This window comes from Pimephales promelas, chromosome 1 (genome assembly GCF_988280905.1).
Source record: "Pimephales promelas chromosome 1, fPimPro1.hap1.1, whole genome shotgun sequence".
Classification (NCBI taxonomy): domain Eukaryota; kingdom Metazoa; phylum Chordata; class Actinopteri; order Cypriniformes; family Leuciscidae; genus Pimephales; species Pimephales promelas.
This window is the reverse complement of record NC_142769.1, coordinates 3,608,752-3,669,699: the sequence shown is the minus strand read 5'-3', so window position 1 is coordinate 3,669,699 and position 60,948 is coordinate 3,608,752. Positions and strand designations below refer to the sequence as shown.

The following is a 60,948-nucleotide window of genomic DNA, read 5'->3' as shown; positions in this document are numbered from 1 at the left end:
ATTCTTTAAGTTCAACAAATATTGATTTGATGTCTATCTGTCATTGTTGAAATGACACTTTCACTGTGGAAACCTGATGATTAAAAATGTGTTACATTTCAACATTGATTTAATGGTAATTTGGTTGATGCATTAACTTTGATTCAATGTTGATTCTGTGTTGGTCTGCTATCATTCTCTCTCTATCTCTCTCTCTCACACACACACATTCTTGTACAGCTTTGTGAAGCACATTAATTGGCACAATGCAATCTATAGTTCCTATAGTTTATTCATAGTATGAAATCGTTCAGTTTGCAGTGAAACTGTCTTTTGGACCTTGAAGCGTTTGGTTCCCATTGAAGTCCATTATATGGAGAAAAATCCTGGAATGTTTTCATCAAATACCTTAATTTCTTTTTGACTGAAGAAAGAATGACATGGACATCTTGGATGAAATGGGGGTGAGTAAATTATCAGCAAAAGGTTGTTTTTTGTTTTGTTTTGTTTTTTAACGAACTACTCCTTTAAACCAGGCCTCACAAAAGATAGTTGCAAGCGTACACACTTTTCATGTTGTTATAATAAGAAGAAAGAAAGATTGTTTCATGGTGACTTATTAATATACTGTAACCGTACTTAGAGCTGCATTAAAACGGTTAAAAGTCGTGGGTAAATTCCCACGCTTGCTCATCATGTTAAGGCGCAAATGAACTCAGGAAGGACAGCCTGCAACACTCAGCCCCCACCGGCGTCCATCGAGACTAAAGACGAGCAAACAGGGTAGAGTAAAGTGCTCTCAAGTAAACACTTGCGTTTAAGAACACACTATGCGTCAGCGTTTGGCGAAATCTAATTAAAACATAGCGATAAACATCAACATTTCACTAACACGTGCTTTGGTGATGATTGAACAAAGTGAATGTTTGAACTGGTTCATTGTGAAGAATCATTCGAACCGATTCGTTAAAGTGAAACTCGACTAGTGCTGTGAACGTCTGACACGAGCGAGCTGAAGGTTTTATGTGAGAGATTAACGTTAGAGGATATGGGAGGAGTTGACGTCTCCTAAAAACACTTCTAGCTCGGTCGTCCGACTTGTTTTTACACCGACGTCCGTGGGAATGAAACCAAGTGCGTCTCCACTATGTTTATTGTCGAGAGTGTCACCCTATTTAACATGGGCAGAAGACTCGTTTAGGGTTGTCCTTCGTCACGACCGAAACATTTAACTCAATGTTTGGGATTTATTTGTAATACTTGGAGAATTAGCGACTGTCTCGATGGAAGAAGAACCGCTGCTCACGGGCAGCATTAACCGGAGCTCTGGAGATTATGGATCTCATGATAGTCTACATCAACATAAAGAATCGAGATCAAGACGGCTGTCATATTCAGTCACTGATGATAGTGAGGAGCAAGGTATGTATTTATTTAGTTTATGACCTGAGACAAGTGTCCTGGGCTACTGGCTGACTAAAACATTGTTCAGGCATATCTTCTGTCCAGGCTGGTGTCATATTCACCGTAACTTTCTGTTTTTGCTGTCAGACAAACACGCCATTGTCTCCTTATTTACTGAGTTGCTCTTTCAGGTCACTTTGACTTCAAATATGCTGTTATTGTGTTCTAGCATGTATCAAATTACAGAGATTAAACAAATGTGGCAACAGCTTAATTTTTAGTACTCTTAGTACCCTGGAGATGTTGCAATATAAAATCTGAGATATACACTACATTTATTCAGATTAATTATGTATATATAAATTCAGAGTGCAGTTATCGGACGCAGGGTGATCCAGTAAATTTCCAACCTGTGGCATAAAATGGAAGTCTTAAAAGTGTCATCTAATTTTTTTTTGTAAAGTCAGTTACATAAAACAGTAGATCTAAAAAATAAGATTAGAGACTCCTGGACAAACTGTTAGTTCTTAAAGGTGTAGTAAGCAATTTCTGAGAAACGCTGTTGAAAGTGAGCGCCACAACACTTTTGTAGCCAATCAGCAGTGTCCACTAATTATGGGGGAGGAGAGAGAGTGAGTTTGAAAAAGCATAACTTTCTCTCCACTTTGGCCATCCACAAACATTGAGATGGCGTTTTTGTCAACAAAGACGAAGCTTTTATTGAAAAAGATAGTCTGGACTGTGAAACGATGACACATGTTTAGTCATGTGATGCATATTGTACCCTTAAATATCTATGGTTATTCCGGCATTGTTGTGCCTGCTATTTACTTTCATAGTGTTTTCTGTTGTAGAATCTTCCTACAGTCCTGTCCTGTGGCATTTTCAATGCCATTTTCAAATGTAGACATTACAAAAGAGAAAAGGTCAGGGGATCAGGCTCAGGATCAGGTCATGATCAGACTAGAGCTTTAGGACCCGCATTAGTAGTATTAGAAAAACCTTCCAGTGCTGGAGAGACCCAAGCGGGATGGCCTGTTGATACTCTGCTTCATACGCGAGTATAGGCCTGTGAAACGATTAATCGCGTCCAAAATTAAAGTTTGTATTTACATAATATAAATGTGTGTACTGTGTATTATTATGTTGTATATAAGAACACATGCATTTAAGATGTTTAAGAAGAATGTTTATATATAATAGAAAATTAGGCTATATATAAACATATATTTTGTATACTAGAGCCCGACCGATAAAGTATTTTGAAGGCCGATACCGATACAAATATTTGTTGGTTTTAAAATCCGATATTCCGATATATCGGCCGATATTAAATTATTTTTTTTTATTTCAGAAACACGCAACAAACCATTAACAGATTTCTCTAACATTAGTTATTTGTAGTACTAAAATAATATGATAATGCATTTTAAAAAGAATCTTGTTTCTTTTATTGTCACAACAGAACAAATGAACATCAAAATATATTAAAGTTCTGATAAATAAAATAATTATTAGTCCCTACATTGCCTTTTAAGCTACCTGGAACCTGGATCAGCAGATTGCAGGATGTGTGGCGCGTTATACACGTGTGTTGCCAACAGGAACGGTGTAGAGTGCCCTCTGGTGGACAAACTATACAACTCCAACACTCATGACATGGTTCAAGCGTGTTTTGTCCGTTTTTATTTTATTTTTGAAATATTCATTTATCGGCCATTATAACTGCCGATACCGATATTTTGGAAAATGCCTAAATATCGCCCTGCCGATAAATCGGTCCTGCACTTGTATATACACGCACATATTTCTTAAATATATACATGCATGCGTGTGCAGTGTGTATAAGTATTTTATATATATAAACACACACATGCATGTATATATTTAAGAAATATTTGCATGCATTATATATATTATGAAAACGCAAACTTTTATTTAGTATGCGATTAATCGCGATTAATCGTTTCACAGCCCTTCGTGAGTATCCATTGGTTTTGCTGTTTCACAGACCCAAGATATGCTGTTGCTATAATTATTAGCTCTAGTAACAGGACAGTTTTGAGTGTCTTTGTTTCTCTGGAGCTGATGTGCTGTTAGCAACTAACAACAAAGTCCGTTTCTTGTCATTTTCACCGTGTTTTTTTGCTAAGCATTATTTTGCTTGGCGTCAGCTATGATAAAGAGACATCCACTCTTGTGTTGCGCGCTTGTGCATTTTGGGGGGCGGAGCAATGAAGGGAGGAGTGTGTTTGTTTGGGTTGATTTCAAATATCAACAGCGTTTCTCAGAAATCACTCACTGCACCTTCAAGACACAGTTTTAACACACTGGCCCACACTGTTTTTGCAACTGGCCCACACACATTTTGTTCTGTGAGTGGTGAATGGAGGGTATATATCAATGATCAAAATGATCTTTTGGGTCTATTTTGCTACAACTAAAATAGTTTAATAGTCAAGCACATAACTCTTTTGTTTCTTTCTATGACACAGATGCAGATTCAGACCTCTATATCCAGCAGGCAGTTGTATTTATTGAGGATGCAATTCAGGTGGAAAATATTTCTGCTTTTATTTTTCCACATTTTCATGTTTTTTAAATGTCTGTCTGTCTAATTTCCCTGTGTGCTCTTTTCCCACAGTATCGATCCATCAATCACAGGGTTGATGCTGGGTCCTTACAGTTATATAGATGGTATTACTCCAGGATATGTCAGTGGTAAGCAAGCAGACATCGGTTTTTTTTTTTTTTTAAAAACAATCTTTTGCACGTGGACATGGACGTGGACAGCTGGTCTGACTGGTACTCCTAAAAATAATATATGACTCGTCTTGCATCCATTGTCAAATTTAATGCAAATTTAATCCTCTCCCTAATTTCATGTGTCACATGGCAGCAATAGTTACTGTACCAGCAGATCATAGTTCACCTTCTGTGGCATAAACTCAAAACGATCTGTGTTAAAAGACTGAGTAATGCTAATGCGTTACAATATTGTGCTACTCCCTAAAAAAGTAACTATTTGGATTACTTAGCGACTTTTTATGGAAATTAATGTGTTATTTTACGTTTGCGTTACTCTTTCACAATTGGGCTGGGGTTGCTTGTTTCTTTTTAAAAATGACAAATGTCATATTTTTGGGAATGTTGTATTTGTTGAATGACAAATGTTATATTTTTGCCTATATAGTAGTCAATAAATGCTAGACTTGTGTTACTTATTTGAAAAATTAACTCTTTATTTAAAAGTAATATGTTACTTTACTCATTACTGTAAAAAAGTAATCTGATTACTTAACCCAAGTTACTTTTAAGGAGATACCCTCAAGATTACTTTTTTATTATTACTGTTTTAAAGTTTCTGGTCAATAGTACTATTTTTAATCATTTTGAAAGGGTAGGTTTAGGGACTGGTTTGGGGTAGGTTATATATTTATATATGCGGTAATGCAACGTTGCGTTCATAAACACGCTGAAAAGCGATTATGCATGTTGACAGCACGCCAAAAAAAGGTAAAACGAATTGGATAACGAATAACTCTATTTATACAAAAAAAAAAGTGATTCTCAATTTATCCAGAATCGTACAGCTCTAGTACGTACAGTTACATCATCTTACTGTATGTGGTTATTTGAACATATTTCTATCTGTCATTATCAGTTACACACATTTGTTATTGAACCCCCCCCCCTCTCTTTCTCAGGGGTCTGGGGTTCACTATTGCTGTAGTACTGGCACTGGCCCTCATTGAGAGACCGTCCTCTCTAACCTACACCTCGGACATTCGTTTCAAACCCAAGCCCTGGGAGCCTCCCTGTGGATTGACGGAGGGGATTGAGATGGTCTGCCTTTGTATCTTCATCCTAGACGTCACTGTGAAGGTAGAAATCCAGAAATATTCAACTGACCACGGGGAGAGCATTAAACGGATAGTTCACCCAAAAATGAAAAGGTTGTCATTATTTGTCATTCAAAGCCATATGACTGATTTTATTGTGTGTGTGACACACATTCAGACTGTCAGTTCAAATCTGATTTTTGTGCATATCCGGTTGAAATCTGATCAGACTTGGCAAGTGTGCACGGCAAACAAGCACAAATGGGATTTTTACACATCTGTTTCAAGCTACACACTTAGAAGAAAAGGTTCTATATAGAAGGGTTAGGTATTTGGAACCCCTAAAAGGTTCTATACACTCTTAAAAAAAGGGTTCCTCTGGGTTCTATATAGAACCCTGGGGTTCCATACGTGGCCAATAGAACCTTTTACCAAAAAAAAAAAAAAGGTTCTATATAGTCTGACTGCTCTGATCGGATTTTGTGTGGTTTATGTGACTTTCTCACGCCACGTCATGTTGTAAATAAGACTACATCTTTATTGCAAACCCATCCATGTTGCAGTTGTTTTTGTTGTTGTTTTTGGCATATACCTACCAGCGCAATGTCACTGCCATACAAACCAATACAGATATTCTGAAAAAGAAAGAGCGGCATGGGACACAAATTGGATCTGAACAGTTGTGATACACAATCATTTTAGATCAGATTCTAATTGGATAGACAAATTATCGGATTTGGACTGACTGTGTAAACGTAGCCTAGGAAAATGTTCAAGATGCTTTTTTTCATTTTTAGTGAACTATCCCTTTAACAGAGTTCATGTCTTGTCTCTTTCTTTATTCAGTCGAAAATAAATGAAGGTTTTTGATGAAAACATTACAGGATTTTTCTCCATATAATGGACTTCAATGGGGTCCAAACGGTTCAAGGTCCAAATGAGAGTTTCAGTGCAGCTTCAAAGGGCTTTAAACGATTCCAGACGATGAGTAAGGGTCTTATCTAGCGAACTGATCGACCATCAAAATGAACAAATCTTTTTTCGAGTCATTCGATGATCGAAATGATCGAAAAGATTCGTTCGTTTTGATGAACGAGTTCGAACAGGAGAGTCACGAACGCGCATCCCGGAACAGAGCAAGGTGACCATTTGTGCTTAGAAAACTTAACGTTTTTATTTATTTTTGAAATGGCCGATGGTTTCGCTAGATAAGACCCTTATTCATCGTCTGGTGTTGTTTAAAGCCCTTTGAACAGTTTGCAGTTTGCACTGAAACTCTCATTCGGACCTTGAACCGTTTGGACCCCATTGAAGTCCATTATATGGAGAAAAATCCTGTAATGTTTTCATCAAAAACCTTCATTTATTTTCGACTGAAGAAAGAAAGACATGGACATCTTGGATGACATGGGGGTGAGTAAATTATCAGCAAAAGTTACTTTTTTAAAAGTGAACTACTAAAAGTCAGCATGAAACAGAAGTTGCGATAGTCTTTTCTTCTCTATTGTGCCTATATCCTAGTGAAATATTTAGGGAGGGAGCAGATTTTGTCCAGGGGAATTGATTGGATGGTTGTGGTTTGCTATTGGTTGATCTCATGTGAGTGACAGGTTGCCCCGCCCCCTCACTCCACTAAACATGTCATCAGAGAAGAGATGTCGCTGCGAGAGGGAGAAGTTATATATAAAACTCAATATTCCATTAAAACCAAGAATTGTCCGTTTTGATTTCATGGTGACTTTAAATTGACCTTTTTGTTTAAACTCTTTTTGTAATGTGACATACGGAACGTATTGAATGTATTGTTTGTTTTGCAGAGCTATCTGATAGGATGGGAGGAGTTCCGTATGAACAAATGGCTGATTGGTTATGTAATAGTGATTGCAGCATCAGTTATTGATTGGGTGTTGAGCATTAGCATGATGTGCAATGAGGTGAGTACAAATCTGCTTATTAATCGTGCCTATCCATAGAGTACATGAGTTAATTCAGCTGTTAAATAAAGGAGACATCAAACATTTACTGCTGCAAAGAAGGCACCAAGATTCCTGCGTTGTGGTATATTAGTGTATTATAGTGATTCCAAACTCTTAACACATGGAGGACTATTAGCGTCCGTTAAAAATAAAATAATTTCTGTATTCAAAAATGTAAATTGTAAATAATTACATGTTTTTTTTAATTGAATAATGATAGCCATTTTTAAAATAAAAATAAACTGAAATGTGACAAAGCAATTTATTCATAAATCACTCTTCAAATTGACTGATGAAAAGACCTGTTTAAAGTAAATCATTGAATCGAAAGTCCCCAAATGTGATCTGCCCGTCTCTATTGTCATAGAAATAAATAAAATGTTTAAAATCTTCAGATTATTCTAAATAATTAGAATTAAACAAGGAGAGGAGCTCGAACACATAATAGTGGAAGATTTTTCACAAAAAATACTTTATTTTAAATGCAAAGATAAAATGTTTTCGATTCAGTGTCTTGACAGACAATAGAACACCTGATTCTATTTATGTAATTTATTTTACCTTATAACGTTCAATTAAGTAATATCAAAAGTTTGTTTTACATTTTTTTATTGTATTTCAAGCATGAATAAAATAAACATTTTTAAATAAGCTTATTTGTAAATTTGGTGTGATATATTTTTTTTTTAAATTATACATTGATTATTGATTTCTTCATTTCATTCAAAGGAGTAGTTCACTTTTAAAAAAAACTTTTGCTGATAATTTACTCCAGGATTAAACATTCCAGGATTTTTTCCATATAATGGACTTCAATGGGAACCAAACGGTTCAAGGTCTAAATGAGAGTTTCAGTGCAGCTTCAAAGGGCTTTAAACGACATCGCTCATTAAAAAAAACAAAAAACAAAGTTTAAGTTTTATAAGCTCAAATGCTCGCCTTGCTCTGTTCTGTGATGCGCGTTTGTGACTCTCCGGTTCGAACTCTTTTATCAAAATGAACAAATCTTTTTTCGTGTCATTTGGTTCATTCAACGAAAAGATTCGTTCATTTTGATGAACGAGTTCGAACTGGAGAGTCACGAACGCACATCACAGAACAGAGCAAGGCGAGCAAGGTTTTTTTTTTTAAATGAGCGATCGTTTCGCTTGATAAGACCCTTATTCATCGTCTGGAATCGTTTAAAGTCTTTTGAACCATTTGGTTCCCAATGAAGTCCATTATATGGAGACAAATCCTGGAATGTTTTCATCAAAAACCTTAATTTCTTTTCAACTGAAGAAAGAAAGAAATGGACATCTTGGATGACATGGGGGTGAGTAAATTATTATCAGCAAAAGCTTGATGAACTGCTCCTTTAAGTAGTACTTTACAGCCCATCATTCACTTAAAGGCATAGTTAACCCATAAATGAAAACTCATAATTCACTCATTTGAAGAACTGAAAAGTCATTTAAATCTTGCCCTCAACTGTCACTCTCAAATCTCATTTACAAATTCACATCAAACATGACATGAGGGAAATTAAGTGAAATTTCCATTTTTGGGTGATCCATTCCTTTAAAGCAGGCCTGATCCCAAAAGGCCACTGTCCTGCAGAGTTCAGCTCCAACCCCCACTAAACCCATCTGAACCAGCTAGTCAAGCTCTTAACTACCAGCCAGGAGCTAAACTCTACAGGACAGTGGGCCGAGTTTGGACACCCCTGCTTTAAAGTCTTCAGTGAGTAAACACTGAGCAGGTCTTGGGAATTGCCCCAGGAATGACTCAATCAGCAGTGGACCGATTGTTATATTGCCCTGTCATTCTGTCCCACAGAGTTTGAGAGTCAGGAGACTGATTCGCCCGTTTTTCCTCTTGCAAAACTCTTCACTCATGAAGAAAACTCTAAAATGTATCAAAAGGACTCTTCCAGAAATAGCGAGGTAATTATATATATATTATTCTTTGTGGGTTTTCCCATGTGGGACTTATTTTCACTTCTCAATTTGGATGGTGTCTCATTCTAATATTGCAATTTTAAAATAATGCCAGTAAACATTGACCAAAATTGTTCTCTCTGTGTTTCTCTCGTTCTCTTTCAGTGTCGTCCTACTCCTGGCATTACACCTCTGCATATTCACCATGATTGGAATGCTGATATTTGCCAAAGCAGATGTAATAAGTGTTCACAATATAATCTTTGCCAAATAACTCGTCCCTTATAGTAGTAGTTCACTTAAAAAAAACAAAAAACAAAAAAAAACTTTTGCTGATAATTTACTCACCCCCATATCATCCCAGATGTTCATGTCATTCTTTCTTCAGTCGAAAAGAAATTAAGGTTTTTGATGAAAACATTCCAGGATTTTTCTCCTTATAATGGACTTCAATGGGAACCAAACGGTTCAAGGTCCAAAAGACAGTTTCAGTGCAAACTGCAAACTGTTCAAAGGGCTTTAAACGATTCCAGACGATGAATAACGGTCTTATCAAGCGAAACGATCGCTCATTTAAGTTTTATACGCTCAAATGCTCGCCTTGCTCTGTTCTGTGATGCACGTTCGTGACTCTCCTATTCGAACTCGTTCATCAAAATGAACAAATCTTTTTTCCGTGTCATTTGGTTCATGACTCTGGAAAAGATTCATTCATTTTGATGAACGAGTTCAAACAGGAGAGTCACGAATGTGCAAGCAAGGCGACCATTTGAGCTTATAAAATGTACACTTTGTTATTATTATTATTTTTAAATGAGCGATCGTTTCACTTGATAAGACTCTTATTACCCCGGAAGTGATCTCTCGCGCGGTTGTGAAAAAAATTCAACGTTGATCTGAGTTGAAAAATTCAACTCAGATCAATTGGATGTGTCTGTGGATACAAGAGGTAAAAACAATATAAATATTGTTAATTTTCTTACACAAACGACGCGTTTCATGTCTTAGGCCATCAATGTGTACTTACATTTACGAGGTGGTGACCATAGACCTCCATTATATGACTGACAGACAAGAACGGTTTGACCTAAAAATATCAAAATTAAAAATACTGTGGAAACAAAGACACCTACATCTTGGATGCCCTTGAGGAAAGCTAAAACATACCAAAAATTTATTTCAAACTATCCCTTTAAAAATGCTAATAACATCTAACAAACGTAATGTTTTGAATAATTTAGTTTTTAAATTGGCTCACAAATAATAATCAATGCAAATTCTCCAGTTGACCAATTCTGTGTGTTTCTGTAGGACCCTACGAAGAACGGAGAGTGGGAAACATACTTCAAGAACCTGCCGAAAGCCCTGTCTTCTCTGCTAGTGCTGCTCACCACCGCCAATAACCCTGACGGTACGTCTTTATGTGGCTGGAAATGTTGCTGAAGTCTATCAGTAGGTGCGACTCTCTGAATGACTCAGTAAAGTTTTAGATGACATTTTGGCACTGCTGTGTCGAATTCTCCGTCACTTCTGGCTCATTGCAGTAGAAGCTGTGAGTCATTGGCTTTAATCACATGACACGATGTCCTGTGACATGTCATAACGTTCTGTTAAACTGTAACAGGTATCTGTGTTTGAAATGCCCTTCAACCTTGTAATCCCAACATGTCTTCCTCTCAACAGTCATGATCCCAGCATACTCTCTGAACCGTGGATATTCTATATTTTTTATACTCTTTAGTGTGTTTGGTAAGTTTTATGGCACTAAATGTAAATAATGCTTACTTTTATAACTCTCCACCTGCATTAAACATTGACATTTTTTATTGCTTCTGCCAGGAACATATTTGTTGATGAATCTAATGACGGCTATTATTTATAACCAGTTCAGGGGATATTTACTGGTGAGTGACGTCATCTTACATTGTTTTTTTTTTAGGAATTTGTGGCTTGTTTATTAGGAGTAGTTCAGTTCATTCTTTATTCTGTCATTATTTCCTAAACCCAAATGACTGTTTTCTGCCATGGAGAACAGAATATATTTTGAATGTAATTTCCAAGCTCCAACAATTTTTTAAAATTTTTGGGATATCACATAAAAAAATCTGGATGGAAATGCCAAGATGTGCAGGATGATAAGAAGACACACATAAAATATGATGGAAACACATTTACTGAATAAATCCCTTAACCCTTTGGGGTTGTTCGTTTCAGAGTCACACTCGGGGTGTTTGGGTCCAAATGGACCCAAAGGGTGGGATTCATATTTAAAAAAAAAAAAAATCATGATTTTTTTTTTTACTCGTTTTTTATAATATTTTTTCCTTTCTTTTTTGGTGTTTTGAGAAAATTAAAAAAAAAAATTATAATTAGTATTAATGCAATAATTATGACAAAATTTCCCCCCATTGAACATAAAAAATAAATTTTTTTAATTTTTTTTAAAGCTATATTTCATTTTAGAGTCAAGCCTAGGCCTCATAAAAGCAATTTTTGAAATGAGATGGATGCCATTTGGTGGACAAACAGCATTTTAAAAATGCAAAACACATGTATAATCTGAATTTTTTTGGTGTGTTTGTGTATAAAAGTGTGTTTGTGTGTGTCTGTTTTGCACTCTTGATGTTTTATAGATTCACCCCTTCACTGTTGTGTGCTTTTTTTCAATTTCTCATTCATTTTCCATGCGGGTCCATTTGGACGCGAACACCCCAAGTGTGACTATTTTTTTTACAACCACCTTAGACTGCTCACATACTGTCCCCAATTTTTTGGGGTGTTCAAATACCAAATACCAACAAAGTCACCAAATTTCTGACCATTCCGAGAAAGCTGTGATTTAAAAAAAAAATTATTCAAATTCTTCGGGTCCGTTTGGGCCGAACAACCCCAGAGGGTTAATAAAAAATAAGTCATGTGACTTTGCCTCAACAGAGTATGTGATTGGACAACTGGATTAACCAGTGGACCAATCACATTGCACAGCATCTCAAATGTTGGTTTGGTTATTTTTAAATGCCTGAGCCCAATAAGTTTAGCCAAGGGGTTATTTTTGTAAGTCACGGACCACAGCACTCAAGATTTTTAACCCCTGAAACACAATTGTGATAGTTTTGGCTATGATTGGGTGGGTTTTGACACAAACCTGGCAACCCTGAGCCAAAGTTTGTCTCCAAAATGATTAGGTATAATGTCCTCACAGAAGTGTCTCACACAATTGAGTTCACAAACATCAGGCATCTAAACGTAAGATAGCGTAAGTAGGGTTGGGTATCGTTTGAATTTGAACGATTCTGATTCCGATTCCGATTCTTTGTTTCGATTCCTAACGATTCTCGATTCCGATTCTTCTAAGAGGCAGGGTCAAAAAATTTAGCTAACCTTGCTAACCAACGGCCTTTCTGAAGGAAATACTCCTTCTGTAAAAATACTCCTTTTGTCACAAATTTTGCATTTTGCCGAGATTTCGTTATTTTTAGAAAAGTGAAGCCACACTTTGGATCGCCGACGTAAGGTACTCATGTTCGACTCGCATGGTTATGCCAACACTTCCGGGAGACGCTTCTTCGTTGGTGTTGTTCAGCGGTTTCTTCTTCCGCTCGGCGGACTGTGAATATCGAAACTAGGAATCGAAATTTTAACTTTTGAACGATTCCGGGAAAAACGAAAAGTTATTCCCGGTTCCAATCGATACTCGATTCTCGATACCCAACCCTAAGCGTAAGACAGCGTTTATTGGGTTTCATCTGCACGTTCGGTGACACCAGTGACGGGTTCTTCCCCGATTGCAGCAACGTTCATATTTTGCACCAATTTCCCAATTCTCTTGAACATATGGTATGGATTCGAAGATGTTTTATGCAATATTCCAAATTTGAGCACGTTAAATATGCAACTTTAGCACTTTAACAAACTCTTTTGAAGGCATATGATTTTGAGCGGCGTAAACATTCTTCAGAATATCTCCTTTTCTACAAAATGAGGGTTAGAAAATGATGACAGAATGTTAAAGGAGTAGTTCACTTTAAAAAAAACAAAAACAACTTTTACTGATAATTTACTCACCCCCATGTCATCCAAGATGTCCATGTCATTCTTTCTTCAGTCGAAAAGAAATTAAGGTTTTTAAAGAAAACATTCCTGGATTTTCTTCATATAATGGACTTCAATGGGAACCAAACGGTTCAAAGGGCTTTAAACGACACCAGATGATCGGTCATTTCAAAACTCATTCATCAAAATGAAGTATCTTTCGTTCATTTCGTTCGTTGAATGAACCAAATGACTCGAAAAAAGATTCGTTCATTTTGATGAACGAGTTCGAACAGGAGAGTCGCATCACAGAACAGAGCAAGGTGAGCATTTGTGCTTATAAAACTTTATTTATTTTTTTAAATGAGCAATCGTTTAGCTTGATAAGACCCTTATTCATCGTCTGGTGTCGTTTAAAGCCCTTTGAACAGTTTGCAGTTTGCACTGAAACTCTCATTCGGACCGTTTGGACCCCATTGAAGTCCATTATATGGAAAAAAAAATCTTGGAATGTTTTCATCAAAAACCTTAATTTCTTTTTGACTGAGGAAAGAATGACATGGACATCTTGAACGACATGGTCAGCTCTTGCTTTAATTATTGATAGCATGATCTGTGTGTAGATGTCAGTTCAGACGTCTATAATCAGGAGGCGTCTGGGTATCCGGGCTGCGTTCGAGGTGTTGTGCTGTCCGGGACGAGGACACACCAGCACTCAGTCGGAAGGCCATGTGTAAGAACACTTCCTTACAGCTTTCTCTGCACACATTCACTCTTACTCCCGTCTCTGATCACATGACCGCTCCTGTTTGCTCAGGGAGCGAGTGGCGGTGAACATGTTCCTGCGGGTCATGAGTAGAGTCCACATGAAGTCTTACTGCAGACAAGCTATTATTAAGGTGAATATAGATTGCAGGATAGTTTAATAGTGTAAACTGGATGTTAGTTTGAGCTGTGTTGTGTTTCTCTCAGGCTGCTCAGCAGTTTCCTGACGGCTTCATCGATGGCGAGGCCTTCCAGAGGCTCTTTAATGAGCTGGACAAGGATTTTATGAAAGAGGTGTGTGATCTACACTACAGGACATATTAAAGTGTGAATCCAGACTCTTACAGGAAGTTTCTCTTTTTTACAGTCAGTTAAATTAGTATTTGAATCATTAGACAATGGTTTAAAGCAGGGTTTGGCAGACTCCACAAGTTAAGAATAGTCTCCCTTACATGTTATGTGTTGTAATTTGGACAGGAAGAGGAATTAGCTACATGGAAACGAAATGAGGAATTTTATTTAGTCCAAAACAACAACAAAATGGGCAAAAATATACAACTGTTTAAAGTTAACATGTCTTTGGGGACACTTAATATTCAACAATATTATTGATCTGACTGCATTGACACTGAGCTGGACGATGACATCACTGTTTTCTCAAGAGCTCCTGAATAGATAAATAATAAATAATAATTTTTACTATGGAAATAAATCAACACTGAACTGACTTAAGCTGGACAATGACTCTATTTTATTCTAGATCTGATGTACAGCCAACACGTTTAAAACAATATAACTTAAAAGTTATATTTAATATAATAAATTATGACTTTGAAACAATCAGTATTATTAAAAGTGCTATATAAATAAAGGAGACTTGACTTGTTTATGCAAGCATTCTGGAAAGTAATGTGCTATTAGGTCCATTCATATAACAAATATAATAAAAAATACATACAAAAATAATATAATCAATTATTATTAATTAAACCGTATTCTGGACAAAAGTGGGCAAAATAGTTTTGATTTACAGTATTTTTAAAAAATATTTCCCTTGATCTGAGCAGTACAAGACTTGGCTACTTTTCCTAAGTTTGCCTCCTGAACACACACAATTTTTTTTTGACTCAATTCTACAATATTAAGTGGGTGAAAACTCCTTAATCTTGTATTTGGGTCAAAAATGGGCACCAATAGAAATGAATGGTAAAAACTAATTTAGAGCATTATAAAATGAGCCAAAATAAGACATCAAAGTCACTTCATCTTTAGGTTTTAGATCTAAGAACTTATTGGAATGATATTTTAATGTAGTTAAAAAATTAAAAACATAAAAAATAAGCATAATTTACATAGAAAATATGGTACTTTTTGACGTAAATAAATTCAAAAATACCCCCAAAATAAAAATAAAACACCAAAAATGGATAGACAAAACTTTATCGAAGACAGTGATGTAACATTTAAAATTAGGATCACAGCTGTGCCCACATTTGTCCACAATTACAGGATTAAGGGCTATAAAGTGAATACGGTTTGAGGGCTACATTAAATAATTTAGTCCAATAATATAACTAAATAAACCCTTTTTTTCAGGAAATGCTGCACATGTTTATGGGTTTTCATTTTCAAATTAAAAGTCATTTGGATAATAGAGTATAATATTTAAACTGCACTCACAGCAGAGTTGCTTTGAATTTTACTTCCTTGGATTGAAATATAAATGTCAGTTCTGTATCCTGTAATTGGAAATGAGTATTCACTCTGGTTTTAATGTTCTGATGTCATGAAGTGTTGTATTTGTGTGTTTTCCCTGCAGCATCCAGCAAAGCCAGAGTACAGTTCTCCTGCCCTGCAGCATATCCAGTATATCTTCAGCCACTTTTACGTTACAGTGCTGGGAAATGCTGTCGCTCTGGCCAATGTCATCTGTATCTGTGTAAGAAGCCTTATTTGCTTTTCACTTGCTTTAATTATCACATTACCCATGCATAAAGAACATCACATACAATTCCAGAATTCAGTCCATTAAAACAAGCTTTTCCCAAATTATTTTTCCCCACCCAGTGGTTCATGATGGAGCTGCAAGGGGATAGATCTTGTGATAGAAATGGCGAATTAAATTAAATTACAAATGAGAAAATATGTGTTTTTACTGTAATTTTGTAATACAAACAGGGGACATATTGAAATCTAGAAATATAAATTATTTCCATAAATTATTTCTAAATAATTTAAAACCTGCATCAAAATAGCAAAATAATTGTATTATTTATTTTATTTATTCAAAGATTGGAACAATATTTGAAATACAAATTAGAAAATACAAATAAAACACATTTTCTAATATAGTAAAAACACATATTTTATAGTAATATAGTAACACATAATATAGTACATAACATAGTAAAAACACATTTTATAGTAATATAGTAACACATAATATAGCACATAACATAGTAAAAACACATTTTATAGTAATATAGTAACACATAATATAGCACATAATATACATTATATAGTAAAAACACATATTTTGTAATTTGAAATAAAAAATTAGAAAATATATGTTTTTACTGTAATTTTTTAATACAAACAGGGGGCATATTGAAATCTAGAAATTAGGGCTGTGCAAAAATTAATTGCGATTAATCGCATCCAAAATAAAAGTCTGTGTTTACATTATATATTTGTGTGTGCTGTATGTAATTATTTTGTGTATATAAATACAAACACATGCATGTATATATTTAAGAAAATGTATTATTCTATAAAATATTTATATAATATAGATTATGTATTTATAAATATATACAGAATTTAAGCGCAAATAATTCTTAAATATATACATGCATGTGTGTGTATTTATAAATACAAAATAATTATATACAGCACACACAAAAATATTATGTAAACACAGACTTTTATTTTGGATGCGATTAATCACAATTAACTTTTGCACAGCCCTACTAGAAATATAAATTATTTCCATAAATTATTTCTGAATAATTTAAAACCTGCATCAAAATAGCTAAATAATTCTATTATTCATTTTATTTATTCAAAGATTAGAACATTATTTGAAATCTCAAGGGTAAAGTATACCTTACAGAATCTTTGTTGACGTTTCTTTGTGAATGGTGCCATCTTGTGGTTAGTTTATGCATTAAAAAAACTCATAACAATAGCTACTGAAAAGACTACAGTAGTCCATCCTGTATACTGAACACAAACCGTGCTCTTGGTTGTTGAAGTTCATCTGTTGTTTTTCTGCAGACCGTCTTGGTTCTGAATTCAGAGAAATCCGCCTCGGAGAGGAATTACTTCTATATGGAGGTGACCGTCTCATGCATTGAAAACTATTTATGCTGCTGCAATAATGAAAGTTTATTGTCTGCTTTAAAACGTTAAATCAAATCCTTTTGGCTGGTGCTTTTAATTTTTTAGCAATAGTTGATTTATTGTGTTTTCTGAATTTTTAGTGTGGTTCAATGAATTTTAATGCGAATATCTTTTCTGTCTTCTAGATCATCAACTGTGCTTTCATACTGTACTATTTAATTGAGATGCTACTGAAAATAGTGGCTTTTGGTTGGAGAGGTTACCTGTCTTTCAGGAATAACATTTTTGATGGATTTCTCACTGTTCTTTTGCTGGTAATTTAATTCTATTTATAAAAATCCTTGAATTTCTGCATGCATGCAATCACTGGAGTCACTTCTTTTATCCTCAACAGGCTCTTCAGATTGCCATATTAATCACATACAGGACGCCCTCTGAGGAAGTGTGAGTGTGTGGAATTTATAATCATAAGATCACTTTAAAAAATAAACGCCTTGATCTGATGTTTTCCTCTCATTTTGACAGGGATCCGGTTCCACACCGGGTAATGGCTTTGTGGGAGATGGTGCGATTGGTCAACATGTTGATTGTTTTCCGTTTCCTCAGGATAATTCCTGAAATCAAGGTTGGTGACCGGCTACTCACATTAAACACCTTGCTTCTACAAGCTGATATTACAGCTGTGGTTGAACACCCTTACACCATTGCATTTCAAGTGTTTCTAGCAGATCACCATTAAAAGCAAAATATTAGCAGAACACTGCCAAGTACTTTGTTTATTACCGACCAAAAAACATGAACAAATTATTAGGGCTGTCAGCAGTAGCGTAGTGGCAATCCGGAGAGTCAGGAGTTTTCCCGGTGGGCCGGTAGTGTTTCGAGGCGGCGAGGGCCGGTCTGATAAAATGTATTTATTGGAAGTTCGCCATGGCCCAAGCTAAGGGAAGAAAACGTTTTTTTTTTATTTATTTTTTTTTTTTACATTTTCTATAACGGAGCATATATTTGCACTAAGTGCCTGTTTTTACAGCAAAACGACGCCCATCTTGAAACAGCCTCAGTGGCGTAGGTCGTAGGGCGTGAAGTACTTGAAAACAGCTTTTTGATGCGCTGAACGCGAGTTCGAATCCGCCTTTTGCCGAACTCTCTCTTCTCCCTTTTCCCAACACATATGTAAAGATGTAAAATGTAAAACCTAACATTAAGGTCTCTAGCGTTATATTTTGCCAACGAACTAAAATTGAAACCATGATATATGGCGTTGCGCCATTATAATAACTGACATTAGAATAGCATCCAGTTTGTGCTGCATGATTACTTTGCTCTGGCGATCATCTGGTGTTTTAAAAGCCTAAATAAAAGCTCAAGGGTTTATTTCTTGCAAGTGAAGAAATTAGGACAAAAGTATTTTAATTTTCCTATATTATAGTGTAATGTAGGTTAAAATATACTTTTGAAATACTCATTTTCATGAGTATTGGATTGGATTTCATGAGTATTGGATCATATTTCATTAGTGGAAGACCATTTATATATTCATAAATGGTCTTCCACCATCCCAAATTGTCATCTGACATGAATCAAGTGCACTAATAATTGCTTAATCTTTGCGCTTTAGTTGATGGCTGTGGTGGCCAGCACTCTCGTGGACCTGGTGAAGAACTTGCGGGCATTTGCTGGCATTTTGTTGGTGAGTGAGCGGACTCCTTTTACAGTGTCACATGCTGTTGTATCATTAATAATGAGGATAGTCTCTTCACCATGTTGTCTCTGATGCAGGTGGTGTACTATGTGTTTGCAGTTCTTGGTATCTGGCTTTTCCAGGGAGCTATAACCCCTCCGCCAAACACGAGGTACTGTACATCAACTGCACATTTAACACAAACATATCTCAATATTACTGGTAAAACATTTGGGGAAAACAGTCTCTTATGTGCAACAAGTCTGCATTTATTTGATCGAAAATACAGTAAAAAGTAATATTGTGACATATTATTAGAAATTAAAAATAATGGTTTTCTAATTGAATATTTTAGAATTTAATATATTTTATAATATTTTAAATTTTACTTTATTCCTTTGATGGCAACATTTTGAAAGACGTCTCTGCATTTATTTGATGAAAAATACAGTAAAAAAGGTAATATTGTGAAATATTATTAGAAATTAAAAATAATGTTTTTCTATTTGAACATTTTAGAATTTAATATATTTAATAATATTTTAAATTTTACTTTATTCCTTTGATGGCAACATTTTGAAAGACGTCTCTGCATTTATTTGATGAAAAATACAGTAAAAAAGGTAAAATTGTGAAATATTATTAGAAATTAAAAATAATGGTTTTCTATTTGAACATTTTAGAATTTAATATATTTTATAATATTTTAAATTTTACTTTATTCCTTTGATGGCAACGTTTTGAAAGACGTCTCTGCATTTATTTGATGAAAAATACAGTAAAAAAAGTAATATTGTGAAATATTATTAGAAATTAAAAATAATAGTTTTCTATTTGAACATTTTAGAATTTAATATATTTTATAATATTTTAAATTTTACTTTATTCCTTTGATGGCAACGTTTTGAAAGACGTCTCTGCATTTATTTGATGAAAAATACAGTAAAAAAAAAACTAATATTGTGAAATACTGTAAAATTGCGATTTGAAAGAATTTACTATTTGAATATATTTTAAACATGTAATTTATTCCTGCGATCAAAGCTGAATTTATTTGCATCATTACTCCAGTCTTCAGTGTCACATGATTCTTCAGAAATCATTATAATATGATGATTTGCTGCTAACGAAACATTTCTGATTATTATCTTTTTTGTTTTTAATTCATTTTTATTTATTTAGTTTATTTTTTTTTCTTTTATTTTTTTGTGATACACTACCTTTCAAAAGTTTGGGTCAAATTAGAACTAATAATAAAAAACGTACACCAAGATTGACTTCTGAAGAATCATAAGACAAGAGTAATGATACTGAAAACTCTGGCTTTGACAAGTAGAGTAATTAGTTATGTGTTGCTATATTTGTATAAACTCTAAAAGCTCTCTCTCTCTCTTTCTCTCTCTTTCTCTCTCTCTCTCTCTCTCTATGTGCTCTCCTTTCAGTCTGAACTCAAGCATGGAGAACAACACGGGTCCTTACAGCATGGATTGTGGCACTTTTGAACAGCTGGAGTACTGGCCAAACAATTTTGATGATTTTGCTGTAAGTTGAACAGCAATCTCAGCCTCCCATGACACCCACGTGGGTCATACATATTCGAATAGGTTTCTAACAAGTTACCAGAATGCTAAAATGAGCACTTATGCGGAAGAAATATATATATATATATATATATATATAATATATATATATATATATATACATACATATATATATTAAGCTTTCATAAAATTAAGGAAAACATTTTTTAAACTTGAAAATGAATGTAAATGATTGAACTCTCGATGTAACTGTTTTCTTCGTGTTACATTTTTTTCCAGTCCTCTCTGGTCCTGCTCTATAACATCATGGTGGTGAATAACTGGCATGTTTTCACAGATGCATACACCAGATACACTACAGAGTAAGATACAAACACACAAACATATACATGCCAATATTACTAACAGGGGACCGTCATTAGACATTGACCAAGAGTGGATGTTTGACCTTTGACGGGTTGAATTTTATATTATATTATGTATATATATGAAGAGTTCAGATGAAAAAGCCTCTTAATGCCATTTGAAATTTTCTTCTAAAATGACCATTTTTTATCAAGCTTGTATATTTAAGTTCAGTAATTTCACTTAAATGACAATTAATAGGTAATCTTCATTGCCATTTAAGTGAAATTACTGAACTTAAATATACAAGCTTGATAAAAATCATCATTAAAGAAGAAAATTTCAAATGGCATTTAGAGGCTTTTGCATCTGAACTCTTCATATATATATATATATATATATATATATATATATATATATTTCAATTGTAGTCTTTTAAAAAGGCTTCTAAATAAACTAAGTGCAATGTAGTGTTGTCAAAATATAAATTTTTCGATTCGTATCTATACTGAATATATCTGAAACGCTTCCAATACTAATTTTCTCCAGAATATAGATCACACCAGCTCTCTCTCTCATCTCTCCGACAGCGAGTGACACACAAACCCGCCTCTCCTCACTCACTCGTTTCTTTTGTTCCCGATGAATGTTGTAGGTATTGCAGGGCTTGAATTTCAGCATGGTATTGGACATAATTTTACTCATTTCCATAGACTTTATGCTCACAGACACAAAAAGTGCGGCTTAAAAAGACTTCTCGCTGCGTATCGCTGTAAATCTTTTCCGCTGCGTATCGCGCTTAGACAGTCAAATACACTCAAAATAATGTCAAAATGTCGGTCTTGGTGAGTATTCACACAAACAATGTTTTAAAGGAGTAGTTCACTTTTAAAAAATCTTTTTCTGATAATTTACTCACCCCCTTGTTATCCAAGATGTCTATGTCTTTTTTTCTTCAGTCGAAAAGAAATTAAGGTTTTTGATGAAAACATGGATTTTTCTCCATATAATGGACTTCAATGGGAACCAAACGGTTCAAAATCCAAAAGACAGTTTCAGTGCAAACTGTTCAAAGGGCTTTAAACGATTCCAGACGATGAATTAGGATCTTATCAAGCGAAACGATTGCTCATTTAAAAAACAAAACTAAAAAACCCCGAATGAACGAATCTTTTTCAGAGTCATTTGGTTCATTGAAGTCCATTATATGGAGAAAAGTACTGGAATGTTTTCATCAAAAACCTTAATTTCTTTTCCACTGAAAAAAGAATGAGATGGACATCTTGGATGACATGGGGGTGAGTAAATTATCATCAAGTTTTTTCAAAAGTGAGTTACTTTAAGTGAAAGAAAACAGTTGAGAAAAAAATGCATGAGTAACAGTATAATGGATCCTGGCATCAAGTCTTAAAGTGACAGCAGCATAATAGTCCTGCTGCCAATTTATGCAATATTAAAACTATCTAAATGGCAGTTTTTTTCCCATCAATGTCAAAATTATGGCCATTGAAAATGCTGAGTGGTTAGTAACTTTGAAAACCACTAGCTACAGTGGCTTGTGAGCAAAAAAGTTAATGCCATTAAGAATTCATTGTGCCAGTTTTAAAGGAACAGAGATTGCGAGCCAAGACTTCTCGTCCAACTCGTCTCATCATCTGTCTGACCTCACAAATATTCTACTGAATGAATCGGCAAAATTCCCACAGAAACACTCTAAAGTCTTGTAGAAAGCCCTCCCATTAGAGTAGAAGCTGGTATATCTGCAAAGAGGGGATGTCAATGTATTTAAAATGTAATGTCATTACAATTCTTGTTGGTGTTATTGTCCATTATCACATTTTTTTAGCATTCCCATTACATTCAAAGATAGACAAAACGCAAGATCATTTTAAATGTAAAAGCAATTGAACTGCTATCGCACAATGGTCCCCTGTTAGTTTGGTACACAAGTACACACACTCCGAATCTTTAACATATTTGGTTGTTTTGGTTGGGCAGGGCTTTATAAATTTGTACCCATAACTCTTCCATGTCAGGTGGTCTTTGGTCTACTTTGTGGCCTGGTGGATAATATCTTCAGTCATGTGGGTCAACCTGTTTGTGGCACTCATTTTGGAGGTATGTAGATTGTTTTGTTTAAATCATTCAAGATCGGCCATATACTTTCCTGGTCTTATTGTGATTTCATCACATGCACATATATATATATATATAAAAAATATAGCACTGTTATTAAGACTGAAATCTGATGAACTACTGAACATATCTCAATAGCTTGATTTGTTTTAGTGAAGTGCACAGTGCTAACTACCAACACAACACTGAAATAGGGCTATATAAATAGGGTCAAATACTAACCCTTAACCTTAACCTTTAATGTAGTGTTGGAAGCACACCTTTTTACATAGCATTACTGTTTGTCATACTGAGATCCTGAACTGAATCCGTAAAGTCTGACCTTTTCTTGACAGGTTAATAAATCTGTTTGTAAGCATGCGAGTTAACCTTGTGTGTGTTTTTGTTCCTGTGTTCAGAACTTCACCTATAAGTGGGACCGCAGTAATACTATGTCTGTTGAGGAAGTGGAGAGAATCGCCTATCAAAGCACTGTACAGCTTATGTTCAGGTAAGACTGAGCGAATAAAGCCATCGATAAGTTCCCAGTAACACTTTAAGCTCACGCAGTTACTCGTCACATGAATTTACTAGGGCTGTCAGTTAAATGCGTTATTAACGGCGTTAAAGGAGTAGTTCACTTTTAAAAAAACCATTTGCTGATAATTTACTCACCCCCATGTCATCCAAGATGTCCATGTCTTTCTTTCTTCAGTCGAAAAGAAATTAAGGTTTTTGATGAAAACATTCCAGGATTTTTCTCCATATGGGAACCAAACGGTTCAAGGCCCAAAAGAGAGTTTCATTGCAAACTGCAAACTGTTCAAAGGGCTTTAAACGATTTCAGACGATGAATAAGGGTCTTATCAAGCGAAACAATCACTTTTTATTTTTTTTTTTTAATTACAAAGTTTAAGTTTTAAAAGCTCAAATACTCTGTGTGACTCTCCTGTTCGAACTCGTTTATCAAAATGAACGAATATTTTTTCATGTCATTTGGTTCATTCAACGAACGAAATGAACGAGTTGACTCAGGAAAAGATTTGTTCATTTTGATAAACGAGTTCGAATAGGAGAGTCACGAACGCGCATCACAGAACAGAGCATTAGAGCTTATAAAACTTAAACTATGTTATTTTTCTTTTAAATGAGCGATCGTTTCGCTTGATAAGACCCTTATTCATCGTCTGGAATCGTTTAAAGCCCTTTGAACAGTTTGCAGTTTGCACTGAAACTGTCTTTTGGACCTTGAACCGTTTGGTTCCCATTGAAGTCCATTATATGGAGAAAAATCCTGGAATGTTTTAATCAAAAACCTTAATTTATTTTCGACTGAAGAAAGAAAGACGAGGACATCTTGGATGACATGGGGGTGAGTAAATTATCAGCAAAATTTTTCTTAAAAGTGAACTACTTTAATTTTTTTTTGGCCTAGCAAACTGTAGTTTTTTGCAAACTGCAAGGGAGAGAAAGCAAGACAGCACTCGTGTTGTTTGAAGACGTGAGAGCCTGGGCGCTCTCTCTCTCTCTCTCTCTCTCTCTGCTCGTTATTCACGATCGTTATTCGAATTCACCGATCACATTCACTACATCACTCACCGATCAAAATAGGCTTTGACGGGACAAAAATGTGCTTTGGCGAAGATTTAACAACCCGAAACTGAAAAACAGACACGGCCTCTATTTGAGAGCGGCTTTTATTTACCCAAACCTGCAGCCACATCAGGCGTCCAAAAGAGACAGGCATCTATTCGGGACTCGGCTATTATTTGAAGTTTTACGGTAATGAAAGTGAGAGAAAAGTGATAGGTTGGTAAGAGTGTTGTTCAAATATCTGATTAAATCCTCTGTTTTCAGAGAGCATGTCCAAGAGCCGACAGAAGAAGAGTTACTTGCTCAACTACATCAACATCCTCATCTCCACCTCTCCTGGTGACCCTCACCTCCACCTCCAAAACAATCCCACAATCCTCCAGGACTCCATCACGTCTGTGTAGACCTCATGTTTACACATCCATCCGTTTTGGAGGACCTGTTTCCCATTGTAGGATCTGTGTTGCTTCAGGTCGACCTGGGAAAAGGATGTATGTGTTTTCTAACAGAGAGTCACATGATTAATGTTCAGAGGAACTTTAGCTCAAGTCACTCCTGTTGCTGGAATTCCTTCTTTGAGTTTGAAAGTTGTTTTTTTGAGGAAACCAAACACATTTTCATCCTTCATTTGATGAGAACCAATATTTCTTTATTTATTTTTTTGTAAGGCTGTTACAATCGAACAACAAAATGCCAATCTATAGATTTTTGTTGAAAAAAAAAAATCATGGAAACAAAGGGACATGTTTTTTTTTTTTAATTATATATTTTTGACTGCCATTATGTTTGTTCAGTGCTTTTATTTATGTTAGATTTTACAGAAATCTTTATGGATGAAATGTCCAGATCGTATTTCACCCCAAAAAGAAAAATTGATACGATAAATATATTAGGTAACACTTTATTTTAAGGTCACGTAGTTACACGTTACTACACATACTTACTATAGTAAATTATGCACAAATACAAGAAACTAACCCTAAACCAAACCCTAACCATAGCTCTATAAGTACATATCACTCCAAATTTACTTAAGTACAATATAAATGTCACCGTAAAATTAAGTGTAACCAAATATTGTATAAGAAAATGACACACATGCCTCTTTCAAAATGATCAATACTGCAATGTGAAAAATAAACACAAAGTATATAGTATTTAAATTTTCAAAAGACAATTGTAAGTATGGTAGTATTTATTTTATACATTATGCAATAAAAATAATTCAGTCATTATGTCCTGACAGGATTGAGACGTTTGTTGTTTTGTATTAATGTAAATAGTACATTTCTGGTTTATTATCATGCAAATGTCACAAATCAAATGGTGAAAAATGTAATATTTTATTTTTCTTTGAAATTTGGGGCAATTTGACTTGGACTTTTAGTCAGTGAATTTGTGTGAAAATGTTTTCATATTATCAACAGATGGTTTTAAATGGTTGAATAACAACCCTGTATTTTGCTCTTTCTGTTCTACGAGAAACTTGTTGATTTAAGTGTCTCTGTTAAATGTCTATACAGGCAAATCAGATTTTTATCATTATAGTTTTAGCGTGCTTTGTTTCAAACAACTTTAAATGAAATCACATTTTATAAGAGGACCACACAACACAAGCCTGATCTTACACAAGTGTCTAATTTTCAACACAGTCTACTTAGCGAGACCATTTTATAGGTGATTATATGGACTTCCTCAGCCTCCAGGAAAGTAGATTAACACACACACACACACACAAACACACACTTTTCACTGATTAGGGGGGTAAACATACACACCCAAAACAGAACATGGTCTGCCTAACCTTGTGTTGAACACACACATCAGAGTGACACAATCATTCCCCTCATCTTCCAAACAAACACAGAGTTCCCTTACACTGTTTGTTTACCTTTCCTCTAGATGTGCTGTCGCCTCAGTGAAGGTTTTCAGAAATCCTTCCAAAATTGTTCTAATATTCCCATTTGCTGCTCAAAAATTATTTCTAATATCAATGTTGAGAACAGTTTTTGCTGTTTAAAAGGGTACTTCACAGCAAAAAAGCACACCCACCACATGTGAGTCAAAAGTAGGAAATACTTCTTAGCAAACTAGTGGTGTCAACAGGTATTGTGGCCGGGTGCAAGAATTGTGGTTTCCAGTGAAGGGTTCACTGGGTTACGCTAAAGGAGGTAGAGAATCAAAAACCCGATCTCACGGGAATTCGTACAAATTTTACGAGGTGACTAATTCGTAACAATTTGTACGACCTCACTCGTACGAATTAGTAAGATTTTGCTAAATCGTACATATTTTACGAATTAGACAATTCGTATGAATTCGTACGAATGACCTACCCCTGACCCCGCCCCTAAACATAACCATCACGTGGGTTTAGACAAATCGTACAAATTCGTACGTCGTATGAATTAGTACGAATTAGCCACTTTTGAATCACTCGTACGAATTGGTCGTGAGATAGCGTACAGACCATGGCCCGTATCCCTAAAGAATTATTGTGCAAAAATAGCTCCAAGCGACAAAATCTCATGACGTTTTCTTAAAATTTCCCCTAAAACTGACATGAAAATCCCAGTTAATATAAAAGCTATTCCGCAAGCGCTTAAAAAAAAGGCTCCCAAGGCGAAGATCTGCTAAGAGCAGAGGGAAGAGGACTTTTAGTGGCTCAGGAGTTCCCCTAAGCAGCTGCACAAAATGTCCTGCAAACACTGGATGACAGGGAATTATTGAGACGTTACAGATTGGGTCGTGCAAGAATCATAACCAGACTGAATTGTAACATTGCAATTTTGTACTTCATTAAGGACAGCCCCTTGAGATAGGCCATCTTGTTTTCAATGGGGTCCCATATGGGAGTGAAAGTACATATGCCAGCTAGGATATTAATGAGCAAATAAGACACGAATCATTATTTGAACTGGGTGTTTTGAGCTTATGTTTTCACATATTTTAGATTCTAATGTTAGGCTATAACCCCTACAGCTTACTATTCATTTTCCAGATATTTTCTTGAATGTGAAATATTATTTACAATTACAGTCTGCATGAGATTAGAGTGTATAATTATGTTTATTGATTTGAGGGTACATCCTTTGCTCATTATCACCAAAAGTTCATTTTCATCAAACTTGTAGGGTCAACCACGGCTTTTGAAATGATGACTCATACCTAGCAACACTAAGATCTGATTTTCCATTCATTCCTTGCTCAGAGTTCACTGAAAATGTTCCAAGCTAAAACTCCTGGCAAGGAATTTTTAGGTTAAGGAGCTCTCTGAGAGGATTCTCAGAATCTTTAGGGATACGGGCCCAGGAGCACAGTGTTGTTTTAGGAGCTGTTCACCACCATAAACCTTTTATTTTTATTTTATTTTTTTGCATTTTGGCCATTCAAACATGACAACAGGTTTGTCTGGCTGAAAAAAGCCAACTAGAAGACGGGTTTCAACGTGCAAGTTTTTGAAAATGGTCTTTGTGTAAACAAAAAAATCTGCGAAAATGATGACGTCATGCACATGCGTATTAATTGTTTTAAGATAGTATTTGGTAAATGGTAAAAATGGTAAATGGACCGCATTTATATAGCGTTTTCACAGACCCAATGGCCACCAAACCGCTTTACACTTTTGCCTCACATTCACCCATTCATACATGTTTCATCGCCATTGCCTGGTAGCAGCGTTTTCATTTTCGCGCGGATCCGTGTGAATGAGGATTGTTTTGACAATGCCAATGGTGTCGCCTGAAGGCTACACGAAAAACTTCTCCTTTTTTAGCAAATATCGTTGATGAGTAAACGTACCCTGAGGCCAAACAGAAACTTGCGTTCTGGTTTTCCGCCCAACCCCCGAGGCAAACGCCGTCATGTATGCTATTGCTACCTACAGGTAAGAAAAACTGTTGTCATAGTGTTCCATTTTTGCCATAATGCTGTTCAAATGATTACATTTTTGGTGATAAACCTAACAATAATTTGTTATGTTAATGGCCTGCTAAATCTGGCCTAAAAATCTGAAATTATCTAGTTTTCACAAATGCTGGAGCTCTGTCAAAATTAAACGTAACTTTTGCTGACAAATTAACGTGGATTTGTTGGTTCAGTTAGCCTAATAACTGTTAAATAGAACGATTAAACTTAGTTCATTTACACACTGATGATATTGTAACAATACAAAGCGAGTTGAAAATAGTTCAACTCAAGTTGTGGAAACCAACAAGTTACCATTCAAAAGTTCAGGGTAAGCAGGCCTAGCCATTTAGAGATAGTTGTGTTACCATACTAGTACTATAACTATACAACTAGACTACAGTATCTCTATGGCTCTGGACCTATTGTAAAATTTAAGAATTTAACAGCCTTGTTGTTGCTGTTCGCAATTATTTATAAATTGATCAAGTGACAGTAAAGGCATTTACAATGTCTGTATAATATTTATGATTTAAATATGCAGTTCTTTGAACTTTCAAAGAATCCTGAAAAAAAAAAATAATAATAATAATATTAGCCATGATAATAAGAAATATTAACAGTTAAGCACCAGTATTTAAAAACTTAGCAGCAAATCAGAATATTAAAATGATTTCTGAAGGATCATGCAACACTGAAGATTGAAGTAATGATGCTGAAAATTCAATATGGAATTATTTGCATGACTTTCTAACATTAACAAATGGAGAATATTCAAGAATATTGAGAAATACATCTCAAATGCATTAAACAGCGCATGTATCTGTCAGTCAGCATGTCAGAGCGTCTGATGGGGCAAGCTTCTTTAAAATATACGTGTTATATCTTACCACTTATTGTGATGCCTTTAATATAAAGCATGGCTCATGTTTAAAACAAATTTGATTATGCACTTTCCTCCATCAGTTTTCAGATGTGCTCATATCATTGATATAAACGGTATTCCCTCATTACATATATCGTTTATAAGATAATATATCAATATATCGTACAAACTCAGTACACCATCCAGCTATAGACAGGACTTTATTTTGTCGATAGAGAATTGATTGGATGTTTGGATAGATGTGGTTTGCTATTGGTTGATCTCATGTGAGTGACAGGTTGCCCCGCCCTCGTCATCAGAGAAGAGATGTCACTGCAAGAGGAAGGGGAAGTTATTTTGATTCGAGATTATAAGAGCACATGAGTGAAAAAAAAAAAAATGAATTGCATGGATATTACAATATTCCATAAAAAAAAAAACAAGGATTGTTTTGATTTCATGGTGACTTTAATCCGTTTACACCATACTATCCGTCCACCTATTTCAGTGAGATTGTCAAACTTAAATCAGGACTGTGATTGTCAGAATTGCTTGGATAGCAGGGCTTTCATAACTTCCCTTAAACATTCAAAACTAGATTATTGATCTTTTTGAAGTGTAGTTTACACTGCCTGATTGTGAAGGCTTTACATAATAAACAAGCTGTTCTTCTGAGGAATGCCTTTGTCAGTAGTGAGGAGATCCATATTGCTCTGGAATGTGTGGAGTTGCCAAAGAGATTTTCAACTCAGTTGTCAAATAACAACTCTTTGTCTAAGTGCTAAATTCAAAGTCATTATTTTAAATGAACCCCCCCAAAATCAAAGTATTCTGTCAAACAAGCTTAATCTAATGCAAGATAAAGACTCATCATCGGTGGCTGTTTTCCTTTTGAGTATGAACTGCCTTTATTTCACAAGCTAGACATTCATGGCAGCTTCGCAGAGCACCGAAGACCAATTCTATATCTCCTAAATAGGTCAACAGGTGGGAATATATTATTCAGGTGGCAGGTATTGTCTTGTGTTTTATTTTTTGCCAATGTGGGTTGTTCGCAACAAATTTCCGTATTCTGTAAAACAGGTTACATCGCCTCCCATTTAGGTGCTATGTTAAATATTGGGCTGTTTTACTCAAGATGCTTTTAAAGGAGCAATACCAAAGATGAGCATAACCAGTGTCCATCACATATGCTGGTTGACACATTAATATGTTCTTCTCGCTGACATTCAGATATTTATGGAAGAGGATTAGGACCTAGCAATAATAAAGAAAATAAAACCATCTCGAGATTAAAGTCATTATAATGCCAGATTAAACTGGTTAAATTTCGAGAAAAAAAGTCGAAATACAATCTTGAGAATAAAGTCGAGTTTCGAGAAAAAAACTCATTAAATTTCGAGAAAGTCATTAAATATCATGAAAAAGTTGTCTTTCGGGAAAAAAGTAATTAAATTTTGAGAAAAAAAATTCGAAAAACAGTCTTGAGAATAAACTCGTTAAATATCGAGAATAAAGTCGTGTTTCGAGAAAAAACTTGTTAAATTTCTCTAAATTTAATGAGTTTATTCTCAAGATTATGAAGACTTTTTTTCTAGAAATTTAACGAGTTTTTTATCGACTTAATTCTTGAAATTTAATTAGTTTATTCTCAAGATTGAATTTCGACTTTTTTTCTCGATATTTAATGACTTTATTCTCAAGATTGTATTTCGACTTTTTTTCTCGAAATGTAACATTTTTTTCTCGAAAAACACAACGACTTTATTCTCGATATTTAATTAGTTTATTCTCAGGATTGTATTTCCACTTTTTTCTCAAAATTTAACTAGTTTTTTCTCGAAACACAACGACTTTATTCTCTATATTTAATTAGTTTATTCTCACGATTGTATTTCGACTTTTTTTCTCGAAATTTAACAAGTTTTTTTTCTCGATATTTAATTAGTTTATTCTCAAGATTGTATTTCGACTTTTTTTCTCGAAATTTAACTTTTTTTCTCGAAACACGACTTTATTCTCAATATTTTATGACTTTATTCTCAAGATTGTATTTTGAATTTTTTTCTCGAAATTTTAACGAGTTTTTTCTCGAAACACGACGACTTTATTCTCGATATTTAATTAGTTTATTCTCAAGATTGTATTTCGACTTTTTTCTAGAAATTTAACTAGTTTTTTCTCGAAACACGACTTTGTTCTCGATATTTAATGACTTTATTCTCAAGATTGTATTTCGACTTTTTTTCTCGAAATTTAACAAGTTTAATCCGCCATTATAATGACTTTAATCTCGAGATGGTTTTATTTTTTTTATTATCGTTTGGCCCTAATCCTCTTCCGTAGATATTAACTCTTTCCCCTCCACAGTTTTTGAAAAAAGTAGCTAACCACCCCAAGTATTTAAAAACAACTAAATACCAGAATATTTAGTTGTAACTGAACATGCAATATAGTCTATAAGAAAGAACAGAGCCTCTGTTTTTAAGCAACAACAAAACAGTTTTACTCTAGCTTCATGCATTCCTTTTCATCTACTCTTAATGTGGGTAAGTTTCATAAAAAAGCGCAATTTTGAGCTAAAAGCTGAGAAAATTGTGTGTTTGTCAAAAACTATGTACGCATTGTATTCAGAACGAGGATCAAACTCAGATGGATTAGATCGAGTCCATCAAGCTTCACAGTCCTGTGTCACATTTTCACTCATCCTGGATAACATTTTATTCAGTAACATTTGGTAGTTTTTATTTATATGCTGTTAAATGTTGATGATCACATTATTTTACATATGCATCTGCTTACAAATGATATCGCTTGTTTCTGCTTCTTTTTTTTTCGCATAAGTTTTGATCAGGAGATTACTCTTTCAGAAGATGTATTACAGTGAGAACACTGGAAAATTCTGTCAATAGTGGGGTAAGCTTTAAAACCAATTGACATGGCAACAATAAAAAAAAAAATCTTGCTAAGTTAGTTTATCATCTTAAAAGTCGTCAATCCATGCTGCTAACACTTTCTCAGACGACCGGATGCGATGAAACCAGTTTTCAGCATAAAGCATATTCGGTTCATTATCATACCTGTCAGACGGAGTCAGAGGGGTGGGATCCCCATCATAAACCCATACAGGTTTGAACAATGCTGACAGCTGTAAAAAGTGATGTCAGGCACATCACAGTGATGTCAGGTATGTGAGCAATGCCACTTTCTGTTAGTTCTCCCATGCTTATCTTGTCTCGGCAACCTGCTTGTTTGATGATTGAGATTTTTCCCATTACTAGTTCTTTTGAGGGTTTTGCATGTGGAATTTGCAGCTTGTAAGGCCTTGCCTCCCACCACATTCTTTACTTGCTCACACACAGAGTTCTCATTACACAGCGCTGTATTTTAAGTGTCCTACCCCATTTCTGTCAGCTACAGCAGTCTGTCAGAATTGCAGTTCTCACCGTGGCTTGGAATCGGTGTTCGTAGGCATGATAAACATGTTGATATCCTCATAGAGGTACTGCAAGCCTGAGTCACCATGCAAATCATTCGGTTTAATCATAAATCCTAATGGTTGTCAGGAAGATATTGAAGCGGAGCTTGGGCATGTGTTGATCTCATAACGTTGAAGGCTTTAAACTTTCAGCTGTCACCTGTCAAGTAGTCTGGCTTACATTCCTTATGCTTCAACTTCCCCCTGCGGCTTCTGATGTTAGGTCAACAGAAGTATATTGGGCCTTCAGCAGGAACTTCTCACCTGCTTATGAGTGCAGTTAAGGGTCATCAACAGTCTTTTCTTCTTATAGGTGTAGGTTCTATTCTCCTTACACAGTTTGTGCTGAGACAACAATACATTAACCATTTGTAGGTCTCCAAAAAGTGTAAACAGATCATTGCTCTGTTTTTTGAGTAGGTCAACTTAACAATATTGGCTCATTCAATAGCATGTTATTGTGGTGGGATTATCTGTTTGGCTGAAAACATTGTAGATGGGAAGAAAAATGGTCCTTACTTTTAGTGGCATTCAATTTTCTTAAAATGTTTGCGCTTCATTAGATTGATCTGATTCTCTGTATTGTTTGGTTTTGGAATGCATTGATCATACTATAATAAGATGCAAAAGATGAAAATTTATATTTGATCAATAGCAGTATATAGCACTTATACTAATTAGGGCAAATGCAGACTATTTCAAAGTTTAGAAGTTTTTTTCATCCACACCAATCCTCACATCATCCAACTGAACCAATCTCTGACATCAGGCAGATTCTGGTCCACAACCTAAAAATTTTACCAAAAAGGACCCTGAAGTACCCATATTAAAAATCTTTTTGAAGACAGGCCGCAGAAATCTGTAATGCCTGGTTCAGATTACACGATTTTTTTGTCTGTTACGATAGTCACTGTGTCAGATTACGCGAATTTGACTCCTAAAATCTTGTCGTGTCGTGGACAAGACACATGTCAGACTACACGTTGCTTCCTGACCAGTCTTCGCATGTTATGTCATCAAGAAGGCGAAACTAGTAGTGAGTGACTTCTAAAAAAGAATGTGAACAAACAATGGATGAAGCGGCGAGTGTTGAAAAAAAGTAAAAAAAGAAAGAAAACCCGAAAATGGGCACGTTGCTGGATTGCTCGGCATTGCCTTTTCAGCGTGAGAAATACGAAAGAACTGCTTGAATTACGTGTCTCACGGCCATTGCGTGAGACTTGAGAAACCTGCTCGAAGAGGACAGTATGGGCTGTCAATCCTCCAAAGAGAACTTGAGGTAAAATATTCATTTCCTATATATTTTTACTTTTAGTTTTAACGTTAGCACCACCGTCTCTCTTTCGTTTTGCCATTTTTGAAAGTTGTGTACGGAAAAGCTTCTGTGCTCCTATTGGTCAACCTCATACATGTGACGGAACCCGTCGTGGACGACCGTTAAAAAAATTAAACATGCTAGTCTTTTTTCGTGATGTCGTGAAGCATCGTAGACGCGACATTGCTTGTCGCCCACTATGACACAGTATACTAGATGATACGATCGAAACTTGCGTCCCGACACCCGTTGTCGTTTACGAATTCCCACGACACCCTACGTCAAACGGATCATGCCAAAATCAGGCTAAAATCGTGTAATCTGAACCAGGCATTAGTTTTTTGCGTATGCTACTTAAATCACTTTCATTTTTTTTTGTATTCTGATTGGAAAAATAAAACATGAAATCTGAATTTTCATAAGCTTGATCTTTAAAGTCAATGGCCTGATTAGATTAAGCCAGGATTAGGCCTTAGGACATTTAAGTAGCTGTTATAAATGTCCCTTGGAACAAAAAACATTACTGGTGTGACTCATGAGACAATATAATTGCATTGAATACTTGCTTATGAATAGTGAATAGTTGCTTTCACTTAAAACAGACCTTTGTCTGAAATGTGTTTTTTCATCATTTAATGCAACAGCTTAATATGTCAGCCAAGGGTTGCAACAACAAAAACCAATGACAACAAAGCATGCACTTCTTAACAGGTATTGAATGCATGCCTTGATCGGCAAGTCTTGGGTAGGGTGTTAAAGACCGCAGAGCTCGTCAGAAGTGCGCGCTTTTTGTGAACACCTGCTTGGATGCCCTGTAATTATGACAACAAATGTGGACGTGGCAGCAAAAGCACCTGCAGTGTTTATTTGACTTTGTAATCTATATTCAAGATGTCATACCTTATATTTTATGTGAAATAACTTGATCTAGGATGTATGCAAGGCTGTTGCATTATTTAAAAGACACATAATTGACTAAAATGTTTTGTAAAGAGCACATCAATGCTCTAAACCTGTCCTCCAAACTCACTTGAAAGCACTCTGCCATACTAAAAGTTTAAGTTCATTAAACTTATTGATCTTTTTCCAACAAAGTCACTGTCACCCTAACATTTTCAGTATTGTTGGACGCTGGTGTAGAACCCATTGTTTGGGGACATTGGGGACAGTTCTGTTGTCTTCGGCGGGAAGTTCAGCTAAACATCTCCTTAAGCACTAATGATGCCCCTCATTTTCACCTCCCTCTATTTTTGCTCGCCCCGATCACCCGCCCAGCACCTGGACCCCAAACCCCCGAATCCCACTCCTGAAAACCCGGCCTTGCCATCTTTTTTCAAGCTGTAATTAAGGAGATGGCTAGACAGGCTCTGCTGAAATAGGAGTGAAAGAAATGTCCAACCTCACCCTCTGGAGGGGCATGGCAAAGAAAAGGAGAGGGTGTCTCTGCACCTACACAATGAAGTTGGATCAAGGAGGGTCCTCGATTTGACACGTAGAGACTGGACCATCCACTCCTCTTGCTCCTCCTCTATTCTCCTCAACTGCTGCGATTCAACGCCCTCTCCGCACACCTCCCTAACTGTAATTAGGTGGCTGTGCCTTTGCCGTCCGGTGTGCGCGGCAGCCTCAGCAGATGCACCTGTCCCCTGTCTTCCTCCGCTCAGGTGAGCGAGGGCAGTTAATCTCCTGCGACCCCTGGCAGACTCTCCCAAACACCTGTCTGCCAGGTGCCGCTTTATCACCTGGCCGCTCCCTGTTCTGGCCTGGTCGAGGATAAGGAGGGCGGGAAATAGCGAGGGACAAAGAGAGAGAAAGTTCAGCACTTCGGCTCCAGCACAGCCCACACCTTTCTCCCGCTGCCTGGTCTTTTGTGGACGGCAGCTGCTTAGGTGTGTGTGTGATCAAAATGTGTTGGAGTGATAAGAATAGTTTGGAATTGTTCTTCTAACAGAGGCTTGTCAGTTAAGTTGTAGCACCCTACTGACTTGGTTGACGACTTTAATCTGTGATGCTATATTTAAAGTATGAGAGGCTGTATTCTTTTGTGTTGAGAAGGGCTCTAGGCTTTCTTAGTATACACAACTGAACATGAAGTTCTCTGCATCTAAATATGCCTAGTTCCCTAACACTTGCACACTTTCCAAATATGAAAAGAATACCCGAATTTATGCGATGCATAAATCAGTTGGTGAAAAGTACCTGGATGACCTACAAATCTGGTGGATACTTTGCTATCCCATGAGGCCACGGGAGAGGAGTTGAGAATGGCAGCAAATGTGTACACTAAAGACACATGAGAATGACAACATGGGTGGTGTAGTATGTCCAAATTTCATTCATGCTACATTCACTCACGTAATTTTTTAACGGTCGCCGAGTAAGTTCTTCACCCTACTCTGTATGCAATTTCAGATACAAACTAAGATTTGGGTTTTCTACAGCCGCATTCCACATTTAAGTTCTGAAAAGCAAAACCCAACTTTAAGTGGACCCACCAAATTAGCGCAGTGAACTCAAGGCACATGTCTGGACGTGGCTAGGAAATTAGGGGCATGCTCACTGTCCAGACATATAAGCAATTCTTGAATGTGTGCACTTTCCGTTTACATTTTCGTGTACATCACTAAAAATTCTGTCCAATTTCCAAACATAAGTCCTCTAGTGTGTCCATTGGGTGCACAATTTTGAATCTCGGTGGATTCATTCAGGTGTTTTGCAAGCTGTTTTCCTTGACATGACAGAAGTTTGCTGTGCAAGAAAGACCCGATATGATATGAGTGCTATAAATGGGTGTTGGGGATTTCAAAACATGGCTGGAATGCAATCAGATGGATTGCTCTTTGGAATACTTCATTTGGATTGGTCATTCATTTTTGTTGGACATAATATTCGCTAAACTTTGTAAGTGAATGTTGTCTCTCTTGTGTCATTCTATAGTCTCTTAGCCATGTAGGCTAATAACTAGGATAATGTGCAGGCCATTGGTCATTATTGCAAAATAAACACCCTTCAGGGTAATACAAGACCCCTCCGCCTGACGTCGCACTAATAACCCTTTGTGTAAAATACAGCGTTTCTTTCTTTCTTTCTTTCTTTCTTTCTTTCTTTCTTTCTTTCTTTCTTTCTTTCTACTCCATCTACGTCTCTCTCTCTTTCTCAAGAACAGCCCCTTCGCTTCGTTCCTCAGGTTGCCTGCGCTCTCTGAATGGGCACTCTTTAGGGGGAATAGCTGGGGTTCAAAGCGCTGTGCTCTGGCCGACTGAATGGAGTGAAAAGGATCTTTAACAAACATCCCCTGTGTGCCAGGCGCTCCAAACCCTCCAGTAATAAATTAACTTGTGGCCAAAGTGCAGCGAACATTCTGCAGCAGCGGAAGCAATCTGCTGCTATCTCACCCTACCTCTCCCAGATTAATGAAACAGAATGCTGGCCAATTTGCATACAGGTGAGAAGAAGAAAAAGCCAAAAGAAGCAGGTCTAGATAAAGGAAGCGAATGGGGTGATGAGCTTTGAATGGCAAAAGAGGGATACTTTCATGCACGGGGATGGGAGAGAGAGAGAGAGAAAGAGAAAATAAGAAAGAGAGAGTTTTTTTCCCCCTCATCCTCAAAGGCCCGGGTCAGTGCTGGCATTTGAAGAGACTGCACAGCAGCTGTCTACATAGCTCCATCATTAGCTGCAAAGGGGGCCATTAGTCCTTGTCAACACTGTTCTGGCTCACACAAGGACAGCGCTGTTACTCTGGCCACCACTAGAGGTCAGTATGCACCGTGTCAGGAGCAACAAGTGTGCGCCAATCAGCCCATGCTCCCTTTGTTCTAAGCAAACGCAGAAGTTTTGTGCATAGCGGCAGTTGATTAATTGAGCAAGAGCTACATGTCAAAAGACTGGAAAAACTCTTTTTGACTTGTTGTGCATGTTATGTAACAACCCACCGGAGCGGTTCTCATTTGACTCTTGCGTCCTGGCTAAGCCATACCATGCTGCAAACACATTCTGCTGGAGAGATAAAGATGCACAGCTGTACAATCTCCACCTATGTAGTAAGATAACAGTGACCTTTTGCCGTCGCATCTTCTCATCTTTCGCCCTATCAGAATGAGAGAGTTATCTGTCTCCAAGCCGAGAAGCAACAGGTCACGTCCGCTGGCCACGCTGAGAAAATTGATGTTCACACCTAGGCCGAGTGATAAAGCACAGTTGGTCTTCATCATTTGTGTGTGAATGTGTCCTTCGGTGCGTGTGTGTAGATATGAGGGGCCGATTTCTGTGTTCTTGCGGCAAATGTGAGAAGCGTCATTGATACAGCATCTTAAGTTTCCTGGTAATCGCCCTTGAAGGAAGTAATGTGGCTTTCCCACAGAGACAGGACAATAAGCCCAGTCTTGAGCAGTGAAACTCAGCTACCTGCTCTCTCCACTTGCACGGCCCATCCAAGCTCTCCTGGTGTATGGAATGCATGTGTCGGCTCGAATTCAACTTCTTGCGCTGTGCACAGAGGTGCATACATTGAGTAAGATGTGCTCTGGAAACTTGTGTAACTGCCAATCATGAGTTTCTAAACCAATGCATTGTGTATATTAGCATATTAGCATTTCCAATCACTCCCGCCAGCTTTATTGTTTACTAGGTGCTAAAGGATGTGTAGCTAAAAATGTGTTAGCTTGTGCTAAAAACGAGCTGTCTGGGTTGGTATTTGTTTGTTGCCGTTAATCCAACTGTGTCCTGTTAAAATATTGTTCAGTGTAAAGCTAATATCCGAACCGTTTAAGGCTGTTAGTGGTTTAGTTGCGCTCTAGTAAACTCCACCATGAGTGTCAGGTCAGTATAAGCTCATTACAGTATTTTGAGGCACACTGTGGTGGCTAGTCTAGTGACCCTGAAGGGTCAGAGGGGTTATCCTTTTGGGTCAGAGGAAGACTTTGCTGCTATGATGACCATGTGGAGAATGTGTCCTTTGCTGATGTCACCTCAGGTGTGGATCGATGAAACAAATGGTAATAAACCTTCCAATTTTAAATAAAAAGTAAATTAAAACGGCAGAAGTTAGATATGGAAAATATGCCGTCAGAATCAATCAAATCAATCAAAATTCCACTTGGAGTTAGCTGACTGACAGATGTACAGTATCCAAATTTAAGGTCAAATACAAAGAGCCTCTGAATGAAAACTCCTTAGTTATATTCCATCAAAGTGAAAAGGGTTGGTGCATGTGTGTGCATATTTCAGACTGATCTCATGAAATGGCGATGCATGACACGCTAATTCGTATTTCCATTTTTGGCGTGCTGTCAATACGCATAATCGCTTTTCAGCGTGTTTATGAACACCATTGACTTAACTTCACATTACTGCATGTATAAATATATGACCGACCCCAACCCCGTTCCTAAACCTACCCATCACTGGGGTTATTACCATTTATGAGTACCATCCTAGGAAAAAAAAAAATGCTCCCCAGATACAGATCTTCAATTTGCTTCGTTTCGCTCAAACATTTAACGGCATGTACATACACGCATACACGCGGATTGCTCAAAATGCGTATAGATAACACACCACTTGACTTGAAAGTGGCGTGTACGTTTACGCAAAAGTCATGATGTCATGTTGCATATTTTAATGTTTTGTTTTAATTATAAACTTAAGACTTAGACTTGAAAAAAGTAGTATTATGTGACTGCCCTGTCTCTTCTATAAGAAATGTTACTAAATTGTACCTAAAATATCAGACTGATCTCATGAAGTAGCGTGTGTATGACACGCCAATTCGTATTTCCATTGTTGGCGTGCTATCAAGACGCATAATCGCTTTTCAGCGTATTTATGAACGCCGTTGACTTAACGTTATTACTGTATATATGACTTACCTCAACCCCGTCCCTAAACCTAACCGTCACTGGGGTTAATGGCATTTATGACTGTTCACTTACCATCATAGGAAAAAAAAAAAGATCACTCCCCAGATGTAGATCTACATTTTGCTTCGTTTCGCGCGGACATTTGACGGCATGTACAGACACGCGGAATCACTCGGACGTTAACGGCGTAGACATACACCCATACACGCGGATACAAGCTCAAAATGCGTAGAGATAACACGCCACTTGACTCGAAAGTGCCGTGTATGTTTAGGCAAAAGTCATGATGTCATGTTGAAAATATGGTATGATATATTTAGGGTTCGAAAGTTTGTGGTCAGCAGGTTTCAGATTGTTCCCACTCGTTTGCACTGAGTCAGCCATCATTTATCAATTATTTTGGCCATTCATGCCCTATCTTTACCATCCTGTCATTCACTGGTGCCGTGTCCCATTGATGAGACACAGTAAGAATACATCAGCCTGTCTTCTGACTCAGTGTGCAGAGGCCATAGCATCCATGTGTAGATTGTCTTTTGGATGGCTGTGAGGATATGCAGATTGAGTAAAGTCTTTGAGGAAAAGATTTGTGAAGGAGATAGTGAAGCCAAGTAAATAGAGTATAAAGACAAATAATCTCATAGGAATGGTAACCCCCTCGGACTGGACGGGGCAAGAGGGAGGCCGCTGTATTTCCCGCTTGCCTGCTCCATTAGCATGATGCCCCCCGCACCCCCCGACACGACACATGCATACCTCACACAGTTGCCATCGTTAGTGACCGCAGCCTGTCAGCCGCTGCTGCGTTGTACTGGGCCGCGCTGGGCCAGGCAGGGCCCCCTTTGTGCCGGAGCAGGGAGGAGGGGGCGAGCGGGCCTGACGGCAGGGCCTTGCAGCTGTCGCGAGGGTCGAGCCATGGACGCCTGTGATCAGCCAGCCGTGAAATCTGCCCTGAACAGAACTGCATTCAGAGCCTGACCCTCTCACACACACTCCCAAACACACACACACTCGCTGCAACACTCCGCTCTCTTTGGTGCTAAATCTTCCCCAGGCTTGTGGAGCTCGTCTGGCGCCAGCTATTCGTTGCGCCCTGCCTGTCGATAACCCTTGCTTCCCCAAAACCCCCACTCACGCCTCCTTGCTCTCCTCTCGCACAAACAGACCCTTTCCCCCCCACATTTCTCTGTGCCGATCTCTACAGTAGATTTAAACAAATCGATCAGCAAGCGTCAAGAAATAATGATTTGCCATCAAAATACGGTAAGTTGCGCGAGATGAGGATGAGTGATGTTCACAAGGGTTTTCAGTTTCATGTTTTTATGCCATGTGTTTTTGATGCTTACAGTGTAGTCTGCTTTCTTTAATGTAAAATTTTATTCAATTATAAATATTGTATCCCTACAGAAATCAATAGTACTTTTGAAAAAATATGTTTAAGATCATCTACACTCAGATGATAAGACTTAAGTCAGATCAGGAGCCCAATAAAAGTTGTTTTATTTTACATGGAGTGGGTTGAGAGCACATGACCAGCTGAATATTACTTTAACAAAGTTCGTTGATAAAGGAAGAAGGAGGCGGGAACCGGTGAATGATCAGAGTAAAGTTTAAATAATAAGCAAACAACAAAATGAAAGTAAAGCACGGATGATTGCCACATGTAAACATCATAAAACACAACATATGATTCTGGACACTTCCCGGTGGATGGCTCCATACTCCTCCATCCCGTCATCGCCTCAGGAGCATGGCTAAATTGCTCCAGCACCACTGCCTCGGGCAGCCACTGGCGGTCACCGCTCCTTCGTGCTGCCCGACCTCCTCCACACTGCGATCCCCCTCAGCAGTGAAGTCTTTCCGACGCCGTGTCCCTCCTTCCTTTCGAGTTTCGGCACCAATATAACAAAGTTCAGAAGTTGAAAAGGGAATAAGGCTCAATTTAATGTTTTTCGGACTGCTGCCAATAAGTCCAGGCCTGGTCCTCTCTCTTTTTGCACTGTTTGAGTTGAGTTGAGTTCTTCCGTGAGGCTCTATACCGGTATGGCTCGCAATGGCGATCATTAGCACTCGTGCCGTTTCCACAGCTCTCGGCCTCACCCTGCTTGCCACAATTACTTTATCTCAGTAACGCCCAATTATTGGACACTTTCACTCATGGAATAAATCATGGCTGACTGCAAATAAAGCATTTCTGCTGTGGAATTGAGGCCACGTTTACACAAAGCTGGGCATTTAGAGAAACGGGTATTTCCCCCACCTCCGTTTTCAAAAATAACATCGTGCGCACACCCGCATAAATATGCCGTCGAGCGCCATCATAACTATGCCAAACCTATGGGCGGCAGTGTGGTAAAACCATGCAAGCCAATCAGAGTCCTCAGAATCGACAAGAGAGAACCTAACACCCCATTTCTCCCAGTTGACACGACAATACGTTACCGGCGTTTTCAGATATCTCCTCTTTTTTAGAAGTAATCATTTTCTGTGATAAAAACGGGGTTTTCGTGTAAATGACAGGCCAAACCGCAGGGAAATATTTGGTTTTCCCTTCGTGTAAACGGGGCCTGAATTGAAATATTTTGCTTTTGTGTGATTAGGTGTCAGTGTATATCTAAAATGATTACCATGTCGGCCAGTGCAATGTAAACAAAAAATAAGTGCAAGTTGAATTAGGCAACCTTCCTGAACTCCTCCCATCTGCCATTAGTCGTTCAAACAAGCCACCCTAAAGTCACGCCATTGGTTGACCTAATTTGCTGTCATGCTTGTTATAGCACTGTGGCACCACAGTGTTTATGTTTATTTTAGGAAAATCAACCTACAGGTTGCTTGCTTATAACTTTCTCCATATAATTAAACTGTGAAAAGAGAAAAGATCAACATTCAAAATTTATAGAATCACATTATCTACCTAGCCTGGCTAACATTGAGAATGAGACATGGTCTGGAAACCACATGTTCATTTTCTCGTATTTGAGGCGTGGTTTAGGAATGCCCAGAGCCGTATTATTGGATGCTACGAATGTCAATCAAATGCGCCTAAAGGTAACTTCGCTGCCAAGATGGAGCCATAGATATAGACAAACTGCTTCGGTGTACGTCGTCATCGTCTTGCTGCTCCCTTCCCGTTCTGTGATTGGTTCCCTATCTCAGGCGAAAATTTGGTTCATGGCGCCCAGGCTGGCTAGCAGCGTGAATAAAATCGCGCTGCGGCAAGGCAGCTTGGGAAAACCCAGGCTACATCTTATCTCTAATCCTGATCATTTATTTATCCTCAGTTGTGGTTATTGTGTACTTTGGGGAATTTGTGTACAGTAACTACTGTATCAAGGTGTCTACACCTCACTGCCTCTGACGAACATTTTCAAAACACAGATGTGATTTGCATAAAGCAACGGTAGGCAATGATGATTGATAAATACATGCTCCTATTCATCTCACAGTGGGGAATCCCGAAGCCTTTTATTAAAAATAAACGTCACTTTTTCAAGATACTATATTTTAAGGATATGTTTCACACACATTTAAAAGATATTTTCATGCTTGTGCAATGAACCATAAACAGTTATTGCACATGCACCTGTGAAACAGTCCTTATTTACAGGAGATAGACAATTAATGTCACAGTTCCAATAACTTAGGACATTAACGAGACCTTTCTATATTGACTCGGGAAAAACACCCAAAAAAAAAATTAACATGCGATAGTCCTGCTGCAGACGTGGACAGAGTAATAAACTGCAATGTCCGTAATGTAAGACGCCTAAGAAGACAGTGCTACAGGGAGACAGGAAGGACAACAATTTTGAATGAGCAAAACACAACAGTAAACATGATGATCAGTAAATAAAGATGCATGTAATTATCACATTTTATTTGATGTTTTGTTATTTTCCTTGATGTCTGATTTGTACTAGTTAATCTGGAACTGTACCTGTACTGACGAGACTAGCATGAAACGAATGCCTTTAGAATGTGTGATATGAGAGGCTCTTGAACTGACAGTAAACTTCCTTGTCAACTGAGCTGTGCATTAGCGTGCTACTTGCCTTGTAATTTGGCCCAATTATTACTGTTTAAGAACACGCACTGAGATTAGCGAAAAAGAGTAGCATCTGGCTCTTGAATTGCCTGGCCATGAGAAAGTAGCATGGTGTCTATTGCCAGGAAAGTAGTTCAATGGGATAAATTTCAGCAAGTTAGCGCTTCATGGATTGGATTACAAGGAATTTATTCCTGATTGAAGCCCAGGTTGAGTAAGTAAACTACACGGTGTGCCCGACTTCATATTCATCCAAGTGGTTAAAGGAGTAGTTCACTTTTATAAAACTTTTGCTGATAATTTACTCACCCCATGTCATCCAAGATGTCCATGTCATTATTTCTTCAGTCGAAAAGAAATTAAAGTTTTTGATGAAAATATTCCAGGATTTTTTCCATATAATGGATTTCATTGGGAACCAAACGTTTCAAGGTCCAAATGAGAGTTTCAGTGCAGCTTCAAAGGGCTTTCAATTCGGCATGAAACGGAAGTTGAGATTGTCATTTTTCCCTTGTCGTGACGTACATCCAAGTGAAATTAGAAAAAAAAAAAGTAGGGCAGGGCTTGATTTCACCCTTCGGGAATTGATTGGATCATTGGAGGTTGGGCGTTGCAAAAAATTTGAATGCGATTCTGTGAGAGGCAATGCACCGATAGCCGCACCCTCATTGGATCTGGCCGCACCCTTTTGCCATTCCACGTGACCGAAAGAGAAGAGAGGTCATTTCGATGGGGGAGGGAAGGAATAAAGATTTTAAGGGTACATGAATTTAAAAAAATAAAATAATGAAGTGCACCGATAAATCATTTATAATAAGCAATACAATATTACAAATAAAAATAAGATTTGTCAAATTCATTGAAATACGAACGAAATGACTCGAAAAAGGATTTGTTGAGTCACACTGAACAGAGCAAGGCGAGTATTAGTGCTTATAAAACTTAAAATTTTTTATTTATTTTTGAAATGGCCGATTGTTTCGCAAGATAAGACCCTTATTCATCGTCTCGTGTCGTTTAAAGCCCTTTGAAGCTGCACTGAAACTCTCATTTGGACCTTGAACCGTTTGGTGCCCATTGAAGTCCATTATGGAGAAAATCCTGGAATGTTTTTATCAAAAACCTTAATTTCTTTTCGACTGAAGAAAGAAAGACATGGACATCTTGGATGAGATCGGGGTGAGTAAATTATCAGCAAAAGTTCTTAAGCACAGAGTTCATAGTTGTCCATCTTGAAAAGAGTTTCCAACAATCACAATTCATACGCATCTAATATTGACAAATAAGCAAAATGTTTCATTTTAAAAAGGGCTTACTTGCAATGGAGGTTAAGTGGGAATAGATCGGGATTTATCCACAGGGGCCAAAGGCATATGGAGAGGCTGGGTCAGCCCACCCACGCTGCTGAGTCAGCCCACATCCTGGGTCCCGTGCCCTCATCTTTTGGCACTTGTGCATGGCTTGGAAAGGAACCAAGATGGCTGCTGCATGTAGGGCCATAGTGGCCCTTTGCTGTCAAGTTCTGCCAGTCGAACTCATGTTCCACTTCCTCTTCTATTTGCCTTCTTTCCTGTCAGACTAAATTCTGCCTCACTCTGCCCCCAACCCCTCCACCCCCCATGTCATTATGTGGTCATTTGGCAAATAAAGTTGTGAAGATGCACATCCGAAATAGCTGGCATTTAAGAAAAAGGGGAAAGCCTCTTTGGATTACTCTTTGTTTATGCAGATTCTCAGTGCCGGTTAGAGTAAAGTCTATATTGTATTATGGGAAGATGTGGAGGAGGATATGGAGCTTCTGAATAGGTTGGGTGTGTGTGTGAAGATCAGTGGCTGATAATAGAACAAGCCACTGCAGGCAAACTCACCCTGCCTTGTGCTTCACCTGGAAACCGACTGCACTTCTGGAATGCAATGTTATTTCATTTGACTACTGGGAAATACCTCGGGGGCTGAAGTTATAATATTTAGAATACATCTTATTGTAGCCAACTACAAAGCTAAACCTGACACTCTGGTTGTGTAGTTAAGAAAGCATTTAGACTTCAAAGTATGTGAAAAGCACCTATTAAAACTGCTGGAGAACAGAAAGTCAAAGTCGGTTTCCCCAGTCAAACCGTTGGGATAGTTTTAACTGGCACCTAAACAGGACAATCCATAAATAGTTACACTGTGTGCTAGGCAGTACTACTGCATTTATATTCCTCGAACCCTCTGGTGAGGGTTTCTTATTAACCTCCTAATCGTAAGTATTAAAGGGATACTCAACCGTTTTTTTTTTTTTTGTTTGTTTCATATTAAACTATGTTATTCCCTTAAAGGGTTAGTTCACCCAAAAATGAAAATTAAGTCATTAATTACTCACCCCCATGCTGTACCAACCCCGTAAGACCTTCGTTCGTCTTCGGAACACAAATGAAGATATTTTTGATTAAATTTGAGAGCTGTATAACCACCACATAGACTGCCTAAGGGACTGGCTCTTGACGGCCCAGAAAGTCAATGAAGAAAATGTTTAAATATTCCATGTGACTACAGTGGCTCAACTATAAGTTTATCAAGTGACGAGAATTCTTTTTGTGCGAAAAAACAAACAAAAATAACGACTTTATTCGACTATTCCTTTTCTTCCTTGTTGGCCTGAAACGAGACTTCAATACGATTTCCACTACGCATGCGCGAGAATTGCGATCTCCTTTAACTACTTCAGTTCAGTTCTCGCGCATGCGTCGCGGAAATCGAATGGAAGTCTCGTTTCAGGCCAACAAGGAAGAAAAGGAATAGTCGAATAAAGTCGTTATTTTTGTTTGTTTTTTCGCACAAAAAGTATTCTCGTCGCTTGATAAACTTATAGTTGAGCCACGGTAGTCACATGGAATATTTAAACATTTTCTTCATTGACTTTCTGGGCCGTCAAGAGCCAGTCCCTTAGGAGCCAATGTGGTAGTTATACAGTTCTCAAATTTAATCAAAAATATCTTCATTTGTGTTTCGAAGACGAACGAAGGCCTTACGGGGTTGGTACAGCATGAGGGTGAGTAATTAATGACTTAATTTTCATTTTTGGGTGAACTAACCCTTTAACTAATTCGAGTTGATGCATACCTCTCTCGTCTCAATCGATCTGGTGCGCGAGACACTTTGATAGCACTTAACTAGCCCAGTTCATTCAATAGGGGCCAAGCAGAGAAGCGACCAAACACCTCCACGTTTTCCCCATTTAAATACAGTTACTCGAGTTGTGTAACTCAACCTAGGACGGTGACGCAAAATAAAACGTTGCGCTTTTGTAAGCGTGTAAAGTGGATTACTATATTGTATGGCGGAATACCACAGCAAGTGCTTGGGAGCACTTCGACTCCGCCGTAATAACATCACTCATCCATCACTTTCACAAGTGAATGATATTACTGCGCCAAGTCGTTTTTGCTCGTGTACGGTACTTTGTTTCCAAATACGATGATTTTGAGCATCTAGTACGATACTTGGAAATTTCCAATTTGGCAACACTGATGTTCCATCTCCTAGACCTTTAAATATCGTAAAAACTTGTATTGTTTGGTCTTGTCCTTCTTGCATAAGTTTAAACACTACTAAAATCTAAGCTTATAAACTTTATCACTGATTACTTACCCTATTCTCTTTTTCCTAAAGGAAATTCAAATCTAGGTGGTAAATGTTCTGTTTCTCTCTCTTGCTCTCTCTCACATGAGTTGTTAGGTTTTATTGGGCGCTTTAACAAAGTTTATATACTACAAATGTGCCCTTGTGCCACTGAATTTGTACTTCCTGCCCTGTAGTCACACAGGAGTCCTGTTTCTAAACCCATCACACCCTTACCTGCCACTGTGTTTCCACAAATGGCTTACTCTGTGACAGCACAGACATTTGCTTAAACTCAAATTTCAGGAAGGTCAAAGAGGTTTGAACAGTCAGGAGGTTTTTGCAAGACATAGGCATATTATGATAAGATCTGAAAGTTCTTGAACAGATTCATTTGAATATGTGTTTTTTAAAAACGTTTAAGGTGGGGCTTCCATAATACACTGTTTGTTTACCCCCCACACACACATCTGGCATTCTCAAAAGATGTGATGTATCAGTGTTTGCTGCACAGGATAGCCCTCGGGCCTTTGAAAACAAGTTACTGCATGTGAAAACAGAGATATACACCATGTGTTCCCTTTGTTGTAAAGTTTACAGTCCATTTTTTAATTTGTTCAAACAAGATTTCAAGTCATGGTGCATTTACCACTGTCTACACCTGATAATGGATTCAGACCATATGTGTTCTGTCTTTTCCTTTGGCTCTTTTTGGCTCTAACTTTTCTCAGGTCTTATTGATGTCATTATTGTGCACTGAATTCCTGTTAACTGTGCAAAACTCTAATCTGAGGATTTCCATTTTGCCCTCGACCCAGACGCCGGAGGCTCTTCATACAGGATACAGAGGTAGATGGCAAAAGAGATTTGAAGTGATAGCCCATTTTAGTGGAGAAAAAGGCTCTGATTGTCTCCGCTCCCCATCGCACCCTCCCCGTGACAGCCTCGCATGCCACTGGAGAAAGAAAGGAAATAAAGCAGCTGAGAGAAAGACGGAGAAAGTGAGGGAGAGAGTTAGAGAGGACAGTGTCGCTGTGCAGCTGCTCCTCTGGATGTTTTTGGATTACATCAGTGCTGAGGAAAGAAAGGAGCGAAGGACGGATAGAAAAGGGATCAGAGGGAGAAGGGAACGGGGCACACTCCACAAATCAGGGCTCTTATTTTGGGAGGGGGTCGGGGCTCGCTCTGGAGTTCTCTAGGACAGAGCTGTCATTGTTAGCAGGTTGAAGTGGGTAAAGCCAGGGCTCAATAGTGTGGCGGGACCCCCCCCAAAAAACTGTACCCCCTACTACCACATCCTGACAACACAGTAACAGCAACCTAACCTGGCCCTGTCAGCTGCCCGCGCCTGTGGATGGCATGCAGCTGAGATCACATTGCTCTGGGTACCCACTCCTGTCCCCCCTTTGGAATTAATACTCCTACATCTTTGTTTGGCTGGCAATCGCTGGCATTGAAATGGGCAGAGAGAAGAAACAAGCACAGAAGATCAGGGAAAAGGGGGAAGTTGGCTTTTTAAAGCCAAGTTAATCAGCACCTTATAGTTTCAGAATGTTTCCTGCTGATCTTGTTTAGATCATTTTACTGCTGTGTCACATATGTTTTCTTGCTGAAAGAAACCTACTAAAAAATTATGAAGATTAGAAGCATTTTATAACCGAATTATATATTCTTAAACTAGCTGGAAATGTACGTATTAATCCATTTATTTTAGCCTCATTTTGTCTTCTTTACATCTGTGTAGTGGAACTGCATCATAATATCCTAAGGATCAAATATTCAACAGCCGTAGGTAGCTCTAGTCGTTCGCCAGTAAGGTAAACGTTTCCTCGAGTTGGACCGATCAGCAGACGTTGCTACTACGCTTAGGATTGTGGGTAATGTAGTTTTTTTTCATAAGGTTGCGGAAAAACATGTTTTTCTTTAAACAAGGTTGATTTCATACGCACTTGTAGCTTCAACAGGTGCAAAAACCTTCGTTTCACAACCTCATAGGTCATGGTCAGTCTACCTCGGATGGTTTAGACATTAGGGCTGATAATCTAAATCCTTATCGAGAAATACTGTTGACCGGAAGTTCTGTATCCCTACTCCACATTCCTATAGAAGCAGTTAAAAAACAGGACAATAATATGCAAGTGCTACTGTATGACCCCTCTCAATTTAATCTAGCGCAGTACATGTACATTTTTTTTATTTTATTTTATTAATTAAAGAAAATAGGAGAGAAACTGTTAGTATTACTGGATCAAGTGCTGCCGATTCTTGAAAGTGGCTACAGACTCAGCAACTCTGATTGAGTTAGGCAGATCATTCCACCAGCAGGGAATGACCGGGCAGTTCTAGCAACGTGGTCTGTGAAGTTCAATTGATCAAAAATTCTGCCCTTCTCTTCCTTCGGAAGCGAGACGTTAAACCAAGGTTCTGACTCTCTGTGGGCCAAATTTGCCCCTTGGCCTCTGTCTATCATGGCCTCCCAATCATCTCTGTATACTGATTGGCTTCATCACTGTCTCCTCTCCACCAATAAGCTGGTGTGTGGTGTGTACATTGGTGGTGGTTGAGGAGATTTCTCCCTTCTATGTAAAGCGCTTTGAGTACCCAGAAAAGTCCTATATAAATGTAACTAATTATTATTATCAGTTACAACCCCAAGGTTCTTGGCTGACCTTGACCTTGATGAGTTATGGATGACAACGAGCCTAGCTGAATGGTGAAGTTGTGATGAAGTGTTGGGTTGGCTGGGACCACAAGTAGCTCTATCTTTACAAGGTTTAGTTGAAGTTGGTGGTACAAATATCTAGAGGTCGAGTTGTGTGTCATCACTGTAGCAGTGATGGGATATGAGGAAAAGCCATGTTTCTGAATAGATCCTAGTGATGTCATGTAGATGGAGAAGAGAATTGGGCCAAGCACTGAGCCCTGAGGCACCCCAGTAGCTAGATGTTGGGTCTTAGACATCACACCCCTCCACAACATCCTAGGACCAACCTGAGAGGTAAGACTTGAACCATTGGAGTGCGGTTCCTGAGATGCTCTTCATCTTTAGGATTGATAGGAGGATCTGGTGGTTAACTGTGTCAAAGGCAGAAGAATGAGAACTGAGTATTTGGAAGTTGCTCTTGCCAGCCTCAGACCTTCAATTACTGAGAGCAGGGCAGTCTCGGTTGAGTGTCCGCTTTTGAAACCAGACTGATTGCTGTCCAAGAGGTTGTCCAAGAGGGCAGAGGGTGTGGCGCAGGCTGGCCTGGAGGAAAGGGGGCAGAAGTTGTCCAAGCAGGATGTTAAAGTGGAGAAAAGGGTATCAGTTGCACTGTTAGTATCTAGTGTTGAGAGCTGATCAAGTGGTGGAAGTGTGGATGAGACCAAAGGGGATGGGCGAGAGGGTGAAAGTGAGCATAGGTTCCGCCAAAAAAGAGACTTGTGGAGGAGTGTGTGTTGTGTTCTGAGTCAGGTTGAGAGTGAGGAGGAAGTGATCTGAGGTGTGCAGTGGAGTGACCAGTGTATGGTCAGTGGAGCAGTAGCACGTGTAAATAAGATCCAATTGGTTACCTGATTTGTGAGTAGCCGAAGGAGATACTTGTTTGAGGTCGAATGAGGCAAGGAGAGTGTGGAAATCAGCAGCCTGAGGTTTTTCTAGGTGGATGTTGAAGTCTCCAAGAACTATGATAGGAGTACCTTCTTCAGGGAAGGATGAGAGTAGCATATCAAGCTCCTCCAAGAAACTGCCAAGCTGACCTGGCGGAAGATATACAACTACAAAATTGATTTTAATAGGACTAGTGATGGTAATTGAATGTGATTCTAATGATGCCATATTCAACATAATGCGAGATTGCCAGCGCTCCTCCACACGTGGGGTGGTGAAGTTGCGCTATGCAAATTACGCAGACCCATGGCATTTCCTTGCCATTGGCTCGTTTTGTAGATCTAGAAGGTGACAGTCTTCTAAGTGAAACCCCCATTTCGTCAGTCCCTCCTCAGGGAATGAGGGTTGTAAACAAAAATGCAATCATTGAGCTCAATAATTTCTCTCAAAGAAACGGACATGGAATTATAGAGACCATCAGTGTCATTATGAAAACTCTCAGTGTAATCTATACGGAATGAGCAGTTACCATTTCACCATTAAGATGAAGGGAAAGTTGAGCAGGGAATGGATTGAAGGCTCTTTGATAAGGACACTAACTGCAAATATGTGGTTTGTAAGGTGTTGTTTGCGGTTGACTGATGATACAGTTGTCTTTGTATGGTTCTAGCTAGCAGTGTACATGGATTGTGGGCTTAGCCATGGGAGAGTATTCCATGGAATGTGCTCCTTTGCCTTGGCTCTGACCTTTCTTACTGATTGATTGCTGTGCTGTCCATGCTCCAGTGGACATTGAAAGGTGAGAGACCTTAAGCACCACACAATTCTACTTCCACTCTAGAAGGACCAAACTTCAGCTTCCTTTTCCTTTTCATGAATATAAAGGTTAAAGCATTAAAGCGCTCTCATTTGGTGTTGATAGAAATTGGCAATTGTTCGGATCTCGTGAAGCAAGAGTGGGATTTGATTGACTGAAGAGAATGGTGCTATAATTCACACAAAAGGAATCAATATTTACGAGGGGATGTCAAGGCAAGAATGCTCTCTTTTTTTTCTTGGGATGTTTTTCTTCAAATGGCTTTTGAGAGAATTTATAGATCAATTGAGTTAAGAATAGGGGCATTGTAAGACTTTCTTCACCCTGCTTTTTTGTTGTTGTCTTGTGACTTATATGATGAAACTACCCCTGAGTTGTTCAACAAAGCTCCAAGTGATCAGCACAAGTGCACCCTGCATTGTGATACTGGTGGATGTGACCCCTTCCCCTCGTTCAGATTCTAAGTGATGGCTTTTAGTGTCTTTTTATTGTTTTATTGGCTTCCAAAGTCAAGGGCTCATCATATGAAAAGCCCCACCTCTGTCTCTTCTTGTCCAGACCAAACCATAACATGATGTCAATAGAGGAACCATTTGAAAGTGATCATAAAGGAATGGACAGATAGATGACTTCAAACCTGCAAAGTGATGACCTGGCAGAACTGGTAGAACATTTTGGACTTGCAACAAACCAGCTAATGTAAGCGTCTCTGTCGTGTGCACGCCACAGACGGACCGGGGGAATCCATTTTTGATATTTGTGAATCGATTCAGAATCGTCCATGTCCGCATCGCGATGCATCTAAGGCCCTGTTTAAATGAGAACGCTCGCGGGTGAAAACGTAAAAATATTTTATTCGTTGATGGCATTTTTGGGGCTTAACGCAAAAAAAGTGAAACCACCCTCCATAGCGGAAATCTTAAAAACGTTCCACCGCCGCGTTGCCGTGTAAAGGGTAAAAACGCAAAAGTCTGCTTGACAGTGAAGGTTTTATGCAGGTGTGCAGACTTGGTGTTGTTGTGTGGCAGTGCTTCATATCGCCACCTAGCCGCCTGGAGTACATACTACATTGAATTTCACATACTTTGCTTCACCATAGCGTGCTGATTTCCCTCCCAAAACGCTTGTCTAAACGCAGAATAAAAAGTGATAACGCAACACCACTTTTGCGTTTTCTCTTTCTGTGTAAATCGTTTCCGTGTAAACATAGCCTCAGAATTGATTTTTTCCCCCCACACCTACAATGTAATGTACGTCAGAAGCTTTGCGTTCGCTCGTAAATAACTTTTGACTGGTTTGTTCTCTTGATTGTGCAAATGTATGATAAAATGTTTACAAACCAATGATAAAATTTTTTTGAAATTAAATAAAAAAATTGTTTGATATTTACAGCTGTTTGGGTATTATTTTACGGCGGCAAAATATTTTTTACTTTACTGTTGGCTACTGAAAGGCTTAATATGTAGCCTGATGTCTACTTCTAATTTCTTATTTTAACAGTTAAACTAATTAAGAGCAAAATAAAAATATGTGTGTGTGTGTGATAGAAACACCGCCAAATGCGTGAGTATTTTAGCAGTGGTGTTTAACGCAGTCACACCTACTAGCCACTTTGGCGGGTTGAATTCTAGATATAATATACACATTTTTCAATTGTAGTCTATTAAAAGGCATCTGAAATAATCTAGTGTTGTCAAAAATATCAACAGTATAAAAGATGATAATAATGGCATGTCAAAAGTGTGGCCAATGAAAATACTGAGTAGTAACTTTGGAAAACCACTAGGTATAGTGGTTGGTGAGCAAAAAAGTTAATATCAAGCTCTGAATACAAATGTTTTTCCTGCTGGTATCAGTATAATCCTGCTTTTTTGGATCAATGGTATCCCAATCTTGCTAAATAGCGCAAACTGATGATTTGATTTAGATCAAAACCAAGCTTGGAGTTTGTGATATAATCTGATTTCAGAATCCTTTTTATTTCTCTTGACAGCCCATTTTCAGGGTTTGATCCAATTCGATAGGCGAAATCAGATTTTAAACAACTAGGCCCTGGTTGTTGAAAGTTAAAAATCAGGAATATTAAGAGATCATGCTGGGGAAACCATTGAACATCAGTAGAAGATTGTAGAGGTCATACTCTTAACAGTTCATTATATCCAAGAATATGATTTACCTTGTCTTATAGATAGATCCTTCAGCATTCATTATAAGTAATGGCTCTGTTGGAGAACAGTATTGAGTTAGACACAGGGTTAAGAATGCTTCCCATCCTTTCCCTGTCCTCCCAGTAGGATTACATGGCCTCTTAATTCAACATACATACAAATTACTCCAGATGGTACCGGCCAGAGGTACTTTTAGATGTGTATTGGGGACCAACACCAACACCAAGATTAAGGATAAGAAGATTTGGCTAGAGTAAATTTAAATAATTGCAGCTTCATTATAGTCTTAACAATTCACACGTACTCCACTTGTTTCAGAGGACCTGATTATAGAAGGACCTTTTTGCCATGTTTTAAACATTAATTGCCAATTCGATATTAGTCGTTATCTAGACAACTGGAAAAGTTTTATCTTTTTGTCACTTTCTCAGAGTTTGTAATCAATCGTTATTAATTAAAGGACAAAGATGAATGAATTAATGAAGGAATGAGGCATTTATATACAGTAACGCTTTCATATGTAGGCCTACCACTGTAAACCCAAAGCGCTTTACAATCATATCGGGGTCTCTCCTCAACCATCACCAATGTGCAGCATCCACTTGGTTGTTGAGACTGCTCACCACACACCAGCTATAGTGGAGAGGAGAGAGAGTAATAGAGCCAATTCAATGGATGGGGATTATTAGGAGGCCATGATCGGCAAGTGCCATTGGATGCCATTATGAGGAGGCCATGATTGGCAGGTGCCATTGGATGGAATTTAGCCAGGACACCAGGGTTACACCCCTACTCTTTACGAGAAGTGCCATGGGATTTTTAATGACCACAGAGAGTCAGGACCTCGGTTTAACGTCTCAGGACGACGAAGACACACTGTACTTGACCGTGAGAAGACTGATGAGCTGTGGTAATCCTTTTACCTTCTGTCTTCCGGTCACCCCCACTTCCTTTAATGCTTTCTTGATGACTTTGTCACCTCTCTGAGTTGTAAACAATCCTAAAAGGGATTCCAGAGATACCATTGCCAAACTGTGTCCAAATGGTGCTTTGATGCTGGTGGGTGTAAGTGTCTCCTGCCATGTTTATAAGAGTGGTCAGTGATGGTGGATGTCCATACTGCAGTTAGCCTTCAGGTCAACTTGGATGCCAAGGCCTTAAAAATTGCCAGTAAAACTAATAGCCCCTAATGGGACCACCATGGAAAGTAGTTGCCTAGCAAAGTCGGCTGGCATACCAGCCCTCTAGCTTTCACACGCACCAGGAACACATGACCAGTCTAGACAATGCTAATGTGAAAGGAATGAGTTTATGAATGAAGTTGAGGGCTCTTTTATTGGACGTAAAGCTGTACACTTCTCTAAGGGCTCTGTTACTTTAACAGCGTCTCTGACCTACTCCAGAAACCATGAGCAGATGTAGGCCTATCCCTAAAAGCAGTTCAGGGGTAAACAATATGTCGCCTATTTTCAGACAAATTTAACCGTTTGTTTAGTTTATCCTTTCGGTTTGCTTATCTACTTGAAAGGGGTCAGGTCCCACCTTGCTTTTCTGCAGGTGATCTTTATCAAAATGACCTAGGCTGTGTAGACTCTTGGTAATTTCGACCCCTAGAGCAGCTGTTCTGGCCAGAGACACTATTAACACAACTCAAACCGCAGAGAACCACTGAAATTCTGAGTCATCTTGTAAGTCCCCAGTTCAGATGACCTAATGGTCAGTGTAAGCTGAAGAGCGAGTTATCTGCTAGATACCAATGTTTGCAAGTGATTGTGTGAGATGGAGGACCGATTGTGAAGTATTCAGTCCAGTGTGACATTCTCAGGTCAAATAAAGACTTTCTGAGATTCATAATAGATGACATAGTTTAATGCACTCGCATTCTCTAAAATCGCTTAGTGACGTTAAACGGTCTATTTGAACTTTTCATTACCAGAACTGACTAGTCATTGCAAATACTTTTGTTTACTTGTTTTGCCAGTGTCAGATTATCTACTGGTCTTGAGTCAGAGCAAATAGTCTGATGACAGTCATTTATTGGTCCATTGGTCAAGTTTGTTTGTTCAAGAGAATTTGCTTTGAAGATGCTGTCCTGTCGTATTACTCTGGTGCTAAGGCTATCTGAAATCAACTTTATACAGTAGTACTCGTTCGTGTGTGTGTGTGGTTGGTCACTTTTTGGAAATCTAATTAAGTATCTGGAATCCATTTCAACATAATAAATTAATAACTTAAAAGGTGCTTATTGGTAGCTGGAAAAGCCTAAATAGCCTATGAAATTGGCTAATACGTGTAGTTTTCTTAATGTATTTCCGGTAGAAACAGGAAGTTTGGGTGAGACATCCAAAGATTTGGTATTTTTTCTTCTAAATAGCAAATAGTCTTTAGTTACATTAGAGCTGTGAACCATGTTTTCCCCCCTCTCTGTTTATTTATTTGTTTTTCATCCTGGCACATAGCCAGAGAGCTCAGTTTTTGAATTACAGAGTTGCCTCATCCACCTTCGAAACATGAGAGGAATGGCCCTTGTTTTACAACATTTCATCTTTTTGTGAATGGGAAATCCATCCAGAAGGTGAAAAAAAGGAATCTTCCGGCCCATTTAAGCTGCGTCTGGGAGACCTCTGTGTGAGCACTGCAAGCCGAGAGAAATGTTTATTTAACTTTGACCACTTCCTGCTGCAGTTTAAAGGGATAGTTCACCCAAAAATGAAAATTAAGTCATTAATTACTTACTCACCCTCATGCTGTATCAACCCCGTAAGACCTTCGTTCGTCTTCGGAACACAAATGATGAAATTTTTGATTAAATTTGAGAGGTGGATCACTGCTACATTAGGCTCCTAAGGGATTGAAACTTGATGGCCCAGAAAGTCATTGAAGATAAAAATATTAAATATAGATTAAATATTCAATGTGACTACAGTGGCTCAACTATAAGTTTATCAAGCAACGAGAATTCTTTTCGTGCGGAAATAAAACAAAAATAACGACTTTATTCGAATATTCCGTTTCTTCCTTCTGGGCCTTAGACAAGAGTTCAAGAGATTTCCACAACATATGCGCGAGAATTGCGTTCTTGCGTTCACCCTACACGCATCCAAGCGACGCGATACCATTCATTATCAATGGTGAACGGGCGACTTCCGGCGACACGCGCCACAGCCGGTGGGGCGTGTCCAGCGACGCGACAAAGTTTAACTTTTTTTTAACTTTATGCAAATGAAGAGCGATTTTCGCGAGCGACAACCAATAGGAGTGAAGTCAGTGGAGTGCGTCACTCTTCAGTGCTCAGTCTGACCGAGGCAAGTTGAACGAGAAACTCATTTTAGCAGTCAGAAACTGTCCTATAATGGATGATATATCTCCGTGTGGTGTTCACCATACTGACTCTGTGACTGAATGGTTTTGGGATCCCAGATAGAGCGGTATTTGCACGTTTGCTGCAATTAAATAGCCGCGATGGCAAAGAGCACTCAAGTTTCTCGTTCATCTTTAATATTATGCATTTTATGTACTGATTCCATTTATATTTAGACTTTTCCTTCCAAAATATTTGTTTTTAACGGCAATAAAATAGAGTAACGTTCGTGAATGTCACTCACAAACATTACTAGGCAACCAGTAGTGGGGAACGCCCTCCACTGGCGACCTGCAGCGAGAAAGTCGCGTGTAGTGTGAACGAGGCTTTATTCTACAACTTCTTGCACAATTCTCGCGCATGCGTCGTGGAAATCTCTTGAACTCTCGTCTCAGGCCCACGAGGAAGAAAAGGAATAGTCGAATAAAGTCGTTATTTTTGTTTTATTTCCGCACAAAAAGTATTCTCGTCGCTTGATAAACTTATTAGTTGAGCCACTGTAGTCACATGGAATATTTAAACATTTTCTTCATTGACTTTCTGGGCCGTCAAGTTTCGATCCCTTAGGCAGCCTATGTAGCAGTGATCCACCTCTCAGATTAAATCAGAAATATCTTCATTTGTGTTCCGAAGACGAACAAAGCATGAGGGTGAGTAATTAATGATTTAAAGGGATACTCCACTTTTTTGGGAAATAGGCTCATTTTACCACTCCCCCAGAGTTAAACAGTTGGGTTTTACCGTTTTCAAATCCATTCAACCGATTTTCTGATTTTTTTTTCCTACTATGGAAGTCGATGAGACCAGAAACTGTCTGGTTACTGATATTCTTCTAAATATCAGAAAATCGGCTGAATGGATTTGAAAACGGTAAATCTCAACTGTTTAACTCTGGGGGAGTGGTAAAATGAGCCTATTTCCAAAAAAAAAAAAAAAAAAGAACTAACCCTTTAAGACTTTGTTAAGGCCTAAATATGTATATATATTTTTTATCCATAATTATCATATCCTATTTTGGTTCTAAAAAGTTGATGTTTAACAAATCCATTTCAGTGTTTTCACAAGCATCATTCATTTAGCTATAATGTTGTCACGAATTTCCTAGCAAACCAGAAGCGCTCTCTCTATTCTTTTTCGTTTTCAAGGCAACACCCTGCCCCCCTTTCACCACACCACCCTGGAAGTCTTCATACATCAGTGCTAAATGCACATTTTTACCATTCCCTTCCCCTCTACCGGCTTCTCTGTCTCCGAGCTGGAGGCCTTAATGCCGTAGAACTGACTCTAACCCAAAGAGATCCATTTCTGTTCATTTGGGCCGCTCCCCCACCCAAGCTCTGGCTAGGCCTGAACCCCGTGGGTTCCAGCAGTTGAGCTCTCAGTGTGACGCTATTTAAAGCCACATCTGCCAGCGGCCTCCATTTGCATCTCTGAACATATACACCACAAGCGCTACTCCCTCGCAGCTTAGCATAGCAGAACACCCATCTGTTAAGAAAATATAGACCCTCATTCTTTGACTGTACCCTGCCCCTTATTGACAAAACCACGCTTTTGTTCTGCTCGCTATGTTTGAAAAGCATTAGTTATTTTAGCATTAGCAGCATTGATATTGTAATGTCGTGCAACGTGGTTTACAGTCACGAATAGGCGCGATGACTTAGGTTAACTTAGTACTAGTCTAATAACTAACTTGGATAACTGTGGCTTATTTTTAGTATGTAAAGTAGCCATTAGTTCAACTTCCCAGAGTACAAGTTCTAGGAAATCTAACCTCTGTTTAGTTTGCGTTTGCATTATTTGAATGTCTGTTCCTAGTTAATTTGATCCGCAAGGTTCGGTTTACAACATTAATTTTCTTAGAGGTACTTCTCTTTATTCTTTTATTCGCACGTACACCACGTCTTTTGAACGGGCTATAACTTATCCTTTTCACTTACTTCGCCTTTTCCCTTCTTCAGCTGGTGAAAGGAAAGCACTTCTTTTAAAAGCGTACAATGTCTAACCACCCACATTACATAGCCGTGGTAAACTTCTGGGCCTCTTTGAATTCGTTGTGCTGACCTTTGGGATGTAAGACGCACCAAATCAGTTTATTTATCTGAACTCTGTATCATGCCTAACTTTCAGCTATTCACCAAACACACTGGGCCCAGTTTAGTAAGGGTAGATCGCTTACTTTCACGTCTCTGTGTGCCTGTTTTTGGTTTTTCAAGCCTATAGTTCTCCTACACCTACATTTAAGATGCTTGCATTTTGTGAATAAGTAATTACAGTGCATTGTGCGCACTAACTATAGCATGGAGGTTGCCTGTCCACTTGCATTAGAGTAATTTGATTGTGAGAGAAATACAAGATGGCCTTCTTTTTCGCCCATCTTCTCAAGCCTGTCGCAAGATCTTGTGTTTTTCACGAGGTGGTGGCGGGGGTCCTGAGGTTGTTTCTGCTTTTGTTGTTACACGATTGGCCTCTGAATTGAAGCTCTATCAAAAAGAGCATGGCGGATTTACGCGTTCAGCAACTCCCTCTCATGAAAGCATGCTTGTCTGCTTAGCTGTTGCTTTCATTCAGTCTCTGATGAGACCTCAGTTTCTTTAAATGTGTCTAAGAGTGAAGAAAGGATTCTGCGAATAGTGCGGGATAAAGCTCAGAAGTGATGCCCCTCTTAATTTGTATCCCGGTCAGTGCCTTCATTTACCAATGGGTGGCGCTCACTTACAAAAGAACTGCTGTCTTTAATTGTGGAAATTCTGAATGCATCTACTTTGTTTATATGTGTTCATACTTTGTGTTAAACTAGGTTGCTTTTCTCTGTATGTATACAGTATGCATACATACAAAAAATGTTGTTACTGTCAGACAAACTGTTTCAACTGTACCACTTTTGAAATACTGAAAAACACATCTAACTTATTCCGATGGCTATATTATTTTGTATCCATCAAATTTGACGTGGGGAAATTATAACCGAGTCTCTTTTTCCCCCAAACAACGTTGAGGGCTGATCAAAGTTATCGCATGGTAATTGGTCTCTATTTACACTCCAAAACAAATAGGCATTCTGCTGAGGCGGCTCCGCACTGACTGCACCCTCTAACCTGTGATCACGGCGTGGGCGGCAGAATGCAGTGCAGCACATGTACCTGAGTTTGCTGTGGAGCATGCTGACCTGTGTTCGTCCTTATCAGCTGCGCACTCTGCCACTTTGTTACCAAATAGCCGACTTTGTTGATTGAAATAGCCGACAGACTGCAATCCGTTTTAGCATTTTATGGTTGCACTGCTTTCCTTTCCCCCACACGCTTTTTCTCAGGTCATGTGTGCCCTGCTTTGAAGACATTATGCGATTTCTGATTTAGACACCATTTTCTTATATGAGCTCTCTATTGTGGCCACAGTGAGAAAA

At 38.2% G+C, this 60,948-nt stretch overlaps 1 protein-coding gene across 1 annotated transcript; it reads left to right on the top strand.

Moving 5' to 3' along the window:
• The first annotated feature begins 785 nt into the window (after window positions 1-785).
• tpcn2 (two pore segment channel 2) lies at window positions 786-26,076 on the top strand. The gene is made up of 25 exons (XM_039690922.2): window positions 786-1,401; window positions 3,879-3,937; window positions 4,028-4,104; window positions 5,091-5,268; window positions 7,043-7,159; window positions 9,020-9,126; window positions 9,286-9,358; window positions 10,432-10,531; window positions 10,804-10,869; window positions 10,960-11,024; window positions 13,776-13,885; window positions 13,970-14,051; window positions 14,125-14,211; window positions 15,737-15,856; window positions 17,194-17,253; window positions 17,445-17,573; window positions 17,654-17,703; window positions 17,785-17,884; window positions 18,878-18,949; window positions 19,039-19,112; window positions 20,383-20,482; window positions 20,761-20,843; window positions 22,863-22,944; window positions 23,361-23,452; window positions 24,799-26,076. Exons 1-25 carry the CDS (start codon window positions 1,263-1,265, stop codon window positions 24,875-24,877), a joined length of 2,301 nt encoding a protein of 766 aa, XP_039546856.2. The 5' UTR covers window positions 786-1,262; the 3' UTR covers window positions 24,878-26,076.
• The last annotated feature ends 34,872 nt before the right edge of the window (window positions 26,077-60,948 follow it).

Excerpts from the sequence above, each read along its gene's own strand:
- tpcn2 (XM_039690922.2), top strand. The coding sequence starts at position 1,263 with ATGGAAGAAGAACCGCTGCTCACGGGCAGCATTAACCGGAGCTCTGGA. Across the intron at positions 15,857-17,193 it reads CCAATGTCATCTGTATCTGT|ACCGTCTTGGTTCTGAATTC; the intron begins GTAAGAAGCCTT and ends GTTTTTCTGCAG. Across the intron at positions 22,945-23,360 it reads TTGTGGCACTCATTTTGGAG|AACTTCACCTATAAGTGGGA; the intron begins GTATGTAGATTG and ends TCCTGTGTTCAG.